At 50.3% G+C, this 71,322-nt stretch overlaps 2 protein-coding genes and 1 pseudogene across 2 annotated transcripts; all 3 read right to left on the bottom strand.

The window, feature by feature from the left end:
• Positions 1 to 43,931: 43,931 nt before the first annotated feature.
• Positions 43,932 to 51,581, bottom strand: LOC123096192 (hemolysin A-like; annotated as a pseudogene).
• Positions 51,582 to 52,530: 949 nt separating this feature from the next.
• Positions 52,531 to 54,696, bottom strand: LOC123096191 (uncharacterized). Its single transcript, XM_044517838.1, has one exon. It carries the CDS (start codon positions 54,592 to 54,594, stop codon positions 52,768 to 52,770), a length of 1,827 nt encoding a protein of 608 aa, XP_044373773.1. The 5' UTR covers positions 54,595 to 54,696; the 3' UTR covers positions 52,531 to 52,767.
• Positions 54,697 to 58,437: 3,741 nt separating this feature from the next.
• Positions 58,438 to 66,534, bottom strand: LOC123096190 (la-related protein 6B). Its single transcript, XM_044517837.1, has 10 exons — positions 65,815 to 66,534; positions 65,422 to 65,503; positions 64,467 to 64,561; positions 64,186 to 64,257; positions 63,999 to 64,078; positions 63,802 to 63,898; positions 62,626 to 62,673; positions 62,475 to 62,543; positions 59,894 to 60,031; positions 58,438 to 59,133 (listed from the first exon to the last, which is right to left on the bottom strand). Exons 1-10 carry the CDS (start codon positions 66,214 to 66,216, stop codon positions 58,768 to 58,770), a joined length of 1,449 nt encoding a protein of 482 aa, XP_044373772.1. The 5' UTR covers positions 66,217 to 66,534; the 3' UTR covers positions 58,438 to 58,767.
• Between the last annotated feature and the right edge of the window lie 4,788 nt (positions 66,535 to 71,322).

The raw sequence follows: 71,322 nt of genomic DNA, 5'->3' as shown, positions 1-71,322 counted from the left end.
GGACGTGGGGGTGATGGACTACACTGTAGCCACACCCTGTCTTGTCCTGTTCATGGGGGCGCAGATTTTGAGGGCGCCGTGGGCCGACTGCTAGGAGCCGGCTTCTCTGGAGGCCGCCTGCTAGGAGTCTGCCCATCTTGGTGCCGTCTTCAGGAGCTTGGCCGCCTTCCGGCAGCCAGCCACCCGAGCCAGCCGGCCACCAGAAGGCGGCGCTTCATTCTGGATGTTTATGGGGCGCAGCCCGCCCAATATCTTGAAAGGTTCAGGGACTCGGGTTAGGGTACCCATGGCCCATTACTCCGACAGTAGTCCCCGAAGCTGGTGAGGCGTCGCGGCTGATAAGCCGAGTAGCCTCAGCAGTTTCCTCCTCCGATTGCTCTGAACGGAAGCTTCATCCGGCTCCTGGCGTGCCGCCTGGAGGGAGTCGGCCACGACCAGACGGACTTGTGTGAAAACTTCGAACGCAACGGCGGGAACCAGGTGGCATGCTAGCTAAGCCTCCTGGCCCGCCGCCCGTCGTGGGCGCGCCATGTGGCCTCAGCCAGCCAGGCCAACATGCTAGCCCACGCGCGTGATGGGACTTGACAGCAGGCTGGGCCCACCACTTCCGGGCATCGGCACGCGAGCGGATCCGCTGCGGCCGAGGCAGCCGGTTGAGCTTCTTCGCAGCAGTAACTCGTGCGATAAATGCGGGACGTGGGGTCGTGGGCACAGTTAATCCCACGATCCCACGCCTCGCCCCCTCGGCTTCATAGCCCGCCGGCTATAAGTAAGGGGAGGAGGGGGAGCGGCGGAGCACGCGCGCCCTCTTGCCCCATCCTCGTCTCCTTCTTCCTCCTCTTGCCGCAGCGCCCCCGAACTACGCCGGAGTGCTGCCGCTGCTCGTCTGCGTCGAGCTCTTCCGTCCCGAGCCCTCTCGGCCACGCACCAATCCTCAGCTCCCCACCGCGCCATTCGCCTCGTCGAGCTCCTCATGGCGCGTGAACGGGGAGGAGATTGGGACGGGTCGATCGTCACCGAGGACCACATCGCCTTTCTCCATGATACGCGGTGCCTTCCCGGCACGGGTTACATGAAGGCACGTGTGCCTCCTGCGGGGGATATTTCACCGGCGCCGGGGGAGGGCGAGCGGGTCGTCTTCCGCTCGCACTTCATCCGTGGCTTTGGCCTGCCGGCGAGCGGCTTTCTCTGCTCATTCCTCGAGTTCTATCATCTCCAACTGCATCACATCACGCCCAACACCGTGATGTTGCTGGCCGCCTTCGTCACGATGTGCGAAGGCTACCTCGGAATCCTCCCCACCATCGAGTTGTGGGGAGCGTTCTTTTACACCAAAATGGGCACCTCCACCAAGGAGAAGGCGGCCCAGTGCGGTGCCTTCATCGCGGTGCACCGGCCGTCGCCGAACAATGTCTTCCCCACCATCAAGCTGCCACAGTCGGTCAAGATGTGGCAGCAATCTTACTTCTACGTGGAGAACGTCAACCCGGCAGTTGACTTCATCAACCTGCCGGCCTATGAAGCCGGCCCACCGGCTGAGCCTCGTGCCAACTGGGGCTACAAGCCGAAGCCCGTATCAGCAGACGCCGCCGCCGCCATCAACCGACTCCGGGAGCTGACCGACGCCGAAGGCCTCAAGGCGTCCGACTTGCTGGTCGCCTTCGTCGTGCGCCGGGTTCTCCCGCTCCAAGGCCGGCCTCACTTGATCAGCCGGATGAGCGGTCATGGCGACCCGTGCCGGCTGAGTACCAAGGAGATGCTGGCTGCTGAGGTGGCAAACATGGTGAACGAGATCTCCGACCTCAAGCTGGAGGGGTCCTGGTGATTCGGCAAGCAGCCGTATTCCTGCGCGGACCCGCCGCCTGCCGTAAGCTCTTCAATCTTTTCCCTCTTACGTACTTCATCTTGATTCCGTCTTGTGTATAGATCAGTCGGCCTCTTGCTTTTTGAAACAGATCTTCATGTCCGAGGCGACGGCCGCCATCGTGGGGGCAGGTGGTGCCTACGTACCAGACCGGGCCGTGAGCGACGTGGACGACCTCGACTTGGGGGCGGCCGCCTTGGAAGATGATGCCACAAGCGGCATCTACGGAGCAGGTGGCTCCGAAGAAGGAGGCGGCGTCGAGATGTGGCCGGACGACTTCGAGGAGGAGGACGCGCCATGCCACACGCGGGGCGCCGACAAGGCGGTTGCGGGCTCCTCCGCTGCACTGACTGCGCAAGCCGGCACGCGCAAGCGCAAACAAGGCGCCGCCTTGTTTGGCCGCGTGCCGAAGAAAGCCAAGAACCCGTCCGCCGCGACCAGGCGGAAGGAGGCCGCCGTGAAGGCGGACAAGTTTCAGAAGCTCCCGAAGACGCCTCCCATGGTGTCGGCGTAAGTATCCTTTCTTGTGCTTTTCTTCCTTGCTGATTTTGTCTGAGTTTCTTTGCTTTACGTTTCTTGACTTAGGGCCCCGCTCTCTCTTGAGAAGTCGGCCGCCGCCTCCGTCAATGGGTCGGCGGAGACCTCCGCCACCACCCGGCGAATCGACCCCGCGGCCAACCTCCGGGAGGCGCGAGAACAAAACGCGCGTGAGGTGCGCGAGGAGCAGGAAGCCGCCCGCCTGGAGAAGGCGGAGGCGGACAAGGCGGAGGCCGCCGCGCTGAGGAAGCTGGCGGAGGCTGATGCCGCCGCGAAGAAACAGGTCGAAGAAACCGCGCGCCGTCAGTCGACACTATTTGTCATCCCCCTGAACTCCGCGCCGCCACCACCAGTATTCATGGCACCAACTGGGGGAGCCGGCGACGAGCACCCGATCATGGAGAGGGAAGGCGTCGACGTCGTCATGCCGGACGTAATCGTGCCTCCGCCACCGCCGTCCGAAGGAGCACGGGACAAGCAGCCGGCTGACCCGCCGACGCCACCAGCTGGAGACGAGATGGTGACGGGCCCGACTCCTGGGGCCCTCACACCAACACGTCGTCGCTTTGCGAAGGCGGCCTCAGTGCCGCGACCGCTGGAAGTCAGCGCCACGAGTTCATCGATCCCCGATGCCGAAGCGACCAGCGACGCGCCTGGTGACTGGGTGCGGGGAGGCGGGACGGGTCCTTTGAATCAGGCGATCCTAGACATCCAAGGCAAACTCTGAGCCGAGGCCGACGCTCTGAAGCTATGCAACAAGGCGTTCTTGGAATCGCGAGCAGCCATCTGGATATGCTTCTTACTTCTTCGTCTTCGATTCTTGTACTTCTCTGTGGGGGCGCGCCAGCGCACCCACTGGGTGTAGCCCCCGAGTTTTGGGCCGGCTACTGAGCAAGCGGCCCGAAACTTTAACCTGGAGGCTCCGAGTGCTAACGTTATCTGATGTCTTCACTTTAGGATTATCATAACCTTCGCGCGGCCGCCTTCAACTCCAACGTCCGAGAGCTGGACCAGCGGACCGCCGACTTGTCTGAAAGCCGGAGTAAGTCTTCATTTTCTTTGTCTAGGGGGCGCGCTAGCGCACCCGCAGGCTGTAGTCCCCGAGATTCAGGCCGACTGCTGAGCAGTCGGGCCAGATCTCCCCGGCAATTGCATTCCTTCTTTGCTGATCGTTGATAACCTCTTTCTCTGCGGGGGCGCGCTGGCGCACCCGCGGGCTGTAGTCCTCGAGATTCGGGCCGACTGCTGAGCAGTCAGGCCAGATCTCCCCGGCAACTGTACCTCTTCTTGTTGATTGTGGATGTCTTTTTCTTCTTCTACTTTTGCAGAGGCCAACGCCGCCCTGCAGCAGCAGCTGGGCAAAGCCAACACCGTGCTGCGTGCCAAGGAGGCAGACTGCAGCAAGCTGGCCGAGGAGCGTGACCGGCTGGTGTCGGGTGGTTGGTGCGACATATGCCAAGGGATGGCTTATCATTGTGGGAGCCAATAAGACGTCGCCGGTGCCTGGAAACGGGATGAGGCGAAGACATGCACGCCGGCGGATCTTACCCAGGTTCGGGGCTCTCCGAGGAGATAACACCCCTAGTCCTGCTCTGCGGGGTCTCCGCATGATCACTAGATCAAATAAAGGGTAGCTACAATCGCTCCTAGAGCTGTTTGGGATCAAGGGAGAAGAAGAAAAAGGCTAGCTCTTGCTTCTCTCTATCTATGGTGTGTGTGCTATGCTTCGAAGCCAACCCTTTGCATGGGTGCTCCGGGGGGTTTATATAGGCCTACCCCCCGGGGGTACAATGGTAATCCGGCTGGGCTCTGGTCCCAGCCGTCAGTGTCTACGCTCGCCGGCTTCTCCGCCGGCTGCTGGGTCCCGCCGGCTGGTGGGTCCCGCCGGCTGCCGGCTTCTTGGTCGACAGGCCGGCCCCACCGCCTAGGGTCTTGTCGGCGGTTGCTTACTGTAGCCTCGCCTCTGATGACGAGGGCTTTGTCGAGGTAAGCGTGGCTACAGTGGGCCGCCTCCGGGGCTCTCACCGTAGCCTTACCTCGTCTTGTCTCCTTAATGGGGCTCTTGCTTCGAGGAAGGGGGTAGCCGGCTCCTGGGGGCCGGCTACGCCCTTGGCCGACTGGGGGAGGCCGGGCCGCCTCCGCGCCTCTCTCTGGCGGAAGGGGCCCGGCGCCTGCGGGCCGTACAGGAGTCGGTCGTGGAGACGTCGAGGCTGGCATGGCTACAGTGCCGAGCCGCACGGGAGACGGCCGTCCCGTACGGCCTCCTGTAGCCACGCCCGCCTCGGGCTTCGGGGGTAGTGGGCCGCACTGTGGCCACACCCCGTCTTGTCGCCATTATGTGGGAGTAGCTCTGGTGGTTGTGGTCTCGGCCGGCTTCTTGGAGTCGGCGTCCTTCTTGGCCGGCTTCTTGGAGTCGGCCACCCCGTAGTCGTCCTGGGGAGGGGTTACTAAGGCTGGGTCGCCTTCCGGGAGTCGGCTTCAGAGGTAGCCGGCCAGGGAAGGCGGCCCAATGCTTGGAGTGCTTGGAGGCCCGAAGGCCTGATAATTTTTTCAGAAGAACCAGGGGCAGTCGGTTAGGCTACCCGTGGCCATTTACTCCGACAGTAGTCCCCGAAGCTGATTGGGCTTCGAGGTGGAGTAGGGGTTGAGAAGCTCGATCAGCTTCCCATCTTAGCAAGCCGGCAGCTGGGAGCCGGCCTTGGTCAGGCGCGCCGCCTGAGTCGAAATCTTCCGGAGTTGGAGTGCGGGAGCCCGCTGGCGCGTGCACCGGGCCGCGGACCGGCCACTGGCCGTCTGCGAATCACGTGGCCCTCTTGGCCGGAAAGCCTGCCAGCCCACGCGCGTGACGGGACGTCGCCGCAGGGAGGGGGCCCGCCACGTCCGCGCCCCGGACCAGGTGCGGATTGTCTACATCCCGAAACCGCCCGCACGTCCCGTGCGGCAGTTTCGGCTCGCATTTACGCGCAGTAATCGCGAGACGTGGGGGGGTGGGTGCAGTTAATCCCACGTCTCCTCCCCACGTCCGGTCTCTTCGGCCTCGCTTCGCGAGGCTATAAGTAGGGGGAGGTGGAGGGCGGCAGGCTCTCGCACGCTCCTCCTACTTCCACCATCTTCCTCGCTCTCCCGTTCTTGCGACAGCGCCTCGCCGCCGCGCTCTCCACTGCGCATTCCTCCGCCGTCGGCGCTAGTTTTCGCCATGCCTCCCGCCGTAGAGCAGCTCGGCGGGGATTGGGACGGCTCCAATGTGCACGAAGACCATGTCGAGTTTCTCCGCAACACATGGCGGCTGCCCGGCGCGGACAAGGTGGAGGTCCGCCTCGCGCCGGCGAAAGAAATCAGGCCGGAGCCGCAGGAGGGCGAGCGGGTGGTCTTCCGCTCGCACTTCTTGCGCGGCATCGGCCTTCCAGTGAGCGCCTTCTTCCGCTCCTGGCTCGAATTCTATCAGCTCCAGCCGCACCATCTCACCCCCAACGCGGTGGTGCTGCTGTCCGCCTTCGTCACCCTGTGCGAGGGCTACCTCGGCGTCCTCCCCACCCTTGAGCTCTGGGGGGAGTTCTTCCAGTCGAAGCTGGGCACGCGCATGCGGGGCGTGCCGGCTCATACTGGCGCCTTCATCGCGTCGCGGAGATCGGCCGCCGACAACCCCTTCCCCGTCATCCCGCTAATCCAATCGGTGAAGAAGTGGCAGAAGTCGTACTTCTACGTGCGGAACATCGCCCCACGGGGCGACTACATCAACCTTCCGGCTTACGTAGCCGGCCCACCGGCGGGCAGGCTGCCCCAGTGGTCCTTCCGGGCTGTGACGCTGACGCAGGCTGGAAACGCCGCCGTCGCCCGACTGTGGGTGATGGTTCAGTCGGAGGGCCTGACGGGGTCCGACCTTCTGGCTGCATTCGTCATGCGCCGGGTTCTTCCGCTCCAGAGCCGGCCTCATCTGATCTGTCAGATGAGCGGCCAGCTCGATCCGAGCCGAATGTGCACCAAGGAGATGCCGCGCGAAGAGGTCGCCTACATGGTGAACTACCTTGCGAATTGCAAGCTCTCCGAAGAGTGGCAATTCGGCAAGGAGGCATACAGCCGAGCCAATCCACCGCCCACGGTATGCTCTCCCTATGTCTTCTTTTTCTCTCAACTTTGTTGCCGAGTTCCTCTTAGCCGACTCTAACTCAGTCGGTTTGCTTTTCGACAGAGCCCCCTGCTTCGGCCGGCCGGCGGGTCAGACTCGGAGCGCCGATTCGTCCTCGACCGGACCGAACACAATCAGGAGGACCCCGACCTGGCGGCAGCCGGTATGGAGGACGACGTCGAGCCGGGTGGTGGCCAAGCCGGCGGCGAAGCAGGCGGCTCCGGGCTCAGTGATACCTTTGACGACTGGCCGGACGACGATGAGGCCCAAGCCGTCCCGCGCCGCCAGCCGGCATCTGGACGCGGCGTGGGTTCCTCCGCCGCACCGCCTACTCGGGGCGGAGGGCAGAAGCGTCGCGCCGCCCAGGGTCTGTTCGGCAGCCGAACGAAAAAGCCCAAAGGCGGGGCGGCAGCCACCAGGCGGGAGGAGGCGGCCGCAAAGGCGGCTCGCTTCCGCAAGACGGTGAAGCAACCGCAGACCGTGTCGGCGTAAGTCCGAATTTTTCTTTGTGTACTCTCTTTTCTTTCTTTTCTTTGGTGGTTCTTGAGACCTTGTCTTTTTTCTCCAAATGATCAGAGCTCCGTTGTCGCTTGAGCGGGCGGCTGCCGGCTCCGTCGTCGAGTCGCCGAGGGGCTCTGGGAGCACCACCCGCCGCGTGGACCCCCGCGCCGACCTTCAGGAGGCGACAGAAAGGAACGCACGGGAGGCGCGGGTGGAACGAGAGGCACGGGAGGCGGAGGCGCGGAAGGCAGCCGCTGCCCAGGCGGCTCGGGAGGAGGAGGCGGCGAAGGCGCTCGCCGATGCTGCAGCCAGGGCCCAAGCAGAGGCTGAAGCAGCGGCGGCGGCGGGGGAGGTTTTGATGGTCACCCCGCTGCGCGTCATGGCGCCTGGGGACATGGAACCCTCACCAGGGGGAGCCAGCGGCGACCAGCCAGGGCTGGGGGGAAGCGGCGACGACGTCATCATCTTGGAGAGGGCGCCAGAGCCGACCGCGCCAACTGGGGCGGCCCAAGGCGGCCGGCCTGATCCGCCGCCTGCACAGTCGGCGGAGGGCGAGCCGGCCGTGAGGCCTGAGACGGCGGTCCGAATTCCGTCGAGCTGGCGTGCGGGGAAGGCCGCGTCGGGGCCGCAGAAGGCCGCGTCGGAGCCACAGCCGGCCGTGGGTTCCAGCTCGTCGGCCCGAGATGCGGAGGCGGCCAGCGCTACCTCGGGGTGGACGCCAGGCGGAGGGACGGCCGTGGTGAACGTGGCTGCACAAGACGTCCGGACCCGGCTCCAAAGCCAAGCCGCGGCGCTGAGGCAGTTTACCGACGAGTTCCTCGCGACACGGGCGGCCATCCGGGTTAGTATTCCCATCTTGCTTCTTCTTGACTTTGATTTCTTCTTGATCTTGATTTCTTTCGTGGGGGCGCGTCAGCGCACCCACTGGGTGTAGTCCCCGAGTTCCGAGTCGGCTGCTAAGCAGGCGGCTTGGAACTTCTTGATGGATTTGCCTTTGCTATTTTTGTTCTTATTTCGGTCTTCTGTCCATCTTGCAGGACTACCACAACCTTCGAGCGGCCGCCTTCAACTCCCAGGCTCGGGAGCTGACTCAGAAGACCGTCGATCTTACTGAGAGCCGAGGTACGTGGTTTGTTCATTATCTCATGTGGGGGCGCGTCAGCGCACCCACTGGGTGTAGTCCCCGAGATTCGGGCCGACTGCTGAGCAGTCGGGTCGGATCTTCCTTGACGATTTCTTACTGTTCTTCTTTTCCTGTCGTCTCTGCAGCGGCCAATGCCAGTCTGAGGGCACAACTGGGAGAGTCTCAGACTGCCCTTCGCGCCAAGGATGCCGAGCTCGCCGCCTTGGTGCAGGAACGCGACCGCCTGGCCAAGAAGTTGGCCGACCAGGCGGAAAGCCACAAGGCGGCACTGAAGGCTGCGCAGGACCGCGAAGCCACTCTCCAGGCCGAGTTCGAGACGGAAGCGGCCGGCTGGGCTGAGGCCAGGCAGACTCTGGTCTCTGGCTATGGCCAGATCGAAGATCTGGTTGACGGTAAGCCGCCTACCTCTTCGTCCTTTCTTGCCGTCTGCCACTTTGGCTCGTTTTCTGATTTTGGTGCTCTTTTCTTCCTTTCTTCTTCTTTCTTGCGAAGAGTATTTCCCTCGCTATTCTACTGCCGCCAACCAGACCATCGAGGCCCGTCGCCAGGCGCGGAGGCAAGCTGGCTTTGAAATCTCGCCAACCGCCGGTCGCTCGCTGGAGGAACAGCTCCTGGCGATCCAGGCTCGCATCCAGCCGGCTCACCGGCTGCTCCGCCGGCTTCAGCGTGCCGCGGCGCAGGTCTTGGCCGCCCTCTGGCCTGGCCAAGTGGTCCCTCGCACCCCCAGTCGGACTGCCGACTGGCTGGAGGTGGCAGTCGGCCGCTTCGAGGCTTGGAAGGCCTCGGCGGCTCGCTCCGGCGCCAGGCGGGCGCTGGAGTTCGTCAAGGCCTGGTATCCCGGCTTGAGCCTGGACCAGCTGGCTACCTGGCGGCAGCAAGCCTACACGGAGCTGGAGCTGGAGCCGGCACGGCCGGCCATCATCCGGCGGGCTTCGGCCATCGCCGACTACACCGACACCAGCGTCTTCGCCCCCGAGGTGGACGACAACGGTGTCCCTCAGCCGGAGGAGTGGTTCGGGCTGGACCCGGCGTACGGTGACGACTCGGCGGAGGAGATCGACTCCAGCGACGAGGGTGAAGAAGAGGAGGAGGAGGGTGAGGATGCCGAGCCGGCTGGTGGAGCAGCCGGCCAGCCTCAGCCTGACCGCACCTCTAGCACCACGTCATGCGCGAGTGCGTCGCCTGCCGTAGGTGGTGGTCAAGCCGAGACCCGCTAGGTGGCCACTCCTTCAGCCGGCGAGGCCGCCTTCACTGACCAGCTCGGCCTTCATGTCGCGCCCTAGTCTGCCGTCTTTTGTTTTCCTGTCTTGTTACTTTAGGAACAATGTTTGGTTAAGTCTGCACAATTCCACCCACTGGGTGTATTCGAACTTATGTCTATTGCCAGCCTGTTGGGGGCTTTATGTATATATAGCTTATGCATGCATTTGGCCTTTCCTTGTACTTTTGCTTTTTGTCCTTCTGCTTTTTCCTTTGCCGCCCTCCCTTGGTTGCCGCCTCCCCAGTCAAATAGTTGCTCTGCAATCTGTAGCCGGAGGAGTGCCTGGCCGATTGGGGGGGGGGTACTCTAGCTTTGCTGGACTAAAGCAAAGTTTTTAGGAAGCCGGCCAGCCGGCTGGTCTGGCAGCCGGCAGGCATGTTTGGAGGCCGTCTTTTTGCTATATAGGTTCATTGTTCCTTAGCCATTTTTCGTGTGGGCGTCCTTTCTGTCTTGCCTCTTGCTAGTCGGACAGTCAGTTCTTTGAGCTGCGACTTTCAACAAGAGGGGACTCGGGAGCCGGCGCACTACTTTTCTGACTTTAGGGAAAACTTTCAATATAGCTCAAGGCGGCCAGTCCCCGGGCCGACTAGTCGAACCCGGTGCCGGACAAGAATTCAAAATGTAATAATACATTCATGGATATGACACTTGTCATTCGTAAATAAACAAAGGCAGTCCCCGAGTACTGTTCGGGGGGCCTGTTGGTTTGTACTTAATACAAAAGGGTAGCGTGATACATACTGCTTTTCAGCTGTAAAATCGTCTTAGGAGGTTTGCATTCCATGGTCGCTCCGACTCCTTGCCTGAGTCGTCTCTCTTGCGTGCTCTTGGTTTTTGTGCGTCGATCAAGTAGTAGGAGTCGTTGCCGAGTGCCTTGCTCACGACGAAGGGGCCTTCCCAGGGGGCCGAGAGCTTGTGCTGGCCGGCTGTTCGCTGGATCAGCCGGAGCACAAGGTCGCCCTCTTGGAAGGATCTTGGCTTGACCTTGCGGTTGTAGTAGCGGCGCAGCCCTTGCTGGTAGATGGCGGACCGGCTGAGTGCTAACAGCCGGCCTTCTTCCAGTAGGTCCACGCCGTCTTCTCTTGCTTCTTTGGCCTCCTCCTCTGTGTACATGGTGATCCGAGGCGAGTCGAACTCGATGTCTGTTGGGATGACAGCCTCGGCACCGTACACGAGGAAGAATGGAGTGAAGCCGGTTGACTTGTTGGGTGTAGTGCGCAGGCTCCAGAGGACAGCCGGCAGCTCTTCGAGCCAGCAGCCGGCCGATCGCTCCAGTGGTACAATCAGTCAGGGCTTGATGCCGGAGAGGATGAGTCCATTTGCTCGCTCGACCTGGCCGTTTGACTACGGGTGGGCAACGGATGCTAAGTCCAGTCGGATGCCCTGCGTCGCGCAGAAACGTGCCAGTGCTCCTTTGGCGAAGTTCGTGCCGTTGTCGGTGATGATGCTGTGCGGCACGCCGTACCGAGTAGTGATGTCGGTGATGAATGTTACGGCAGTCGGCCCATTGAGCTTCTTGATTGGCTTTGCTTCAATCCACTTTGTGAACTTGTCCACGGCGACAAGTAGATGTGTCAGGCCGCCGCGGGCTGTCTTGAAGGGGCCCACCATGTCCAGTCCCCAGACGGCAAAAGGCCAGGTGAGGGGAATGGTCTTGAGGGCAGAAGCCGGCAGGTGTTGCTTGGAACTAAAAACTTGGCATCCTCTGCAGCTCTTGACTATTTCTTTAGCATCCTCCAAGGCAGTCGGCCAGAAGAAACCGTGGCAAAAAGCCTTGGCCACGAGGGATCTTGAGGCTGCGTGATGGCCGCATTCGCCTTGGTGGATGTCTTTGAGGATTGCCACTCCTTTTTCTGGCTCGACACAACGCTGGAAGACTCCAGTGACGCTGCGCTTCACAAGCTCTCTATTGATTATTGTATATGCTGCGGCTCGTCGTTGCACTAGTCTTGCTGAGATCTCATCAGCCGGCAGCTCTCTGCTGACTAGGAACTTGAGGATGGGCTGGGCCCATGAGGGAGCTGTGACTTCTTCTTCTGTTAATGTGGCCACCATGACTCGGGTGGGTGGGTTGGGTGAGTCGGCCATTGCTTCTTGTGTCGTTGCAGTCCCCGGGCCGACTGCTGCAGTCCCCGGGCCGGGTGCGACTACGGCAGTCCTCGGGCTAGTCGTCGAAGTCCCCGTGCCGCCTGCGGGATTTCTCCAGTCGGATCCGGCTGTATTTGGCGCAGGCGGTACGAAGATGGAATCCGACTCTGGAGACGGCTTGATGGACGGCTTGAGGAGGCGCTGGAGGGAGACGCCAGTCCGTATGGCCTGTCGGGTGGAGCCGATCCGTGCTAGGACATCTGCTTGGTCGTTGTCGGCCCTTGGCACGTGAAGGAACTCGCACCCCTCGAAGTATCCGCTGATCTGCTGGACGAGGAATCGGTAGCTTGCCATGTTCGCGTCCTTGGCGTCCCAGTCGCCAGATGATTGCTGGACCACCAAGTCTGAGTCGCCGTAGCACAGGATCCGGCGTATGCCAAGCTCTTTGGCTAGCCGAAGCCCGTGTACGAGCGCCTCGTACTTGGCCACGTTGTTGGAGGCGGCGAAGTGGATCTGCAGCGTGTACTTGAGCTTGTCGCCTTTGGGAGAGGTGAGGACGATGCCGGCTCCCAAGCCGGTGCGCATCTTGGACCCGTCAAAGTGCATCCTCCAATGGGTAGAGTCGGGAGCCGGCGGTAGGTACTGGGTCGAGGCCCAGTCGACGAGGAAGTCGGCCAATGCTTGCGACTTGATGGCGGTGCGGGGTTGATAGAAGATCGTGTAGGGCGCCAATGCAATGGCCCATTTGGCCACCCAGCCGGATGCATCCCGGCTGCCTATGATCTCGGCGAGCGGGGCGGTGCACACGACCGTGATGGGGTGCTCTTGGAAGTAGGGCTTTAGTTTCTTGGCAGTGAAGTACACCCCATAGCACATCTTCTGGTAGTGCGGGTAGTTTTGCTTTGAGCTGGACAGTACTTCGCTGAGATAGTACACCGGCCTCTGGACTAGCTGGGCTCGGCCTTCCTCCGGGCACTGGACCACAACAACAGTGCTGACGACTCGGCTAGTCGCGGCGATGTAGAGGAGCATGGGCTCCTTCTCAGTCGGCGCAGCCAGGACAGGCGGAGTGGTCAGCATTTTCTTCAACTCATGGAAGGCTTGGTCGGCTTGATCATTCCACTCGAAGTGAGTGCACTTCTTCATGAGTCGGTACAAGGGGAGAGCCTTTTCTCCTAGTCGGCTGATAAAACGATTCAGGGAGGCTAAGCAGCCAGTGAACTTCTGCACATCTCGCAGCTTGGTGGGAATCTCCATCCTCTCGATGGCCTTGATCTTGACGGGGTTGCACTCAATGCCGCGTTCGGAGACCAGGAAGCCTAGCAGCTGGCCGGCTGGCACTCCGAACACGCACTTCTTGGGGTTGAGCTTGATCTGGAATCGGCGCAAGTTGGCGAATGTTTCTTTCAGGTCTTCCAGCAAGGTACCGCGCTTCTCTGTCTTCACCACAATGTCGTCTACGTAGACGTGGGCATTTCTGCCGAGTTGTTTCAAGAGACATTTCTGCATGCAACGCTAAAAAGTGGCACCGGCATTTCTCAAGCCGAATGTCATAGTCAGGTAGCAGAAAGCTCCAAAGGGTGTGATGAAGGCAGTCTTCAGGCGGTCAGCTGGGTCCAACTTGATCTGATGGTACCCTGAGTACGCATCCAAAAAACTTAACAGCTCGCATCTGGCTGTGGAGTCTATCACTTGGTCAATCCGTGGCAGAGCAAACGGATCCTTTGGGCAGGCCTTGTTCAGACTGGTGTAGTCTATACACATACGCCACTTGTTATTCTTCTTCAGAACCAGAACTGGGTTGGCAAGCCACTCTGGAAAGAACACTTCCATGATAAAGCCGGCGGCAAGGAGCCGGGCTATCTCTTCTCCCACAATTCTTCGCTTCTCTTCTGACAGTCGGCGGAGGGGCTGCTTGACCGGCTTCGCATCATCTCGGACATGTAATTTGTGCTCGGCGAAATCCTTCGGGACACCCGGCATGTCCTTTGGGGACCATGCAAAGATGTCTCGATTCTCACGGAGGAAGTCGACGAGCTCGCCTTCCTATTTACTGTCCAAGTTCGCCCCGATGACAGCGAACCTCTCCGAGTTTTCCGGGTCCAGAGGTATCTTCTTTGTCTCTTTGGCAGGCTGGAAGGAGCCCTGCGCATCACAATCCTTGGGGTTGGGGGACAAGGCCGGCTGCTTGCCGGCCATGGCCACAACCCGTTCCAACATCTTCTTCTCTTCTGCCACCACGAGGGACTCGGCCAGCCGACTACTGGCCATGGCGCACTCGATGGACTTCTTGTAGTCGCCGGCTATCGTGATGATCCCCTTCGAGCTCGGCATCTTCATCTTCAGGTAGGCGTAGTGGGGCACAGCCATGAACTTGGCCAGAGCAGGTCGGCCAAGCAGTGCATGATAGGGGCTCTCCAAGTCCACTACCTTGAACCATATTGCTTCTCGGCGGAAATGATCTTTGTCTCCGAAGAGAACATCCATTTTGATCTTGCCGATTGGGGAGCAAGACAGGCCGGGGACGATACCATGGAAGACGGTGCGGCTCGGCATGAGCTGCTTCGCTTTGATGTTCAGTTTCTCCATGGTATCGCGGTACAGTATGTTGATACTGCTTCCGCCGTCTATCATGACGCGGGAAAATCTGGCAGCTCGCCTCTCCGTCGCGAGGGTGACATCCAAGACCATTGCATAGGAGCCAGGCGAAGGCATCACCTCTGGGTGGTCGGCCTGGCTCCAGCTGATTGGCTTTTCTGACCAGTGCATGAACTCGGGGGCGCTAGTGGCGACTGCATTCACTTCTTGGTGCTGCCGGCGTCGGCTACGCTTGTCGTCGGCTTGACTGGTGAAGACGACGTAGGCGGCGTGCTCTCCGGGAAATTCGTCTTGGATGGCGCCGACTGCCGGCCGAGCCGCCGGCTGCTGGGGGGCTGGAGGCGGCAGCATTCCCTCGCCCTTGGTGATGCGGGTGAGCCAGTGGCATTTCCGGGTTGTGTGGTTGGACGGCTTCGCGCCGCTGTGGAATTTGCAGGGGGCGTCGAGAGCTTGCTTGTAGGAGAAAGACGGCTGCCAAGCCGGCCTTCCACCCTTCTTCTTGGGAGCGGGCCGTTCTTCAGGCTGCTCGGTCTTCATCGAGGAGTCGGCCGTGGCGTATTTGTCAGCGATGAGTAGCAACTCATCGAGGGTAGCCGGCTCGTCGCAGAGGAGTCGGTGCTTGAGGAGGGTGCCCTTTCGGCACCCGGCGGTGAAGTACTCGATGGCCTGGACCTCGTGCAACCCCTCGCAGGAGTTGCGGAGCTCGGCCCATCGCGTGAGGTAGTCGCGGGTCGACTCGTTGGGCCCTTGGACGCAGAGGGAGAGCTGGCGAGGCTTGGGAGGCCGCTTGTAGGTGCTGGTGAAGTTGCGGACGAAGACTTCGGTGAAGTCCAGCCAACTGTTGATGCTGTAGGGCTTGAGGCTGTTGAGCCATGTGCGCGCAGTGCCTTGCAGCATGAGGGGGACGTACTTCACGGCGACGCGCCGATTGCCGTTGGCTATGCTGACGGCCGTGGAGTAGTCGATGAGCCAATCTTCCGGCTTCACCGAGCCGTTGTACTTGGGCGTGTCTCTCGGGAGCGAGAACCCTTTGGGGAAGGGCTCATCGCGGATGCGGGGGCCAAAGCACGGCGGGCCGACATCGTCTTCTTCTTCTAACGCCAAGGATCGAGCAAGGCGGTCAATCCTGTGGCGGGCGTCGTTCTCGCCGACTCCTTCTCGGCGGCCGAGTCGGTCGCCAAGAGTCGGGTGTGTGATAGGCGGCGGAGTGAGGCGTCTTTCTCTTCGAGGCGGGGGAGGAGGCAGATTTCCTTGGTGTTCGACCGCTCGAGGGCGGCCTTCCGCGTCGCGCTCGATGGTAATGCGAGTCCGGCTGCGGCTGGCAGCCGGCTCCTTGTCTTTCTTCTGGCGCGCCGCTCGCAGTCGGCGAGCGGGACGTCGCGGCGTGCTCCCAGCGCGGGGGATGACTATCAGCGCGGGCGCCGGCTTCATGCCGTTCTGTAGCCGCGTCGAGCAGCTGCTGGATCCGTCTCGTCATGTAGGGGAGCTCATCGGCTCCCAGCCCATTGAGCTCTTCTGCGGCTGCCTGAGCGGCTCGCAGATTATCGAGCGGGGTGGCGTAGACGGGACGATCTGCGCCCAACATGCTGGCGACGGCCGCGCCGCGCTTCTGGACGAAGCCGGCTCTGCTCGGGCCGCTAGGCGGCGGCGTACCGAAGGCGGCGCGGTCGACTTCGCGCTGGTGGGCCTCGGTGAGGCGTCTCATGGAGGCGATCTTCTGACCTTCCGCGATGAGGGCAAGGCGGCGTGCCTCCAGGGTCTCGGCATCGGCGTCTGCCGGGATGGGGACGGAGAGGTCGTGCATTGCCGCTTGTAGGGCGTCGTGGGCGTTCTCGCCCGAGTTGGCGACGTGGCTGATGACCAGCACTTCGGTGACAGCGCTGCTGCCGCTGTCAGCTCGAGGGAGGGGGTCGTCGAAGACCACCACGTCGGAGGGGTAGGCGTCGAGCGACGCCGTGTCGGAGTCGATGAGCATCGGGTCGGTGGAGCCGACCGACTCCATGTCCACAGCAGGCTCGCTGGAGACGTGAAGTTGGTCGAGGAGGCTGACGAGGCGGTTCTCGAGGTAGTCGATGCCTGCGTCGGACGCAGGCTCGTCGGAGATGCGAGTATCGCTGAGCAGATCGGCGAGGCGGCTTGCTGCGCAGGCGTCGTCGACGCCTTGCAGCGCGTCGAGGCAAACGCCATCGGGTGCAGCAGGCTGGCTGCGCTCGCGGGGGAGGAAGAGGGTTCCCGTCCAGAACAGGTCTCCGGACGACGGTGCACCTGGCCCCACGGTGGGCGCCAAATGTCGGGTGGTTGGTGCGACATATGCCAAGGGATGGCTTATCATTGTGGGAGCCAATAAGACGTCGCCAGTGCCTGGAAACGGGATGAGGTGAAGACATGCACGCCGGCGGATCTTACCCAGGTTCGGGGCTCTTCGAGGAGATAACACCCCTAGTCCTGCTCTGCGGGGTCTCCGCATGATCACTAGATCAAAGAAAGAGTAGCTACAATCGCTCCTAGAGCTGTTTGGGATCAAGGGAGAAGAAGAACAAGGCTAGCTCTTGCTTCTCTCTATCTATGGTGTGTGTGCTATGCTTCGAAGCCAATCCTTTGCATGGGTGCTCCGGGGGGTTTATATAGGCCTACCCCCCGGGGGTACAATGGTAATCCGGCTGGGCTCTGGTCCCAGCCGTCAGTGTCTACGCTCGCCGGCTTCTCCGCCGGCTGCTGGGTCCCGCCGGCTGCTGGGTCCCGCCGGCTGCCGGCTTCTTGGTCGACAGGCCGGCCCCACCGCCTAGGGTCTTGTCGGCGGTTGCTTACTGTAGCCTCGCCTCTGATGACGAGGGCTTTGTCGAGGTAAGCGTGGCTACAGTGGGCCGCCTCCGGGGCTCTCACTGTAGCCTTACCTCGTCTTGTCTCCTTAATGGGGCTCCTGCTTCGAGGAAGGGGGTAGCCGGCTCCTGGGGGCCGGCTACGCCCTTGGCCGACTGGGGGAGGCCGGGCCGCCTCCGCGCCTCTCTCTGGCGGAAGGGGCCCGGCGCCTGCGGGCCGTACAGGAGTCGGTCGTGGATGACGTCGAGGCTGGCATGGCTACAGTGCCGAGCCGCACGGGAGACGGCCGTCCCGTACGGCCTACTGTAGCCACGCCCGCCTCGGGCTTCGGGGGTAGTGGGCCGCACTGTGGCCACACCCCGTCTTGTCGCCATTATGTGGGAGTAGCTCTGGTGGTTGTGGTCTCGGCCGGCTTCTTGGAGTCGGCGTCCTTCTTGGCCGGCTTCTTGGAGTCGGCCACTCCGTAGTCGTCCTGGGGAGGGGTTACTGAGGCTGGGTCGCCTTCCGGGAGTCGGCTTCAGAGGTAGCCGGCCAGGGAAGGCGGCCCAATGCTTGGAGTGCTTGGAGGCCCGAAGGCCTGATAATTTTTTCAGAAGAACCAGGGGCAGTCGGTTAGGCTACCCGTGGCCATTTACTCCGACAGCTGGTCACGCAACTGGCGGAGCAGGCGGAGCTTCTCAAGAAAGCCCAGAAGGAGGCGGAGGTGAGGGAGTCCAATCTTCTCGCCGAGTTCGAGACCGAGCGCTCCGCCTGGACCGACAAGGAGGCATTGCTGACTGCCGGCTTCGGCAAGATTGAAGACATGGTTGATGGTAAGCTTTTTTCTTTCCTCGAGCCGCCGGCTACTGATCGAGCCGGCTTCTTGCTTCTAACTTTGGCTCTTCTGCTTTCTGTTTGAGCAGACTTCTACCCTGGTCACTCTGGCGCTGCCAATCAGGCCATCGAGGCTGATCGCGAAGAGCGGAGGTCGGAAGGTGCACAGATTGCTGCGAACGCCCCCCGGACTCTTAGCGAACAGCCTCTCAGCATCCAGGCCCATCTTCAGCCGGCTCATCGGATGCTGCGCCGTCTTCAGCGTGTCGGCGCCCAGGCGATCTCCGCCCTGTGGCCAGACATGCCGGCTCCGCGCACTCCCAGTCGGACTGTCGACTGGCTGGAGGTGGCGGCCGGCCGTCTTGAGGCTTGGAAGGGTTCCTCGGCCCGGGCTGGAGTGCGCCAGGCCTTGGAGTTCGTCAAGGCGTGGTACCCTGGGCTAAATCTAGCCCAGTTGACCACGTTTCGACAGGAGGCCCAGGAGGAGTTGGTGGCGGTGGAGCGTGATCTTGTCAAGCGGGAGTACACCAACACCAGAATCTTCCTCCCAGAGCTGCCTGAGAATGGTGCCGAGGCGCCACCAGAGTAGTTCAGGCTGAACCCAAAGGATGGTGAGGACTCGGCCGAAGTGATCGACTCCAGCGACGAGGGAGAAGACGAGGAGGGCGAGGAAGATGAAGAGGAAGCGCCGGAGGTTGAAGCGGACGGCCAGCCTCAGCTCGACCGCGCCTCCAGCAATGAGCCACACCCGAGCGAGTCGACTGCTGCTGAAGGCGACCAAGAGGAGACTGACCAGCCGGCCGCTCCACCAACCGGCACCACCGACTCCACCGTTTCGCCGGACATGTCTGCTGCTCCCTAGGCTGCCAATTTACCTTTACTTTTCCTGTTTTATCAGTCTCGATAAACTTTGTTATATTTGCGCAATTCCACCCGCGGGGTGTATTTCAAACTCTGTTGAATGCTGGCCAATGGGCCTTTTGACATGTAAATATTTTTGCCGAGTTCTATCTCTTCTTGCTTTCTGCTCCTTGGCCTTTTTCCTTTGCCGCCCTCCCTTGGTTGCCATCTTGCCAGCCGAACAGCTGCTCTGCGGACTATGGCTGGGTCAAGTACTTAGCCACTTTCGGGAAGGTAAGTACTTAGCCGACTAGAGCGTTTAGCAAGTTAAGTAGAAGCCGGTCGGCCGGCTGCTTAGCAGCTGGTCGATGAGGCGGGAAGCCGGCTTGAACTATGTACATACTTTGGGTCCTTAGCCATTTTTCATGTGGGCACCCTTTTCTGCCTTTAGCCCCTGCCTGCCGGATAGTCGCTCTGCGAGCTGCGGCCTTGGCAGGGGAAGGTTCAAGTGCCAACACACTACTTGTCCGGCTGCAGGAAGCACTACATAGTACAAGGCGGCGAGCCCCCGGGCCGACTGGTCGAACCCGGTGCCAGGCAGAAAAATGAAATAACACATTCATAGGCATAATACTTATCATATAGATAAAAGAGGGCAGTCCCCGAGTTCTTCTCGGGGGACCCGGAGTCTTCGTACTTAATACAAAAGGTAGTGTGGTACATACTGCATCAACTGTAAAATCTTCGAAGGAGGTTTGCATTCCATGGCCGCTCCGTCTCCTTGCCAGAGTCGTCTCTTTTGTGTGCTCGAGGCTTCTGAGCATCGATCAGGTAGTAGGAGTCATTGCCCAACACTTTGCTGATGATGAAGGGGCCTTCCCAAGGTGCCGAGAGCTTGTGCTGGCCGGTTGTTCGCTGGATCAGCCGGAGCACAAGGTCTCCCTCTTGGAAGGATCTTGGACTGGACCTTCCGGTTGTAGTACCGGCGTAGACTCTGCTGGTAGATGGTGGACCGGCTGAGTGCCAACAGCCGGCCCTCTTCCAGCAGATCGACACCGTCTTCTCGTGCTTCTTTGGCCTCTTCTTCGGTGTACATGGTGACTTGAGGGGAGTCGAATTCTATGTCCGTCGGGATGACAGCTTCGGCACCGTAGACGAGGAAGAAAGGCGTGAAGCCGGTTGACTTGTTCGGAGTTGTGCACAGGCTCCAGAGGACGGCCGGCAACTCATCGAGCCAACAGCCGGCCAAATGCTCCAGAGGTTCGACTAGTCGGGGCTTGATGCCGGACAAAATGAGGCTGTTTGCTCGCTCCACCTGGCCGTTTGACTGCGGATGGGCAACGAACGCTAAGTCCAGTCGGATGCCCTGCGTCGCGCAGTAACGAGCCAAGGCGCCCTTGGCAAAGTTTGTGCCGTTGTCGGTGATGATGCTGTGTGGTATGCCATACCAAATGGTGATGTCAGCGATGAAAGTCACAGCAGTCGGACCATTCAACTTCTTGATTGGCTTAGCTTCTATCCACTTGGTGAATTTGTCCACGGCGACAAGCAAATGAGTCATGCCGCTGCGTGCTGTCTTGAATGGTCCCACCATGTCCAGCCCCCAGACGGCAAAGGGCCAGGCGATCGGGATGGTCTTGAGTGCAGAAGCCGGCAAATGTGGCTTGGAGCGGAACTTCTGGCACCCTTTACACTTCTGGACCAAGTCTTTGGCATCTTCTAGAGCAGTCGGCCAGAAAAAACCATGGCGGAACGCTTTGGCAACGAGTGCTCTTGAAGCTGCGTGGTGACCATACTCGCCTTGGTGGATACATTTGAGGATTGCTTGGCCTTGCTCTGGCTCCACGCAGCGCTGGTACACACCAGTTACACTGCGCCTCACAAGTTCTCTGTTGACAATGGTGTACGCTGCTGCCCGATGCTGCACCTGTCGGGCCGAGATCTCATAAGTCGGCAGCTCTTTGTTCACCGGAAAGTTGAGGATGGGCTGTGCCCATGAAGGTGCTGCTATTTCTTCGACTGCGGGACTGCAACTTGCACGAGGGCGGTTGGGCCGAGAGGCGACGGGTTGGAGTCGGCTGCCGCTTGCTGAGTCAATGAAGTCCCCGGGCCGACTGCTGCAGTCCCCGGGCCGGGTTCTGAAGTCCCCGGGCCGGGTGCGACTGCTGCAGTCACCGAGCCGCCTGTCAACTTCCCCGTGCCGACTGCTGGGGTCCTTAAGTCGGAGCCGACTGCTTCGGGAGGAGCCGGCACGAAGATGGAGTCTGATTCTGGTGATGGCTTGACAGACGGCTTAAGGAGGCGTTGCAGGGCGACGCCGGCTGGTATTGCTTGCCGGGTGGAGCCGATCCGTGCCAAGGCATCCGCTTGCTCATTGTCATTTCTTGGTACATGGAGGAACTCGCACCCTTCGAAGTATCCGCTGAGTTGCTGGACGAGGAAGCGGTAGCTTGCCATGTTTGCATCTTTGGCGTCCCAGTCGCCTGTCGACTGCTAGACCACCAAGTCAGAGTCTCCATAGCACAGGATCCGGCGAATGCCGAGTTCCTTGGCAAGCCGGAGCCCGTGAATGAGTGCTTCGTATCCAGCTACGTTGTTGGAGGCGGCAAAGTGAATTTGCAGTACATATCTGAGCTTGTCACCTTTGGGAGAGGTGAGGACGATGTCGGCTCCCAAACCGGTGCGCATCTTGGAACCATCAAAGTGCATTCGCCAATGAGTGGAGTCCGGCGCTGGCGACAAGTACTGAGTCTCGGCCCAGTCGACGAGGAAGTCGGACAGTGCTTGGGACTTGATGGCGGTGTGAGGCTGGTAGTACATGGTGTAGGGGGCCAGATCTATGTCCCATTTGGCCACTCGGCCTGAAGCATCTCGGCTTCCAATGATCTCGGCAAGTGGAGCAGTGCAGACCACAGTGATTGGGTGCTCTTGAAAGTATGGCTTCAGCTTCTTGGCGACGAAATGCACACCGTAGCACATCTTCTGGTAACAGGGGTAGTTCTGCTTTGAGGCGGACAACACTTCACTCAGGTAATACACCAGCCTCTGGACTGGTAGTGCTTTGCCTTCTTCCTTGCGCTCCACAACTATGACTGTGCTAACCACACGACTGGTAGCGGCGATGTAGAGGAGCATGGGCTCCTTAGCAGTCGGAGCTGCCAGGACAGGCGGAGTGGTCAACATCTTCTTGAGCTGGAGAAAAGCTTCATCCGCCTTGTCATTCCACTCGAAAAAAGTGGTCTTCTTCATGAGCTGATACAGGGGAAGAGCCTTCTCGCCCAGCCGACTGATGAAACGGCTGATGGATGCCAAGCAGCCGGTGAATTTTTGCATGTCCAGCAGTCGGGTGGGAACCTCCATCCTCTCGATGGACTTAATCTTCACAGGGTTGCACTCTATGCCGCGCTCTGAGACCAGGAAGCCAAGAAGCTGACCGGCTAGTACTCCGAAGACGCATTTCTCTGGGTTGACCTTGATTTGAAATCGGCGCAAGTTTTCAAAGGTTTCCTTGAGGTCTTCTAGCAGCGTGCCATGCTTCTCCGTCTTCACCACAACGTTGTCCACATAGACATGGGCGTTCCTGCCGAGTTGCTTGAGGAGACACTTCTGCATGCAATGTTGAAACGTGGCGCCGGCATTCCTCAAGCCGAACGTCATGGTTAAGTAGCAGAAGGCTCCGAATGGTGTGATGAGGGCGATCTTCAGCCTGTCGGCCGGGTTCAGCTTGATCTGATGATACCCTGAATATGCATCCAAAAAACTCAACAGCTCGCATCCGGCTGTGGAGTCTATCACTTGGTCAATTCTTGGCAGGGCAAAGGGATCTTTGGGGCAAGCTTTGTTGAGGCTGGTATAATCGATACACATGCGCCACTGCTTATTCTTCTTCAGTACAAGTACAGGGTTGGCTAACCATTCTGGAAAGAACACTTCCATGATGAAGCCGGCTGCTAGAAGCCGGGCTATCTCTTCTCCAACAACTCTTCTCTTCTCTTCTAACGGGCGGCGCAAGGGCTGCCTGACCGGCTTGGCATCAGGTCGGACATGTAGCTTGTGCTCGGCGAAATCCGTCGGAACACCCGACATGTCCTTGGGAGACCATGCAAAGATGTCCCGATTCTCACGGAGGAAATCGACGAGCTCGCTTTCCTATTTGCTGTCAAGGTTTGCACCTATGACAGCGTGCCTCTCCGGTTGCTCCGGGTCCAAGGGTATCTCCTTCGTTTCTTTTGCCGGCTTGAACGAGCCCTCAACTTCCGACTCCTTGGGGTTGGGTGACATTTCCGGCTGCTTGCCTGCCATTGCCACAACCCGGTCAAGGAGCCGCTTCTCTGCTGCAATCACAAGGGACTCGGCTAGCCGGCTGCAGTCTGCTGCGCAGGCAGACGACTTCTTGTAGTCTCCGGTTATGGTCAGGATTCCCTTGGTGCTCGGCATCTTCATATTGAGGTAAGCATAGTGGGGGACCGCCATGAACTTGGCCAGAGCAGGCCGGCCAAGTAGCGCGTGATAGGGGATCTCAAGGTCCACCACCTCAAACCAGACTGGCTCTCGGTGGAAGTGATTCTTGTCCCCAATTAGGACATCTATCTGTGTCTTGCCGATTGGTGAGCAGGAAAGGCCAGGAACTATGCCATGGAATACAGTCCGACTGGGCTGAAGCTGCCTCTGTTTGATTCCTAACTTCTCCATAGTGTCTCGGTACAGGATGTTGATGCTACTACCGCCATCTACCAGGACTCGGGAGAAACGAGCAGCCCACCTCTCTGTTGCGAAGGTGGCATCTAAGACCAAGGCATAAGAACCAGGAGAGGGCATCACCTCCGGGTGGTCAGCTCTGCTCCAACTGATAGGCTTCTCAGACCAATGCATCAACTCTGGGGTCTCTGATGCTACTGCATGTACTTCTTGTTGCCGTTGCCGTCTGCTGTGCTTATCGTCGGCCACGCTGGTGAACACGACATAAGCTCCATGCTCTTTAGGATACTCATCTTGTATTGCGCCAACTGGCCGGGCTGCCGGCTGCTGGGGAGGAGGAGTCGGCGGGCCGGCAGGCGGAGGAGGCAGGAGTCCATCACCCTTGGCGATCATGGTGAGCCAGTGGCATTTCCGAGTGGTGTGGTTGGACGGCTTCGCGCCGCTGTGGAACTTGCAGGGTGCATCAAGAGTCTGCTCGTATGAGAAAGCGGGCAGCCAGTTGGGCTTGCCGCCCTTCTGACGCTTGGGTGGAGGCTGCCCTTCTGGCTGCTGGTCTTCAACTGTCGCCACCTGCCGGCTTGTGGAAGCCGGCTACGTGGCCTTGCGCTTGTTGTCATTCGGTTGCTGACGCCGACTGGCGTCGCCAGCCGGAGTCCGAGGAGCTTGAGGAGCCACTTTGCCAGATGCGTCGACTTGGATCTCTGCCTTCATGGAGGAGTCGGCCGTGGCGTACTTGTCCGCTATAATCAGCAGTTCATCGAGGGTCGCCGGCTCGTCGCAGAGAAGCTTGTGCTTGAGGAGGGTGCCTTCTCGGCACCCGGCAGTGAAGTACTCGATGGCCTGCACCTCGTGCACGCCCTCGCAAGAGTAGCGCCGCTCGGCCCAGCACGTGAGGTAATCACGAGTTGACTCATTGGGGCCTTGGACGTACAGGGAGAGCTGGCGAGGCTTGGGCGGCCGCTTGTACGTGCTGGTGAAGTTGCGGAAGCTTCGGTGAAATCAACCCAGCTGTTGATGCTGCGGGGCTTCGGGCTGTTCAGCCATGTCCGGGTTGTGCCCTGGAGCATCAGCGGAGCGTACTTCACGGCGACGCGCTTGTTGCCGTTGGCGATGCTGACGGCTGTGGAGTAGTCGACCAGCCAGTCCTCCGGCTTCACGGAGCCGGTGTACTTGGGCGTATCTCTCGGGAGCGTGAACCCTTTGGGAAACAGCTCATCTCGGATGCGGGGGCCAAAACAAGGCGGACCCAGCTCGTCTTCTTCTAGTACCAGGGATCGGTTGAGGCGGTCGATCCGGTGGCGGGCGTCGTTCTCTCCGACTCCTTCCCGGCGGCCAAGGCGGTCGTCGAGTGTCGGGTGGTCAACAGGCGGCGGGGAAGCGCGCCTCTCCCTGCGAGGGGGAGGCGCACAGTCATCCTGTCATTCCACTGCTCTTGGGCGGCCCTCTTGGTCGCGCTCGATGATGATGCGAGTCCGGCTACGGCTGGCAGCCGGCTCCTGGTCTCTTCTACCGCGGACGCCACCAGTTGGCGTCCGGGATGTTGCGCCTTGATCTCGGCGAGGAGGCGGATCATCGTTTCGCCGGTTGGGCGCTTCAGTGCGGCAGCCGGCCTCTTGCTGCTCGGCAGCTGCGTCAAGGAGCTGCTGGACGTGCTCCGTCATGTGGCGACGCTCGTCGCCCTCGAGCTTGTCTAGCTCGTCTGCTGCCGCCTGGGCAGCTCGTATGTTCTCTGCGGGCGTGGCGTAGACGGGATGATCGGTCCCGAACATGCTGACAATGGTCGCGCCACGCTGCCGGATTAGGCCAATGCGGCTAGGCCCACTAGGAGCCGGCGTGCCGCCGACGGCACGGTCCATCTCACGCTGGTAGGCCTCCAAAAGGCGTCTCATGCTAGCCAGCTTGTTGGCGCTTTCGACGAGCTGGACACGGCGCGCCTCCAGCGTCTCGGCGTCGGCGTCTTCTGGAATGGGCGCAATCAGGTCTTGCAGCGGGTCCTAGCCACCTCCACTAGAGTGCTCGCCGTGGCTGATGAAGAGCACCTCCGTGACAGTGCTGCCACCGCTGTCCGCGTGAGGAAGCGGTTCGTCGTAGACCACCACGTTGGTGGGGAACGCATCAAGCGACGCAGTGTCCGAGTCGACAAGCATCGGGTCGGTGGAGCCAACCGACTCCAAGTCCACAGCAGGCTCGCTGGTGACATGGAGCTGATCGAGGAGGCTGACGAGGCGGCTCTCGGGGCCATCTGTGCCCGCATCAGATGCGGGCTCGTCGGAGAGGCGAATCTCGCCAACAAGATCGGCGAGACAGCTCGCCGCGCAGGCGACCTCCGCGCCATGCAGCGCATCGGCGCAGACGCCGTCTGGCGTGCCGGGCTGGCTGCGCTCGCCAGGAAGGAACAAGGTTCCCGTCCAGAACAGGTCTCCGGGAGACGGTGCACCTCGCCCCATGGTGGGCGCCAAATGTCGGGGGTTGGGTGCGACATATGCCAATGGATGGCTTACATGGTGGGAGCGAGTAGAACGTCGCCGGTGCCTGGAAGCGGGATGAGGCGTAGACACGAACGCCGACGCACTTTACCCAGGTTCGGGGCTCTCCTAGGAGATAATACCCCTAGTCCTGCTCTGCGGGGTCTCCGCATGATCACTAAGGCACTAGTGAGTACAATGGTGCTCCTCGAGTTGTATGCTACAGGTAGAAGAAGGCAAGTCTTGCTCTCTTCTTCCTCTACGGGTGTGTCTAGTTCTAACAGGTTGGGAACCCTTTGCATGGGTGTCCTGGGGGGTTTATATAGGCCTACCCCCCAGGGGTACAATGGTAATCTGGCCGGGTGTAGGACCCGACTGTCAGTGTCTCTGGTCCCCGGCTTCTCCGCCGGCTGCTGGGGCCCGCCGCCTGGCGGGCCACGCCGACTGGTCTGGTACGGAGCCGACAAGCCGCCCCCGCCGCTTGCGGGTCTGGTCGGAGGCTGATTACTATAGCCGTAGTGCTGATGACGCATGCTTGGTCAGGGGAGCGTGGCTACAGTCCCGCCGCCTGGTGGGAGATCACTGTAGCCACACCGCGTCTCTTCTGGTTAATGGCGCACGGACCCGAGGGAGGAAAGGGCCGCCTGCTAGAGGCCGGCCTCCCTCAGGTCTGACTGGTCAGACTTCCGCCGTCTTCCGGGCTCTCGCTGCGTGGTAGGGCCCGCCGCCTGTAGGTCGTATCGACAGGCCGTCGTGGGAACAGGGCTCCGCCTGTCAGGAGTGACGTCAAGGGTAGAGTGGCAACAGTGCCGCGCCGTGCGGAGATCTTTGCCTGTATGGGACACTGTAGCCGCGCCTTGCCCTGGACGTGGGGGTGATGGACTACACTTTAGCCACACCCTGTCTTGTCTTGTTAATGGGGGCGCAGACTTTGAGGGCGCCGTGGGCCGACTGCTAGGAGCCGGCTTCTCTGGAGGCCGCCTGCTAGGAGTCATCCCGTCTTGGGGCCGTCTTCAGGAGCTTGGCCGCCTTCCGGCAGCCGGCCACCAGAAGGCGGCGCTTCATTTTGGATGTTTATGGGGCGCAGCCGGCCCAATATCTTGAAAGGTTCAGGGACTCGGGTTAGGCTACCTGTGGCCCATTACTCTGACAATGACGTTAACCTCGCTGGGGGTCCGGATCTGAATTCTGAAGCAGCAGCCCAGGCCGCGTCACGGGGCTCGGTGATATAGAACCATTCCTTTTGTCGGACCTTAACCGTGTCAACAAACACGCCCTCTAGCTAGCCAAGTCGGGAAAGCCTGCTGACCATGGCGCCCCCGCAATCTGCGTGCTGGCCGTCGACGATTTTCGGCTTAACATTATAATCCTTGAGCCATAGGCCAAAGTGCGGCTGGACCCGGAGGAAGGCCTCACAAATGATGATGAAGGCCAAAATATGGAGGAAATAATTCGGAGGTAGGTCGTGGAAGTCAAGGCCGTAGTAGAACATCAACCCTCGAACGAACAGATGGAGGGGGAAACCTAGTCCCTGGATGAAGTGGGGGACGAACACCACCCGTTCACCTGCTCGAGGCATTGGCACGATCTGACCTTCTTCTGGGGCTCGATGGGTGATGTTGGGGGAAAGGAAGCCCGCCTGCTTCAGGTCCTTGATGTCGCTGTCGGTGACGCATGAGGCCTCCCACTTGCCCTTCGCTCCAGATCCGGCCATTGCCAAACTCAATTTCGTGGAAAGATGGATTGGAGTGCTCGAGCTATGTAGATTGGGAAATTTGTGGCGAGAAGGGGAAGAAGGCGTACAGGGATAACCATGGCTACCCCTCTTTATAAGCAGTTGTAATGCCAAGAGTCCTGTAAATGTGCCGCCCACCTCGCCTCTTCCCGATACACTCGTAGCGTTATGCGCGAGTGGGATGATGTGAATCATTGATCAAATCCCTTAAAAACGGGACACAGTCTCCACCTTGAAGGGACGTGTCATCAAGGGAACGACCTCGAGTTGTGTATCGAGTCTTCATGTTTATGACCAGACGCGACCTTTCGCCTAAAGTTGTCAGTCAAAGATATTGTTCGTATTCGAACGATCGGCCTTCAAGGCTAAGTAAAGCAGATAGTTCGGAACCCGGATACGACTCGGCGTGTGGCTGAATTGAATCGAGTACCATTCGAAGGCTTACCTGGGAGAGGATCATTCCAAGTGATCGGGGCAAAGGGAACTCGCATGCAAGCCGGAGTCTGCAGACTTGGGAGGTTTGAGAAGCCGGCGTTGGAGGCTAGTTCGGGGGCTACTGAGGGAGTCCTGGACTAGGGGGTCCTCGGGGGGCCAGCCTATCTCCCATGGGCCGGACTGTTGGGTCGCGCCATATCCGGATTAAAGACTTCTTATGCCTTGAAGTGCACCCCAAGTCATGATGGACGATCTGATGTTTCCTTCGGGTAACCGACTATCCGTAAACCCTAGTACCCCTGGTGTCTATATAAACCAGGGAGCATAGTCCGTAGAGGAGAGAGGAACAATTCCCATCCTACTAGTTAGGGTTTAGTGAAGGAAATATGCCCTAGAGGCAATAATAAAGTTGTTATTTATATTTCCTTATATCATGATAAATGTTTATTATTCATGCTAGAATTGTATTAACCGGAAACTTAGTACATGTGTGAATACATAGACAAACAGAGTGTCACTAGTATGCCTCTACTTGACTAGCTCGTTGAATCAAAGATGGTTAAGTTTCCTAGCCATAGACATGAGTTGTCATTTGATTAACGGGATCACATCATTAGAGAATGATGTGATTGACTTGACCCATCCATTAGCTTAGCACGATGACCGTTTAGTTTATTGCTATTGCTTTCTTCATGACTTGTACATGTTCCTATGACTATGAGATTATGCAACTCCCGAATACCGGAGGAACACTTTGTGTGCTATCAAACGTCACAACGTAATTGGGTGATTATAAAGATTCTCTACAGGTGTCTCTGATGGTGTTTGTTGAGTTGCCATAGATCGAGATTAGGATTTGTCACTCCGATTGTCGGAGAGGTATCTCTGGGCCCTCTCGGTAATGCACATCACTATAAGCCTTGCAAGCAATGTGACTAATGAGTTAGTTGCGGGATGATGCATTACGGAACGAGTAAAGAGACTTGCCGGTAACGAGATTGAACTAGCTATTGAGATACCGACGATCGAATCTCAGGCAAGTGACATACCGATGACAAAGGGAACAACGTATGTTGTTATGCGGTTTGACCGATAAAGATCTTCGTAGAATATGTAGGAACCAATATGAGCATCCAGGTTCCGCTATTGGTTATTGACCCGAGACGAGTCTTGGTCATGTCTACATAGTTCTCGAACCCGTAGGGTCCGCATGCTTAACGTTCGATGACGATCGGTATTATGAGTTTATGTGTTTTGATGTACCGAAGGTTGTTCGGAGTCCCGGATGTGATCACGGACATGACAAGGAGTCTCTAAATGGTCGAGACGTAAAGATTGATATATTGGACGACTATATTCGGACACCGAAAGTGTTCCGGAGAAGTTTCGGATTAAACCGGAGTGCCGGAGGGTTACCGGAACCCCCCGGGGAAGTATTGGGCCTTGGTGGGCCTTGAGGGGAGAGAGAGGACAATAGCCATGAGGTGGGAGCCAATATGAACATCCAGGTTCCGCTATTGGTTATTGACCGGAGACGTGTCTCGGTCATGTCTACATAGTTCTCGAACCCGTAGGGTCCACACGCTTAACGTTCGGTGACGATCGGTATTATGAGTTTATGTGTTTTGATGTACCGAAGGTAGTTCGGAGTCCCGGATATGATCACGGACATGACAAGGAGTCTCGAAATGGTAGAGACATGAAGATTGATATATTGGACGGCTATATTCGGACACCGGAAGTGTTCCGGGTGATTTCGGAGAAAACCAGAGTGTCGGAGGGTTACTAGAACCCCCCGGGGAACTAGTGGGCCTAGATGGGCCTTAGTGGAGAGAGAGAGAGGGGCTGCCAGGGCAGGCCGCGCGCCCCCTCCCCCTTGAGTCCGAATTGGACTAGGAGGGGGGTGGCGCACCCCCCCCCCCCTTTCCTTCTCCTCTCCCACTCCTTCCTTCCCCCTCCTAGTAGGACTAGGAAAGGAGGAATCCTACTCCTACTAGGAGGATTGCTCCCCTCCTTGGCGCGCCCTAGGGCCGGCCGGCCTCCCCCTTGCTCCTTTATATACGGGGGCAGGGGCACCCTAGAACACAACAACACACATTGTCTTAGCCGTGTGCGGTGCCCCCCTCCACCATAATCCACCTCGGTCATATCGTTGCAGTGCTTAGGCGAAGCCCTGCGCCGGTAACTTAATCATCATCGTCATCACGCCGTCGTGCTGACGAAGCTCTCCCTCGACACTCAGCTGGATCGAGAGTTCATGGGATGTCACCGAGTTGAACGTGTGCAGATCGCGGAGGTGCCGTACTTTCGGTACTAGGATCGGTCGGGTCGTGAAGATGTATGACTACATCAACCGCGTTGTCATAACGCTTCCGCTTTCGGTCTATGAGGGTACATGGACAACACTCTCCCCTCTCGTTGCTATGCATCACGTACATGGATCTTGCGTGTGCGTAGGAATTTTTTTGAAATTACTGCGTTTCCCAACAGTGATATCAGAGCCAGGTCTATGCGTAGATGTTATATGCACGAGTAGAACACAAAGAGTTATGGGAGATAATAGTCATACTGCTTACCAGCATGTCATACTTTGATTCGGCGGTATTGTTGGATGAAGCGGCCCAGACCGACATTACGCGTACGCTTACGTGAGACTGGTTCTACCGACGTGCTTTGCACACAGGTGGCTAGCGGGTGTCAGTTTCTCCAACTTTAGTTGAATCGAGTGTGGCTACGCCCGGTCCTTGTTGAAGGTTAAAATAGCACACTTTACGAAAAATCATTGTGGTTTTGATGCATAAGTAAGAACGGTTCTTGGTCAACCCGTAGCAGCCATGTAAAACTTGCAACAACAAAGTAGAGGATGTCTAACTTTTTTTGCAGGGCATGTTGTGATGTGATATGGTCAAGACATGATGCTAAATTTTATTGTATGAGATGATCATGTTTTGTAACAGAGTTATCGGCAACTGGCAGGAGCCATATGGTTGTCGCTTTATTGTATGAAATGCAATCGCCATGTAATTGCTTTACTTTATCACTAAGCGGTAGCGATAGTCGTAGAAGCAATAGTTGGCGAGACGACAACGATGCTTCGATGGAGATCAAGGTGTCAAGCCGGTGACGATGGTGATCATGACGGTGCTTTGGAGATGGAGATCAAAGGCACAAGATGATGATGGCCATATCATATCACTTATATTGATTGCATGTGATGTTTATCCTTTATGCATCTTATTTTGCTTAGTTCGGCGGTAGCATTATAAGATGATCTCTCACTAAATTTCAAGGTACAAGTGTTCTCCCTGAGTATGCACCGTTGCGAAAGTTCGTCGTGCCGAGACACCACGTGATGATCGGGTGTGATAAGCTCTACGTTCACATACAACGGGTGCAAGCCAGTTTTGCACACGCAGAATACTCGGGTTAAACTTGACGAGCCTAGCATATGCAGATATGGCCACGGAACACTGAGACCGAAAGGTCGAGCGTGAATCATATAGTAGATATGATCAACATAGTGATGTTCACCATTGAAAACTACTCCATCTCACGTGATGATCGGACATGGTTTAGTTGATTTTGATCACGTGATCACTTAGATGATTAGAGGGATGTCTATCTAAGTGGGAGTTCTTAAGTAATATGATTAATTGAACTTTAATTTATCATGAACTTAGTACCTGATAGTATTTTGCATGTCTATGTTGTTGTAGATAGATGGCCCGTGTTATTGTTCCGTTGAATTTTAATGCGTTCCTAGAGAAAGCTAAGTTGAAAGATGATGGTAGAAACAACACGGACTGGGTCCGTAACTTGAGGATTATCCTCATTGCTGCATAGAAGAATTATGTCCTAGAAGCACCGCTAGGTGCCAAACCCGCTGCAGGAGCAACGCCAGATGTTATGAACGTCTGGCAGAGCAAAGCTGATGACTACTCGATAGTTCAGTGTGCCATGCTTTACGGCTTAGAACCGGGACTTCAACGACGTTTTGAACGTCATGGAGCATATGAGATGTTCCAGGAGTTGAAGTTAATATTTCAAGCAAATGCCCGGATTGAGAGATATGAAGTCTCCAATAAGTTCTACAGCTGCAAAATGGAGGAGAATAGTTCTGTCAGTGAGCATATACTCAAAATGTCTGGGTATAACAATCACTTGATTAAACCGGGAGTTAATCTTCCTGATGATAGTGTCATTGACAGAATTCTTCAATCACTGCCACCAAGCTACAAGAGCTTCATGATGAACTATAATATGCAAGGGATGGATAAGACAATTCCCGAGCTCTTCGCAATGCTAAAGGCTGCGAAGGTAGAAATCAAGAAAGAGCATCAAGTGTTGATGGTCAACAAGACCACCAGTTTCAAGAAAAAGGGTAAAGGGAAGAAGGGGAACTTCAAGAAGAACGCCAAGCAAGTTGATGCTCAAGTGAAGAAGCCCAAGTCTGGACCTAAGCCTGAGACTGAGTGCTTCTACTGCAAAGGGACTGGTCACTGGAAGCGGAACTGCCCCAAGCATTTGGCGGATAAGAAGGATGGCAAGGTGAACAAAGGTATATGTGATATACATGTTATTGATGTGTACCTTACTAATGCTCGCAGTAGTGCCTGGGTATTTGATACTGGTTCTATTGCTAATATTTGCAACTCGAAACAGGGACTACGGATTAAGCGGAGATTGGCTAAGGATGAGGTGCCGATGCGCGTGGGAAATGGTTCCAAAGTCGATGTGGTCGCCGTCGGCACGCTACCTCTACATCTACCTTCGGGATTAGTGTTAGACCTGAATAATTGTTATTTGGTGCCAGCGTTAAGCATGAACATTATATCTGGATCTTGTTTGATGCGAGACGGTTATTCATTTAAATCAGAGAATAATGGTTGTACTATTAATATGAGTAATATCTTTTATGGTCATGCACCGTTGAAGAGTGGTCTATTTTTGTTGAATCTCGATAGTAGTGACACACATATTCATAATATTGAAGCCAAAAGATGCAGAGTTGATAATGATAGTGCAACTTATTTGTGGCACTGCCATTTAGGTCATATTGGTCTAAAGCGCATGAAGAAACTCCATTCTGATGGACTTTTGGAATCACTTGATTATGAATCACTTGGTACTTGCGAACCATGCCTCATGGGCAAGATCACTAAAGCTCCGTTCTCCGGAACAATGGAGCGAGCAACAGATTTGTTGGAAATCATACATACTGATGTATGTGGTCCGATGAATATTGAGGCTCGTGGGGGGTATCGTTATTTTCTCACCTTCACAGATGATTTGAGCAGATATGGGTATATCTACTCAATGAAACATAAGTCTGAAACATTTGAAAAGTTCAAAGAATTTCAGAGTGAAGTGGAAAATCATCGTAACAAGAAAATAAAGTTTCTACAATCTGATCGTGGAGGAGAATATTTGAGTTACGAGTTTGGTCTTCATTTGAAACAATGCGGAATAGTTTCGCAACTCACGCCACCAGGAACACCACAGCGTAATGGTGTATCCAAACGTCGTAACCACAATTTATTAGATATGGTGCGATCTATGATGTCTCTTGCTGATTTACCGCTATCGTTTTGGGGTTATGCTTTAGAGACGGCTGCATTCACGTTAAATAGGGCACCATCTAAATCCGTTGAGACGACACCTTATGAACTGTGGTTTGGCAAGACACCCAAATTGTCGTTTCTTAAAGTTTGGGGTTGCGATGCTTATGTGAAAAAGCTTCAACCTGGTAAGCTCGAACCCAAATCGAAGAAATGTGTATTCATAGGATGCCCAAAGGAGATTGTTGGGTACACCTTCTATCACAGATCCGAAGGCAAGACATTCGTTGCTAAGAATGGATCCTTTCTAGAGAAGGAGTTTCTCTCGAAAGAAGTGAGTGGGAGGAAAGTAGAACTTGATGAGGTAACAGTACCTGCTCCCTTATTGGAAAGTAGTTCATCACAGAAATCAGTTCCTGTAACTCCTACACCAATTAGTGAGGAAGCTAATGATGATGGTCATATAACTGCAGATCAAGTTTTGAAGAAGTTCAAAATCGATCAAGCAAAGAAAGGGTTCTTGCCTGTGTTACAAGGTGTGAAGTTGAGTCAGACTCAATGCCCGACCACTCCAGAAGATAGAGAGAAAATGAAAGTCATTCCCTATGCTTTAGCCATAGGTTCTATCATGTATGCAATGTTGTGTACCAGACCTGATGTGTGCCTTGCTATTAGTCTAGCAGGGAGGTACCAAAGTAATCCAGGAGTGGATCACTGAATAGCGGTCAAGAACATCCTGAAATACCTTAAAAGAACTAAGGATATGTTTCTCGTTTATGGAGGTGACAAAGAGCTCGTCGTAAATGGTTACGTCGATGCAAGCTTTGACACTGATCCGGATGACTCTAAGTCACAAACCGGATATGTGCTTATATTGAACGGTGGAGCTGTCAGTTGGTGTAGTTCTAAGCAAAGCGTCATGGCGGGATCTACGTGTGAAGCGGAGTACATAGCTGCTTTGGAAGCAGCAAATGAAGGAGTCTGGATGAAGGAGTTCATATCCGGTCTAGGTGTCATACCTAGTGCATCGGGTCCAATGAAAATATTTTGTGAGAATACTGGTGCAATTGCCTTGGCAAAGGAATCCAGATTTCACAAGAGAACCAAGCACATCAAAAGACGCTTCAATTCCATCCGCGATCAAGTCAAGGAGGGGGACATAGAGATTTGCAAGATACATACGGATCTGAATGTTGCACACCTGTTGACTAAGCCTCTCTCACGAGCAAAACATGATCAGCACCAAGACTCCATGGGTGTTAGAATCATTACTGTGTAATCTAGATTATTGACTCTAGTGCAAGTGGGAGACTGAAGGAAATATGCCCTAGAGGCAATAATAAAGTTGTTATTTATATTTCCTTATATCATGATAAATGTTTATTATTCATTCTAGAATTGTATTAACCGGAAACTTAGTACACGTGTGAATACATAGACAAACAGAGTGTCACTAGTATGCCTCTACTTGACTAGCTCGTTGAATCAAAGATGGTTAAGTTTCCTAGCCATAGACATGAGTTGTCATTTGATTAACGGGATCACATCATTAGAGAATGATGTGATTGACTTGACCCATTCCGTTAGCTTAGCACTCGATCGTTTAGTATGTTGCTATTGCTTTCTTCATGACTTATACATGTTCCTATGACTATGAGATTATGCAACTCCCGAATACCGGAGGAACACTTTGTGTGCTACCAAACGTCACAACGTAACTGGGTGATTATAAAGGTGCTCTACAGGTGTCTCCGATGGTGTTTGTTGAGTTGGCATAGATCGAGATTAGGATTTGTCACTCCGATTGTCAGAGTGGTATCTCTGGGCCCTCTCGGTAATGCACATCACTATAAGCCTTGCAAGCAATGTGACTAATGAGTTAGTTGCAGGATGATGCATTACGCAAGGAGTAAAGAGACTTGTCGGTAACGAGATTGAACTAGGTATTGAGATACCGACGACCGAATCTCAGGCAAGTAACGTACCGATGACAAAGGCAACAACGTATGTTGTTATGCAGTTTGACCGGTAAAGATCTTCGTGGAATATGTGGGAGCCAATATGAACATCCAGGTTCCGCTATTGGTTATTGACCGGAGACGTGTCTCGGTCATGTCTACATAGTTCTCGAACCCGTAGGGTCCGCACGCTTAACGTTCGGTGATGATCGGTATTATGAGTTTATGTGTTTTGATGTACCGAAGGTAGTTCGGAGTCCCGGATATGATCACGGACATGGCGAGGAGTCTCGAAATGGTAGAGACATGAAGATTGATATATTGGACGGCTATATTCGGACACCGGAAGTGTTCCGGGTGATTTCGGAGAAAATAGGAGTGCCGGAGGGTTACCGGAACACCCCCGGGGAACTAGTGGGCCTAGATGGGCCTTAGTGGAGAGAGAGAGAGGAGCTGCCAGGGCAGGCCGCGCGCCCCCTCCCCCTTGAGTCCTAATTGGACTAGGAGGGGGTGGCGCCCCCCCCCCCTTTCCTTCCCCTCTCCCACTCCTTCCTTCCCCCTCCTAGTAGGACTAGGAAAGGAGGAATCCTACTCCTACTAGGAGGAGGATTCCTCCCCTCCTTGGCACGCCCTAGGGCCGGCCGGCCTCCCCCTTGCTCCTTTATATACGGGGGCAGGGGCACCCTAGAATACAACAACATACATTGTCTTAGCCGTGTGCGGTGCCCCCCTACACCATAATCCACCTCGGTCATATCGTTGCAGTGCTTAGGCGAAGCCCTACGCCGGTAACTTCATCATCACCGTCATCACGCCGTCGTGCTGACAAAGCTCTCCCTCGACACTTAGCTGGATCGAGAGTTCGTGGGACGTCACCGAGCTAAACGTGTGCAGATCGTGGAGGTGCCGTACTTTCGATGCTAGGATCGGTCGGATCGTGAAGACATACGACTACGTCAACCGCGTTGTCATAACGCTTCCGCTTTCGGTCTACGAGGGTACGTGGACAACACTCTCCCCTCTCGTTGCTATGCATCACCTAGATGGATCTTGCGTGTGCGTAGGAAATTTTTTGAAAGTATTGTGTTCCCCAACATTTAGTTCGTCTGGTCTCGTGGTAGATCTACTATGTAACCCTCTTATACACAAGCAATATAATCAAGCAGGACGTAGGGTTTTACCACCTTGAGAGGGCCCAAACCTGGGTAAGCATCGTGTCCTACGTTTGCTGTTCCCCCATCGATCCAAGGTCCACGGTTCGGGACCCCTATCCGAGATCCGCCGGTTTTGACACCGACAGGGAGTAACTAACTTTTCCATCCTAATCCTGCTCCACTGACGGTGAAGGCGGGGGGTCTTCTCATGGCCTTCCTATGGTTGGGGCGGCGATTCCTGGCGGAGATCGGCGGTGCCTCGTTGATGTCTACTACGCAACTTTATTCTTGTAGACTCGTGTTGGGCCTCCAAGCGTAGAGTTTTGTAGGACAGTAGCAATTTTCCCTCAAGTGGATGACTTAAAGTTTATCAATCCGTGGGAGGTGTAGGATGAAGATGGTCTCTCTCAAACGACCCTGCAACCAAATACAAGAAATCTCTTGTGTCCCCAACACACCCAATACAATGGAAAATTGTATAGGTGCACTAGTTCAGCGAAGAGATGGTGATAAAAGTGTAATATTGATGGTAAAAATATATTTGTATAATCTGAATAAATAAAAACAGCAAGGTAGCAATTGGTAAACAGGCACAAAAATGGTATTGCAATGCTTGAAAATGAGGCCTAGGGTCCGTACTTTCACTAGTGCAACCTCTCAACAATGCTAACATAGTTGGATCATATGATTATCCCTCAGAGTGCAACAAAGAATCACTCCCGAGTTCCTATTAGCGGAGAACAAAAGATAGGAATTATTTGTAGGGTACGAAACCACCTCAAAGCTATTCTTTCCGATCAATCTATCCTAGAGTTCGTACTAAAATAACGCAAGCTATTTTTTCCGATCGATCTAATCAAGAGTTCGTACTGAAATAACACCAAAGCAAATTCATATTCATAATACTCAATCCACACAAAGAACTACAAGGGGACCCCAAAGTTTCTATCGGAGAAAAGATAATAAAAACATGCAATAACTCCTATGCATAGATTACCCCAACGTCACCTCGGGAATCTGCAAGTTGAGTGCCATAACATACATCAAGTGAATCAATATGATACCCCAAATGTCACCTCAAGTATTCATACTGCAAGACATACATCATGTGTTCTCATCTCTGAATATTCAATCCGACAAGACAAAATTTCAAAGGGTAAAGATTCAATTCATCACAACAAGAGTATAGAGGGGAGAAATATCATATGATCCATCTATATTAACAAAGCCCATGATATAGATCATGAGAGAGAGAGATAGATTAAACACATAGCTACTGGTACAAACCCTCAACCTCGAGGGTGGACTACTCCCTCCTCATCGTGGTGGCCGCCGGGATGATGAAGATGGCCACCGGAGATGATTCCCCCCTCCGGCAAGGTGCCGGAACAGGGTCTAGATTGGTTTTCGTGGATACAGAGATCTTGCGGCGGCGGAACTTCTAATCTAGGGTAACCCCGAAGGGTTTCGGAATATTTGGGAATTTATAGTGCAAAGAGGGGGTGCGGGAGGCCACCGAGGTGGGCACAACCCACCTGGGCGCGCCAGGGGGCCCAGGCACGCCCTGCTGGGTTGTGCCCCCCTCGGGGCACCCCCCCAGGTGCTGCTCTGGCCCATCCTGGGTGTTCTGGTCCATAAAAATTCTCCAAAAAGTTTCGCGATGTTTGGACTCCGTTTGATATTGATTTCCTGCGATGTAAAAAACAGCAACTAGCACTGGGCACTGGGTCAATAGGTTAGTCCCAAAAAATGATATAAAGTTGCTATAAAATGATTGTAAAACATCCAAGAATGATAATATATTAGCATGAATACCGAAAATCCATTTCTGCACCCGAGCTCATCTGTACCCGCGCCGACGAAAAAAATCAAAACAAATACTAGAAAACTTCAAAAAATTCCAAATAAAATTTGTGTGGTAGACAATTTAATGCATGAGGCCCGCTCCAAATTTCAAGTCATTTCGACATATGATCAGCTCTCAGCAAAAAAGACAAATTGAGGGTCTGTAAAAATGTTTACTGTTCATGTACTGTTTTGGCCCGATTTGTCTTTTTTGCTAAGATCTTCTCATATATTCAAATGACTTGAAATTTAGAGTGGGCCTCACGCATCAAATTGTCTACCACACAAATTTTATTTGAATTTTTTTAATTTGTTTTGAATTTTTTTAAAAAAAATTCTAACCGGGTGCAGATGAGCCTGGGCACCAAAACGCCTTACTCCATAAATACTTCATAAATTATAGATACGTTGGAGACGTATCACTTGTGCGCGTGTGGCAGGCATGCGGGGGCAGGGCTTTGCAAGCGTGTGTTTGGCACAGGTGGAGGCGCTAGGCAGTGCGGCGGCACGAAGGTTCGCCTGGTGATGCAGTTCCTCTCACCGGCTTGGTACTCGGGGCCATTGTGGCTGCTTCACGTAGAGCAGATCGGGCCCGATCCGGTGTTTGGTAACATTGCTCCGGGGATGCAACCTATGGACGGGGCTTGAAGCATCAGGCATTGATATATAGTGGCAGCGATGGATTTTCTCGTCGAGTTGGTAATCTCTGGTCATGAGAGTCGGTGGCTACGATCCCATCTGCAGGTACACCGGTGGCAGCGTCGGCCTGCTACGTCCTGATATGGTGGTTCTCTGCTCGGGCGCGCAGGTGACGGTGTGGTCCTGCGTTGTAGCTAATTGTTGAGATGGAGCCGGGGATCTTGGATTTTCATATCTGGCGGCAACGACAGGTATGCTTTGCTAACTGATTGTGCCGCCACATATGAGGACGACAGAGCATGAGGACGGTGCGGGACTACCAGTGTGTCCTGACTTGGTATTTTGCAGTGTCTATGACCTTTCTCCGTCATTTTCCATTGCAATGTGCCGAGGCAACCTTCGTTGTTTAGAGCTGTTGGTGGAGACAAACTCTTGTCACGGCTCGACTGTGTGCTTGTGCATCCATGGTATTCATTTTTGTGGCATCTCATGTTATGACCAACCTATACATGTGGTGTTGGGATCACGAAAAGTGATGGCGAAAACACAAGATAACTCCGATTTGGTGGTGCTTCTCAAGCTTGGGTGAAAAATATAAGGTCCGGCCCTTGTTGGTTATATATGCCAATGGCGATGTTTCTTGTGTCATTATCTTGTTGAAGGAATTGCTCGGAATTGTTCTTAAGGGTGAAAACTCATTATCTGACCTTCAGTGGTTGGGTCCGACGACGGCGATGCTTGAACTTTGTTCCCTTTCTGAAGGCGCTATTGTTTGAGAGTCCTTCCCATTGTACTGATGATGTCAAAAGATGGTTGATACAATTTACCAATTCTTTTTTTACGGAGAATGTTTCCTTTTATTTTGAACTATTAGCTGCATTTGCTATATACTTATTTTCAAATAAAAGGACTCGCTAATCCGCTCTCCTTCGGAAGCTTCTGTAATGGTGGACCATATTGCCCCTCTTCTTTAACAGCCATATTGCCCATTCGTCGGCACTATTATCGTAGGTATGGCTCTCTCGGAACATATCTGTTCGTTGCACATTGCCAAGCAGACAACCTAAGCTAGTTGGTCTCTGATTGGATGGCAATCCCACATGGCCACAATTTAGTCATGTCGAGTGGATGCACTGAATCCTTTTTTTCTCTTGGATTCTTGATTCCTAGTAAAGCCACATGCTCCGGGTCCAATTCAAAGAACCTTCCCAAACAAAGTACTCCCTTGTAAAGAAATATAAGAATGTTTAGATCACTACTCCATTTGTTTTCAAATATAAGTCTTTTTAGAGATTTCAACAAGGGACTAGATACGAAGCAAAATGAGTGAACCTACACTCTAAAATATGTCTATATACCTTCGTATTATGTTGTGGTCCATTTGAAACCTCTAAAAAGACTTGTATTTAGAAACGGAGGCAGTACTTCTTATATCTGTTTACGGATGGAGTACAAGATACATTACTTTGTTATGGACTTTTTTCCGAAAATGATCAGATATGTTATAAAAGTTCATCGGAAGTACTCCCTCCGTTTCTAAATATAAGTCTTTTTTAGAGATTTCAATGTGAATTAGATACGGATGTATATAGACGGATCTTAGAATGAGATTCACTCATTTTCCTTTGTATGTAGTCCATATTAATCTTCTAAAAAGATTTATATTTAGGAACGGAGGGAGTGCATCTTAAACATAAAAAGTTACAACGAGATTCTTAGACCACTACTACCAGAACAAGCCGTCGACGCGCCGCTCCCACTGGAGCCACTTGACCTTGTCGATGACAACTGGAAAGTCTTCGTGCACGTCCCTCTAAGGACCAGACGACCAGCACACTGGAACCGCAGTCGTCGCTGTTGAACCCTTGCATAGATCTGAAGTATCTGACACCAAATCTCGATACATGACGAGAAACTCTAACCTCACCACCCCAGGAAGATGACATGAATCTACATTGGAGCTCCGTCAAGTCCGTCCAAACGGACGAACTCGAGGAGTATCGAAGCCCCGAAGACAAACTCAAAGAAGAAGAGCCACCATCCACCCGAGCATCACACTTGTGAGGACTAAAAACCCTAACCTAAGCTACTAACAGGAGGGGTGAGGAGGCGAATCCACGGCCTCGTCGGTAAAGTCTGAAGGGAAAAGTTTGCCCTAGCCGCCTAGGATTAGGGAAGGAAACAAAAGGGACACACCCTGTCATGGATTTTTTGGGCGGGGAAATGAGCGGACTGAAAATTCAGTTGGCATCATGTCAATATTACAATTTATAATGTTCATAAGCTAGCATGCAAGGAGCTAGGGCACGAAGTTTTCTTTTTATCACAAAAGGGCATGAAGTTAGATGTATAACTTTCACACAGAAAAAGATGTCTATATAAACAAGCCTATTTCAGCCCGCTTAGTTGCTGACCTTGAATAATAATAATGAGCTGTACTCTGAAAATGCTAAATGGAGGATGAGCTCCATGGAGCTCTTCTAAAAAGAAATTCAAAAATCACATTTTGAAGTTCTGAAAAAATCTAAAAAAAATCAGACACGTTCATATCACTACTTCTTATATTGTTTACGGATGGAGTACAAGATACATTCTTACTTTGTCATGGACTTCTTTTCTGCAAAAAGGGTCAGATATGTTATAAAAGTTCATCGAAAGTACTCACTCTGTTTCTAAATATAAGTCTTTTTTAAAGATTTCAATGTGAATTAGATACGGATGTATATAGACGGATTTTAGAGTGAGATTCACTCATTTTGCTCCATATGTAGTCCATATTAATCTTCTAAAAAGATTTATATTTAGGAAAGGAGGGAGTACATCTTAAACATAAAAAATTACAACGAGATTCTTAGATCACTACTACCAGAACGAGCCGTCGACGCGCCGCTGTCACCGCTCCCATCGGAGCTGCTTGACCTTGTCGATGACAACTGGAAAGTCTTCATGCACGTGCCCCTAAGGACCAGGCGACCAGCGCACTGGAACCGCAGTCGTCGTTGTTGAACCCTTGCATAGATCTGAAGCATCTGACACCAAATCTCGATACATGACGGGAAACTCTAACCTCGCCGCCCCAAGGAGACGATAGGAATCTACACTAGAGCTCCGTCGAGGACGTCCAAACGGACGAACTCGAGGAGTATCGAAGCCCCGAAGACAAACTCGAAGAAGAAGAGCTGCCATCCGCCCTAGCATCACACTTGTGAGGACTAAAAACCCTAACCTAAACTACTAACAGGAGGGGTGAGGAGGCATCGAGATTCTCCTCCCCGATACTACCACCGGAGTGGCAGGGAGAGGGGAGGCGAATCCATGGCCTCGTCGGTGAAGTCTGGAGGGAAAAGCTTGCCCTAGCCGCCTAGGATTAGGGAAGGAAACGAAAGGGGTCATGGATTTTTGGGCGGGGAAATGAGCGAACTGGAAATTCAGTTTGCATCATGTGAATATTGCAATTTATAATGTCCATAAGCTAGCATGCAATGAGCTAGGGCACGAAGTTTTCTTTTTATCACAAAAGGGCATGAAGTTAGATGTATAGCTTTCACACAGAAAAGGATGTCCATATAAACAAGCATATTTCAGCCCGCATTCTACTTTTTTTTAGTTGCTGACCTTGAATAATAATAATGAGCTGTACTCTGAAAATGCTAAATGGAGGATGAGCTCCATGGAGCTCTTCTAAAAAGAAATTCAAAAATCACATTTTGAAGTTCTGAAAAAATCTAAAAAAAATCAGACACGTTCATACGGATGTATGTTACATGTGTGTCAAATTTGAAGATGGTATATATTATGCTGAGAGCTACACAAAAAAAGACAAAATCATGATTCTAAAAATGGTGAACAATATAAGGACTGTTCACTATTAAAAATGCACGAATTATCATGTCAAAACGCCCTACTCGATGTACTCATCTCAATCTTGTCAAAGCCCTATTATTATGCTACGTAGTCTGGCCAATGGCAAGTTGACTACTCAGTTACTGGAAGTCCATATATGAAGGTTCCCCGCAAAGAGAAAAAAGCCATATATGGAAAGAGGGGGGGGGGGGGGGGGGGGGGGGGGGGTGATTGCTCGGATGTTCTATGGTTTGTGTTAAAAACAATGTAAGTCAGCCAATATCTGGAAAGAGAGTTAACTGAATCAGTTAACTTCTTGATTGTCTAAAAAAAAGAGTTAACTTCTTGATTATCCGGGGAAGAAAAAAATGTTTTGGCTTGCATGCAGTGAAACCATTTTTTTACCAGTCCAATGCTAGCCCAATACTTATCCTACTCGTTGACCTTGGAGATGGTAGCAGCCTAGAATGCAATCTTTCATTTGAAGTGCTGATGAGAGTAGTCGTATTTCTCAAGTCGTACTATCATGCAAAGGAATCTTCCTGGAACTAGCTAGATTTCCGGGGGCTCATGTGGATCTGTCTGTCTGGCACAGATCTCCACATTTTCTATGCATCTGATTCTTGTTCTCCAAGAACGGAACATACTTCGGTGCTTAATAATCACTTAGACTAGGAACCCCATGCAAATGCAATGTTTTGTTGCCATTCCAACACTGAATTTAGACGCCCTGCTGGAAAGGAAATCCAAGAACCTTTTCAGGTCAGTTTACAGGCGCAGCAATATATGAAAATGTGACTTGTTATAGCATGAGGAGATCACAATCCGCCAAGAGTTCAACGCTATCCTGTTTCAGATAAGTTTCTGAGGGCATAGATTCTCCACGTACTTACAGTAGAAACAAGGGTCGGTAACAAATTTCCAGTGACAATAATACTCTTAACTACCCAATGAACCTTGTAGTAGGGTGGACACGACAGACAACCGAAAAGAAAATAAAGATCCCATATGCTATGATAAAACAAATATCATGAGCTAATTGTTTCATTCATTTCAATTTTGTATACAATTGAGTACCTGACTGTCATGTCTGGATCTACTTTGTCGGTCTTGGACAATGCAATTTTTGAGCTTCGCAGCGGCAAATTAAAAAGAAATCCCAGTATAACCTGATTGAGGAAATCCAGATACTTCTAACTTCTTATGACGCTCGGTTACAGCAAAGGAGATCTCTCATATCACAGCATGCTAATCTCTTATAACTTCCTTGGTCTACTTCAGGATTCTCCAGCTACTCTCTAAAAAAACTTGTCATGCCATGGACATAATAATAAGAATCATGTTTCCTCTCGCTCTGGCTCTGGCTCTGCTTCTGCCTTTGCCTCTGCCTGTGCTTCTACCACTGCTTCTGGCTCTGGCTCTGCTTCTGCCTTTGCCTCTGCCTGTGCTTCTACCACTGCTTCTGGCTCTGCCTCTGCCTCTGCGTGTGGCTCTGGCATTGGGATCCTCTCGAAGCAGGCAAGAAACTCTGTGTTCCCTTCTGCGCCTTTCAGCGGAGACTCGATCCAGCCCCCATTGCGAAATCCAAACTGCTCAACGCCTGAAATTATCCTATCTAACACCTGTAATGCATCGATTGAATAGGTTGGTCTACTTCAGGTAAAAGGAAACAACAAACAAACACTACACGCATGAGATCCTTTCTCAGGATAGTCCGATATTCCAAGGCGAAGTTTTTCTTATTTGGAAGTGTACTATTTGCTGGTGGATTTCAAGGGAGAAAAACAGGAATCCATCGTAATCAAGCAGAAGATTTGTGGTAGCCTTGGCCAAGGGGAAATCACAAAAAGGAATGACAAATAATCCATGAAAAGCTCAATGCCATTAGTAAGGCACAAAACAGGATACGCAACAGAAGTAAACCAGAAAGAAAAATATCAATTTCTTACCTCCTTATGAACCAGAGGGTCTCGAATAATCCCACCTTTTCCTACCTGAACAGGATAAAAACAGATACGGTGGCTTGTGCATCAGTATTACTGTATTTTTCCATATGATGATCAACTGAAAAGTTATTAAGAAACCTAAGAGGAAACTTGTTTTGTACCTGAGATCTACGAGCTTCAAACTGAGGTTTGATAAGTGTTATCAATGTTGAGTCTGTCTTCATTACTTTGACCACTGCAGGCATAACCTAGATTCCAGAGATAGTATAACTAAATACTGGACAACATGTATGTTACAGTAATTTCTTTAAGCTGACAGTGAAGGCCCTTACGCATGCAAAATATTGGAGAGCATGAAAAACAGAAGCACAATACCGAAGAACGTAAAAACCGGCACAAAAAGAATTGCAAAGGGGTGTACACCTCGTTATTACCAGTTTACCACAGAACCGCCTTCTTCCTAATGCATGCATTTTACTATTTTGATCAGTGAAGCTGAACTAGTGTCCCTAAATCTAAATGCAAACTAAAACCTTACAGCTACAATGCATACACCAACACAATTAAGCTGGTCCTCTATCAGTTGATTGGGTTGCGTCACATGAACTTGATTTTACAGCATGCTGATTTACATCACACTAACCATGTGGAGAAAGCATATCAAAAGGTAATCTCATGCATAGAAGCACAATTAAGGAACAGAGCAACAAATCAGAAACAGCCTAGCGCACTCCTTCATTAACTGTAGTGAATTACGAGCATATGATAAGGCCACTGTAAATGTATCATAACCATGTGCACAGCAAATCATACCACAAGAATTGAGATGAATGATAGGTCCAACGTCACTAGGTCAACCAGTTGTGGCAGCTTAGTAAGATGTCTCAAGTTTGTACGTTCAATTACTGAGACATGTTCATGCACACGAATTTTTTCAGCCACCTGAAAATAAGTAGAGCATATTGAGATTTAAATAGTTATGCTGCTCCAACAGGTAGCAACCAAACTCACTGACAAAATAAAGGAGAGGAGCTGGATAAAAAATGGACATCTCAATGAGTAATGTAACCTGTCCATAGCCAACATCAACACCGTACACATGTGATGCCCCATGCTGAAGTAAACAGTCGGTAAAACCACCTGTAGACAGCCCTGAATCAAGGGCTATCTTTCCATCACAGTCAACTCCAAATTCTTTGATAGCTGCCTCAAGCTTATGCCCAGCCCTGAATTAGGTCACAACAAATGATACGATTATGAACCTGATGCTGCTATTACATTTTTATAGGATAATGAACCTAAATATAAAGCTAATTATTTAGAGCATCACCTACATACATATTTCGGGATTTCAGCCTTGATTTCTATGACTGACTTGTCAGATACTTGTGTTCCAGCTTTGTTCACGATCCTTCCGTTTACATGGACCTTACCTATAGCATTCACAAGGTTGAGTATATAAGGTTCAAAGGTCACATCTGAAAGGGTAAGTGTCTAAATAATTCCATCTTAGAGAGGAAGAAATAAAATGGTACCAACGCTCGAAGGAGAGGGATATCAAAGAAGGGGATAGCAACACTAAGTATTTTATGATTAAGGCTAGTGGGCGGAAGCGCAAGAGTAAAATCTTTCGACTTATCCAGGATGAAGGGATCATCCAGGGGGATGATAACTTGCTCAAATATGCAACTAATTTTTATAAGGACTTATTTGGTCATGTAGATTTACCTCGTATATCTCTGTGTATCCCTCTTGATGATGTTTTGTCAGAAGAGGATAAGGTTGAGCTCAGTTGCAAATTTACTATGGATGAAGTTAAAAATGCGTTATTTTCTATGAAGCGCAACAGAGCGGCTGGCCCGGACGGCTTTCCTGCCGAGTTCTTTCAATTTTTCTGGAACCTCATTTGTAACGATCTCCTTAGGCTTTTTCACGACTTTTATGAGGGCAAGATTAACATTTCAAGGCTTAACTATGGTGTAGTCACTCTGCTTGCTAAGGGGCAGGGGGCTGATAGGATTCAAATGTACCGCCCCATTTGCATGCTGAACGTACCTTTTAAATTTTTTACAAAAGTTCTTAACAATAGAGCCATGAAAATTGCTGATAAAACAATTTCTAAAGCGCAATCTGCGTTTATAAAGGGTCGATACATCCTGGACAATGTGCTTATGCTTCATGAAGCTATCCACTCTTTACATAGAAATAAATGTTCTGCTGTGCTTTTTAAGGTTGATTTCGAAAAAGCTTACGATAAAATTAACTGGAGTTTCATGCTTGATGTCCTAAAAATGAAAGGCTTCCCAGAACGTTTTGTCCAGTGGACAAAAGATGTCGTTAGTAATGGAAAGGTTGCCATCACTATTAATGATGTTATTGGCCCGTATTTTGTTACTAGGAAGGGTTTGAGGCAAGGGGATCCGTTTTCCCCTTTGCTTTTCAATCTGGCGGCTGATGTTCTTGCTACCCTGGTGCAAAGGGCGCAAGAACAAGGATTTATCAAGGGAGTGTTGCCTGGGTTGTATGCAGGAGGTCTAAATATTTTGCAATATGCGGACGATACTATTTTCTATGTGTTTTTGAGCATTTGACCGGTCTGAAGATTAATTCTTTAAAAAGTGAAATTTTCTGTTTCGGTAAAGCTTTGGAGAAACAAGCTGATTATGCCGGCATTTTTACTTGTGCTATTGTGGGCTTCCCTTTTAAGTATTTAGGTCTTCCCCTGCATTATAAAAAGCTTTGTAATGCTGACTGGAAGCCAGCGGAAGAAAAAGTAGAGAAAGGAGCTGCAGCGTGGCGGGGGGTCTTTTATCTATGGGTGGTAGGCTCATCCGTACTGAAACTTGCTTGGGTAACGTCATTAGTCATTTGCTTAACTTTTTCCGTCTACCAAAGGGAGTAGGCAAAAGAATCGATTTCTTTCGAGCTCGGGTGCTTTGGCAAGAGAAAGAGGGGGTTAGGAAGTTTCATTCAGTTAACTGGCTTGATGTTTGTCAACCTAGAGACCAAGGGGGGTTGGGTGTTACTAATCTGGATATCAAGAATATTAGTCTTTTGTGTAAATGGCTCTGGAGACTTGAGAATGAAGATGGGGATTGGCAGGAGATGATTAGAGCAAAGTATTTGAAGAGGAAAACTTTGTCTCAATGTGAGTCATCTCCTGCCAACTCTCATTTCTGGAATGGCATCATGAGTGTTAAAGATATCTTTTACAACTGTTGTCAGAGAATTGTTGGAGATGGGTGTAAAACTAGATTTTGGGAAGATGCTTGGATCCACAACAAGCCTCTCTGTCAACTTTTTCCTCGCTTGTACAAACTTACTTTCCATCAAAACATTACAGTTGCTAAAGCATTTGAACAAGATTTTAACTGCATTAGATTTAGGAGATGTTTATATGGGGAGACATTGGATATGTGGAATAAACTTCTAGATATGTGCAGTCAGGTTGTTCTGAGTGAGGAACCTGACAAAGTCAAATGGCAGCTCTGGCCAGTTCTCTGTTAAATCTCTTTATCAATATATTATTGCTAGGAGAGTAGTGTTCCCTTTTAAGTTTCTGTGGAAACTGAAGATATCTTTAAAAATTAAGGCTTTTATTTGGTTAGTTATCAAAGGAAGGATCCTGAGCAAGGACAATTTGTGTAAAAAAGGCTGAAAAGGCACCAACAAATGTGAATTTTGTGATGCCAATGAATGTATTGACCATCTGTTTTTCACAAGCTCTTTTGCTCGGTTTCTTTGGAATGTAGTTGGGAGTGCTTTGGGAAATCCCCAAACACCCCTGTCATTCTTTGACTTTTGCCAGAATTGGCTTCCTAAGTATACTGGGAAAGATAGAGTGGTTATAGCTATTGGTACGGCTGCTTTATTGTGGTCGATCTGGAAAGCAAGAAATAAATCTTGCTCTCAAAGTTCTTTACCTAAAGATCCTACTGATATTATCTTCTCCTTATGTTCTGTGTTGGATTCGTGGGGTGTGCTACAGAAAAGAGGAGTGCAAAAAACTCTTAAGGAAGTGACCAAGAGGTTGGCCCAGATAGCGAGGGACGTCTTCAAGCGTGCTTACGGCTGGGGGCCAGCTGTACGGAGGCTCTGTTGATCAAGTGGTGATAGATGTAGCATTTGCAATGATCTCTCTTGTTCTTTTGCTATAGCACCCTGTAGGTGCAGAGTTTGGTATCTCAGGTTGTAGGAGTTTATTCACCTGATGCAAAAATGTTAGGCAAAAAATGTAGCGACGGTGCTTTGGAGCGGTCTTTTGTTGTAGCATCCTGTAGGTGCAGTCGAAGTGCCTCAAGATGTAGGAGTAGTTTTTTTTTTCATGATGCATATGTTAGGCATCGAAAAAAGTTAAGTTTGTATGAAACTTGATTTGTATGCTGTGACTCCATTTTCGTAATGAAAATGGGGGCCGTGTGGCCCCTTTGATCAATTTTTTTTTTCCAGAAATTGCTTGCACATATCAAATGTGGCAGTAGCATGAGAAGCACATACAGGTATACAACCTAATGCAATAGGGAAGTTCAAGTGCCGCAAATTTGAACTTTCGCCCAACCAATTCAACAAAATCTATATTTAACACACTAGAGGCGATACCAATGTAGACATGCAGGAGATAGACGACTAGATGGCTAATAAGGCGTAGTTTTTACTAGCAGAAGGAATAAGGAAGCCCTAGTTGGCTCCAATTAAGGGATATAATCCCTGTCATCTTAAAGTTAGGAATAGTACCATTCAAATTAGGAAGTTGTCAGTTAGAGATAAGGTATCCTTAGCCTGGGCCTTAAGCCAATTAGAGATAAGATATTTGGTTTGTTAGTCCTCTGTAAAGAACCATGCTGCTAACTGTCCAGAAGGATGAGATTCAAAGTCAGTGCGACAATATGCTATGCAAAGCATCAAACACCATAGCAACTCGGAGCTTTACTCGGTCCATATTGTCAAGAAGCAACAATGAGTCATGGACATCCGTATTTATGTAGCACTCAACGACAGAATTGTCAAGGACAAAATCCCGATCCCCATGGCGGACGAGCTCCTTGATGAGTTTAATGGCCACAGGTATAATCCCGTTCATACACACCTGCCAGACATCAAGAAGACAGTGTTTCAGGTGCAGCATGGCTATTTCACGTTTTTTTCTTGAGCATGCCGTTCGGCTTGAACCAACACGCAAGCCTCCTGTGACTTTTTTTTTTTCTTGTTCATGCCGTTCGGCTTGAACCAAAACGCAAGCCTCCTGTGCACCAGTGATGTTGCAACTCACCATTTAGACCGATGCACAAACAAGTCAAATCTACCTTTGTTTCAGAAGTACACCTTTTCTTTCGGTGTTTGCTAATCTAGTTTCACCAATAAATGAGCAAGAGTAGCCATTCACAAGGGCCAGGCTCATTCTTTCCAGATTTCGTTCAGCATGAGAAGCTAATAGCATGCCATATGTTTCGGTTTATATGGCATGCTCTGAGTTTGCTTCTTGAAGCATAGGTTATTAAACGCAAAGTACCCAATTAATTTATGCAAGTATGTAAGTATAGGTTATGAAGATTCAAATGCACAAAAAAACTGTGTGGGAAAACTAACCCTGAAGAATCCATGACTGGATGTACGTTCTACTGTATTGCTGATACCTCTCAAGGCATGCCTCGTCCAATCGCTTTTTCCTGAGTGAGAAGAACAAAAACAAATATTAGTTGAACATTATATTCCAAAGATATTGAAGATCGCCATCCTACCGACACATTTTTGTACCATAACTGCATCCCTCTTATATATGACTAAACTGAGATAACCATCACAGGAATAAGAGGTGAAAATGAAGTTGCCAGGTAATAAAAGACTCAAGAAGTACCTAGAGGCTGAAACTGGCCTATCTTATCGTATTTCTACATAACCACCTTGCAATCTAGTATGAAAATGTTGCTGCAATGGCATGCTTATTGATGTTCCGAATATACAATACTACCATCACATTCATCCTAGACAAGTGCAGAGATAAGGAACATGAATGAGCATACACCAGTACCACACATGATACCATTGCCAACTGTTAATCAATCTACAAGGCACTGGCAGTTGTTCCCTAGCACGGAAATGAGAAATCTTGAAGAATGGGGAAAAAGATAGAATAGCTGGAAGCTTACTTCTTGGGGGGCTGGATTTTCTGGGATTTGACAGCCGCAAAGTCCCTGGACGGAGAGCAGCAGGTCGGCCGGACTCCAACCAGCCTAACTGTGGAAGAAAAGAGCACCTGGTTGATTAAACGATGGAACGATACACCTGGTTCCACCAGAAGAAACATTTGCAACAACTCAGTGATATTTCAGGGATGGGTGCTGCAGTTTCATGGATACAGAGAAACTGAAGAATGGAGAAAGGGGATGTGGGGAAGGCAGCAAAATAAAAGATTGCGGCGGCGGAGCACTGGTCTATGCAAAACGAAAGAAGAAAAGGATAGAGAAGAAGATTTAGGAGGGGGAGCTCTTACGCTGGTGGAGCCGCAGCCGGCAAGCCATCATCGCCGCCACCTCCTTCTCGACGGCGGACCCTAACCTCGGATTCTGCGGCCGCGCCGGCGACTGGGACTGAGAGAGATGCAAAGCGCCAAGCCGCCGAGACCAAAGGCCTGAGGAGAGGGGGATAGGGTTTGATACTGGCTGGTGGGGCCCGCGTGGCAGCGGGACGGCGAAGCGCACGCTCGTATTGATGCCACGGCGCGTCGGCTGCGGTGCAGGTGCAACGCTGGCGCACGTGCGTCACGGCCGGCCGTCCGCAGTCCGCACCCGCAAAATTTTGTGCAAAATTGTGCGAGAAAACGGACAGATTTGATCCCTGAAACTCAGCACAGAATGAACCGGATCTGAAAATATTTTCACAAAACGACCTTTTTTTCATGACGCCTGAACCTGAAATGTCATGCTAGATAGCATTGACGCCCTTTGTCGAGGTAGCTGCCGCGCCATCAAGCATGCTGCCTCAGGCCAGGGTGACATGTTATCTAGCATGGCATCCCAGCCCGCGGCGACGGGTTAACGGGTCATTTTATGAATTTTGTGCAGATTTGATTTTTTTTTTGCTGAAGTTTTAAAAAAGGGTCAAATTTGTCCATTTTCACCAAATTTGTTGGGTGCCTGATGCAAATCATCGTACAATTTCTGCACATCATCACAGGACGAACCCCCAACTCTTTTTTTTTGCGAGTAGGACGAACCCCAACTCAATAAAAAGAATTTACAGGAGAAACCCTTCCATTTTATATGGAACTGAACTGGGTAGGAGCAAGCTTCAGGTTTCTTTCAGAAATGAAACCAGTGGAAGAAACCTCAAGGCGCCTCAGGACCTCCCGGATCCCAATGCATGTCTGTCAAGAGAACAAACCATGATGTGTGGGTGTGTTCTTCCAAGAACCTCAGGACGCAGATACTGAATTTTAGACAGACAAGTTTATGAAGGACTGTGATGTTCTTCCAAGAATATCCGCAGATACTGAATTTTAGACAAACAAGTTTATGAAGGACTGTGATGTTCTTCCAAGAATATCAGTATATCAGAACACCATAAACTCCAGATTACTGCTTTCTGATGCGTACTTGTTCAGAAGAATTACATGTCGAATGCCACGCAGCCAGTGGCTGCTGCCATACTCATGTTACTCTGAACTGTGAGCTCACTTGGTTCAAAAATGAACCAGGAGTGATTATATTCCAGAAACAAATGTTCATCTGCCAACAATAATATTTACATGCGCTGCCGGAAAAAGATAAAAGATGAACTCATATCTCGAAAATAAGTATACAAGGCTGGGAGGGGCAAACACAAGATCCCAAAATCATGTGCTTCCTCCTGACATAAACTAACTAGTAGTACACAACATCTGAGACAAGGATAACCCTAACCTCATGTTTCAAACAAGCCATTCTTGTACAAGAGAGTCCAATCCGAGTCATCGGACGAGACGAGCTCGAATCCTTCTGCTCTCATAGACTCTGCCACTTGAACAGGGCTTGGAGTGGCCTTACTACTGTCATAATTTAATCCACCACCACTGCAACCAAACTCGACTGACCCGAACCCAGATTGCTTGCTATCCTCTTGCAGGCAACAAGCGTTAACTGGCTGAAGAGTTGTATCGGGCAACGCCTCGACATTGCCCGGGATAAGTGGTCCATCTTCATCATCAGACAACCATTGGCAGCAATCCAAGTCACCCATATCGAATATTCTGCTAACTAGCCCTTCTCGCCAAGATATCCGAGCCTCGGTTGATGCCGGCTTCCGGAAACTTGCCTCCTTCCCCTTCAATTCTGTGTCGCAAGGAGATCTCTTGAAAGAGCTCAAGTCTATGGATTCCAGAGGTGTCGAAGCACCAGCAAACTGGAAGCTGAGCTCAGGCAATGTAGCAGGCAGGGCACCATCTTCATCATTTTGATCATAATCAGCATCCCCGGGCCTTGGGGACAAACTCATCATCTCGAGGCATTCTACCACCGGATCCATCCTTGTTAGTGGGCGACTGCTAACCCTCGCTAACCCTGAGCACTTGCCTGTGCTGCCATTTTCCGACCATGACTCACCAGAGACCCGTGTCGGATCTGTTGCCGAATCGTAGCCATAGCTGCTGCCCAGTCCTCGTTGGGCACACAAGGAGCTTAGCCTAGAGGAATGCGATGATGCCCTCTTCACAATAAGCGAGAAGGGGCTAATGCTGTCACCAGTGCTCGGTGTCCTCTGCACCGGAAGAAATCCAGATGACGGTGTCGTTTCGGACAATTCCGATGCCGGCGTGTCAAAATCCAGCAGACCTCCGAGGACCGGCGACCCCAGCAACCCCGTGCAGTCCGGGGAGAGTTGCCAGAATGGGTCCTCCGATGAGCATCTCGGCAGGAAGATCTCTTCGTCGAACAAACACGCCGCACCTTCATCGCGTGGAGATGACAGCCAGATGACTGACGCCTCCTTTCCGCATTTCGTCGAACACGTCCCGGCCTCGCCCGATGGCGAGGACAGCCAGTGGATCGACGCCCGGGACGGCTCACAGTCGAGCTCCTCGCTGGTGCCCTCGCCGGCGATGTCAAGGATGCCCCTCGCCCGGCACTTGCGCCGGTCGCGGACGCCTGGCACGACGTGGTGCCCGGCCGCGAAGCACGCCGGCGTCGCGGCGCCGCCGGCCAGCACCTCCGGCGAGATCGACGCGTGGATCGGGGGCGTCGCTCCAGAGGACGGGTTGGAGCCCGCGTCCGCCTTCCTCTCCGGCGTCAGGGCCTCGAGGTGCTCCTGCTGCTGCCTCCTCGCCAGCCCCTGCTGCTTCTTCTCCGGCTCCACCCTCCTGATCCGACAACCGATCGGCTCGTCCCTCCGTCTTCTGGGTTCACGACCCGGCCCCTGCTCCGCCCTGGCCCTAGACTCCTGATCCGGCAGACGGCCGGCACCCGCCACGAGCCTCTTGGCCTCCGCGCGGGGCATCGGGCCGGACGCGGGGGTCCTCGGGGTGGACGCGCACCGCGGCTTGGAGCCCGAGGCGGAGGAGAGGAGGAAGCGGAAGCATCCGGCCCGCGCGGCGGAGGCGTCCCCGGAGTTGAGGTCCGACAGGGGGCTGCGGCGGCGCTGCGCCGCGGCGCCGGGGTTCTTGGGCCTGGGCGCGGTGGCCGGGGAAGGGGTGGGCGAAGGGGAGGCCCTCCTGGACTGGGACGTGGAGGAGGGTGTCTTGGAGGATGGCCTGGGCATGGCGGCGGCGGCGGTGGGCAGTCGAGGCGCGGCGCGGCGGCGAGGGAGGATGGAATGGGGTTAATGGGGCGATGTCATCGGGGTTTGGACAGGAGGAGAGAGAGAGAGGGGGGGGGGGGGGGGGGTGTCGAGATCTGCGTCCGTAAACTGAGTCCTCGAAGCATGTTTTGCTGTAACGGTGATTGGGCCAACGACGACGCATTGATTATTTTTTGATTATTTGTAGTAGTTAATTATTGTTGTACTATGTTTATTCTCACACTAATACTATACTCCAAGAGATGGCATGATCTATCTACGAGTATTTAATACGTATTATATACTTCCTTTGTAAAGAAATATATATGATCCAAAAGATCACTAATATGTAGTGATCTAAAAAATCTTATATTTCTTTACAGATGGAGTACTTATATGTAGTATATTGGTTTAAAAAATATAGGCATCTACAACATTAAAGTTAATACAATATAAAAATTAAATTTGACGCATCTAATGATATTAATTCTGTATTATGAATGTTGATACTTTTTTCTTCATAAAATTGGTCAACTTTTATAAAGTTTGACTTCTGACAAATCACATGTGCGGAGTAAAAAGGACCAGAGGGAATATCTAACATCATATGCCGCTCCGATGATGTACTCCATTCACCGCATCACCAACAATCTGAAAATAACTTTAATTATGATTAATCTTGGAAATAACATTAGTTGCATTAATTCCGACTAATTTTCATAATGGCAAGGTGTCAACCCACACAAGTACCATGAAGCAAGTCATTTTTTGGCGAGGAAACTTCCAAACAATTCATCATGCCATGACAGTAAAAGAACACAAGAAATAAAACTTACATTCATATCCGCAAACCATCTAGTGTATATTGACTTTCACAATCGTACAACTAAGTAAATTTAATTTGCCAACGTAAGTAACTAATAACTCGATGAGTAATAATAATCTAAGTACCGACAAAAACAAAAGTTGTAGAAACATACCGACATGAATTTAGTCTAAAAGATGTTGCCAAGAGAAAGTTAAAGTTGAAAGAGGCGCTTTAGGAGATAAACCCTTTTTAATTCAAATTTAAGATCTTTTGTTGATATCGAGCCGCCAAAAGAGGAAAAAAACTATGTTGATATCATGTTTATGTGCATTGTTGTATGCAAGATAGAAGAAGAAGTTGTTCATGAAAAGGTAACAATGCACCGCTGAAAGGATCGAGATGGACTTAGAGGGGGTGAATAGGTACAATTACAAATTTTAATTCTTACTTAGCAATTTTAGGCAATAATGCGGAATATGAAAGTGAGCCTAACAATTGCAAAGGTTATACAAGAGCTAAGCAAGGTGAACTAGTTCAACTAGTAAACGGATAAACAAGCACAATAGAATACAAGTAAAGACTAAGAGACAAATAACCACAACTAGGAAGCTAGGGTTAGGAATAACCGCAACTCCGAGAGACGAGGATGTATGCCGATGTTTACTTCCTTGGAGGAAAGCTACGTCACCGTTTAGAGAGGTGGATGTTACCATGAAGGCTCACCCTATTCTCTCTTTGAGATGTCACCACGAAGGCGATTCTCAACCACTAGTGGTAGACCTTGGGGTGGTCTCCAAACCCTCACAAACTTTCCGGCGGTAATCACAATGAACGATTCCTCTCGAAAGAACTCCTACCACCTAGGAGTCTCCAACCTCCAATAGTAATAAGAACGATGGGGGAAAGCTCAAGACTTGCTCAAATCACGAATTCCTTTGGTCAAGAGAAGGGGAAGGAGTGGATCTATCACTTGATTGGACAACTTCTTGAGAACTCTCTCAAATCTCTTCGGGATCTAGGAATTGGTGTCCGAGGTTGTGAGAGAGAGAGTGAAATGTGTTCTAGGGTTAGCTCAAAGTGAATTGTCAACCTTATTCCGTGGAGGAAGAAGGCTATATATAGTGATAGTGCACATATGACAGTTGTGGTGCAAGTGACTGCGTCAGGCCGGACATCCGGGCAGTTGAAATAAACAGAGCATATGCACAGAATAGTGTAGAACCAGAGGACCCAGACATCCGGACAATGGCCCGGACATCCGGCAGTCCACGAAGGGGTCGGACATCCAGCGAGTGTAAACCCAAAGATTGTCAAGCTACTGGATAGGTCGAGTTGGATATCCGTGGATGCCTCGGACGTCTGGCCACACAGGAACACCCGGACATCCGGCCTAGTGCTGGACATCCGGCGCGCCCACCACATAAAACTGGCACACGTACTGGAAGACGGAGTCGGATATCCAGGCATGAGAGCCCGGACATCTAGTCGTGAGTGTTGGATATCCGGCTAACAGAGAAAGAGAACAGTGTGTGGTACAATTGAACCTGGAAATCCAGCTAGAGTCCGGACATCCGGTAACCCAGTGAAGAGGGTGAACACTTGAAACTTTTAGAAGGGCTAAGTGAGGTGTATAGCTTGAAGACAAATACGTAGAGATGGATTTGTGAACTGGTTTAGAGAGAAGAAATTTCACACTAACTTGAGCAGATCTTTTACTAACCCTATCGATCCCCTTTTAATAGCGCGGGATCCCTATACTCAAGAAAGCACAATAAAACACGTCAACCACTTAGTTCTTCTTCCTTGAGTCATATCCATCGCATATGTCCTTGATCCCCACACATTGTCAAACGGGGACTAATCACCTGAGAGTTACTGTACTTGACAAACATAATTTGTCCCCTACATGTACATTGTCATCAACATAAAAAATATGATGTAAGGGCATGATTGCACTTTCAATCGCTTATAATCCTATAGAAAGTAAAACGGTAACATTACCTAGAGAACAGTCGCCAGGAACACCCCTCCAGCAACCCCTCTAGATGCCACACGATCAAGATCTGATGGTGAAAATTTCTAGATGAAAAATGCACTAATATAAACAAAATGTCTACTTTCTGTAAAACTACCATCTCCAAAAACACTAAAACTGCCATCTAGGCGGTTCGCAAATGCCACCCCTAGCTGGCGAACGGTCTCCAGCTAGAGGGGTCCAAGTAAAATTGGGTTGTCTCGTTCTGATTACAACGAGGCAACCCACAATGTTGCTCGATGCCACACTAGCTACTTGTAAGTCACCTGAAAATAGTTTTTGGGTTAGTCGATTTTGGAAGGAAGGAAGAAGCCAATGAAGAGAAGGAAGAAGCAGTCGACGACTATATCTTAGAGTGGCAGGCGACCTCACTATCTATCTTAGGGCGGCAGGCGGCCTCATTATATATCTTACGAGTGTTGGCGGTGGGGGTGCAGGTTCATAAAAAAATGGTTCATGGCTGGGTTATAGGGATGGTCTGGAGCGATGAGGGCACAACCGTGAGCGACGGTTGGGGGGAGGGCGAGGCTTGAAGAAGCTGATCTGGCCATCCATCAGCTAACCCAAATTGGATTTTCACTCACCTGACATCTAGCCATCGTCACACTAGTGAAGCCCTTCACTAAAAGTTCCAAATGGATTGTACAATTATTTGTTAGAATTGTGATCAAGGAAATATTTTCTATCTCTTCTCTTTGCTAACTCTTCTGAATCAAACCAGAGTGTCCCCCAAAGGAAAATCGTGTTTTTCTCATCCTTCTTCTATCATAAGAATGAAAACTTTTTTTTTGCAGGGATACGAATGAAAACTTTATGCATTCCTGACGTCATCGGCATCATGAACTTGACACATACAGAACAAGAAACTTACCAATAACAGGATATGTATAGATCAGGTCATTTTATGATTTACTTGCAAAAATATTTGCTAAACACCATCAATCTCACTCAGCTGAGCAACGGAGTATAAAAGCGCGCTACATAAAACATCACCCTCTTTTATCATGTTCCTTTTATTTTCTTTACCTTTTCTGTGCCCAGATGAGCTTTTACTTCTACTACAATCTTAGTCAAAGAGGCAAAAAGGAGCAAAAAATAGGAGTTACAAAATGGTGGCCATAATCACTCCGAAACCACTGCGCTACCGGTTTTAAAGTACACACAGCACGCGCAAAACCATATTATGGTCTGTAAATCAGAAAGCACACTCAAAAGACAAGACTTCTAGAAGACAGTCTCTCGCCATCTCTCTATCAACATGGCAATCAGCAGCACAAGCTGTGTCTCGTCTCTCCTGTGCCACGAATCAAGTTCAAGGTTCACTAGTCGATATGCTGGGCGTCGATGTTTGCGGCATTCCTCTGCCCATTGAGAACCCACGGGTGCCGTCTGGCATACGCGGCCCTGGAAGCTGTTTGTTCGCTCCCGCGGGAGGCGATGACTGTGTCTGCTGCTGCTCGGCCTTCACTGGGTGGCTGGAAGGCGGGGTTCCGACAGGATGGGCGCCACTCCGGTTGTTGTTACCTTGATTGTTGCTGTTTTGGTAGTGCTGCTGCTGCTGCGGATGGTTGTTATGGTGGTATTGATTGTTGTTATGGTAGCCACGCCCTCTGCCTCTACCTCCACGCCCTCGGCCTCTGCCACGCCCACGGCCTGTATCTCCAGTGCTCTCCTCGGACTGTACAAAATCAATTGCTTTCAGGTCTATGGGGAAAAGTCCCTTCAAACAAGCTTGGAGGTACATAAACAGATACAATCAATTGAATCTCAAAACATTCAGATGACAACTCAAAGAAAAACAGGTAACCTTGCAGCGATGTACTGTTGAAACTACAGGGCAAGTACCAAGTTGAAATATTCTTCTGGTATTAGCTAGTTGACAGCAAACACACACACTGCTCTTCCAAATTGGGCCTATATTTGGACAAATGGTTGCAATGGTACTTTTTAAATTCTTTCTATGGTGTGTTCAATAATGTTGGCAAAGGTGCCCTCTGGTCAGGCTGGGGATTAATTAGCTTATAAAGTAAGAGAATGGTAGGAAAGAAAAAGTTTGAGTCAAGGTGGGGAAATCCCTCCTTTAACTGTCCGTTAGCTAGATAGAGATGAGACCTCTCTGCAGAAAACACCCCAGCAGAATATGCTCTGAGGCGGACTCAAACGCAGGTGGGGGAGACCACCACCGTGGGTTCAAGCCACTGAGCTACTGCTCAGTTCTCAGAGAATGGTAGAAACGAGGGAACATATTATCAATGGTCTTAATGTCTTGTGAAGGAGAAAGAACAGTTAAGTGTGGTGCTTACCCAATAATATGTTGAACAGAGACAGAAGATAATGAGGCGAATCAAGATAAAATATCATTAAATCTCATGCTCACCTTTACTACAAGACTGAAAAAAAAATACTGTATGTTCCGAAACAGCAGAAGGAATACTTACAACATGCTCTCCTATTGCATCTGACGGTTGAGATGTTTCTTCTGAATGTTTATCATTTGGTTGATCAGAAGTGGAAACATCCTCCTCACCATGTACATCAGTTTCATGCCCACCCTTCTTACCTTTGCCTCCCTTAGCCTATAACACAAAACACATTATAATGTTTTAGGAAACAGTTTTTTTTATGCAACATGCAAACAAACAAAACAAAGGATTGTTGGCATATATTGAGCAAAGTTAAAAGAAAAACACTATGCCTTAATTGTGCGCTTTACCACCGCCTTGCGCTTTTCTGACCAAAGCGCAATTAAGCGCTGAGCGTTTTGCCATCGCCTAGAGCCTAGGTGCACTTAAGGAGGGCACCCCGTTTTTAAACATTAAGCTATTTCTACAGTACACAAACAAATTTTAAAAGCACTATCATATTTTAAGCTGCTACTGATGTAATCTTCAAATGATAAATCAAATTTATGATTCTTCCTAATAGGTCAGAAGTGAAATACACGGGTCACTGTTTGAAGTTTGAACATACTGTAGGGCGAAGGTTTGATTAAACAGGGAGGCAGACTACTTATGTTAAAAGATGCCTTGCATGTCAAATATCCATTTTTGATCCCAATGATTATTATTTTTAGAACAAGGTTCATGATTTTGATCCCAATGCATGTCAAATATCCATTTTTGTAAGTTACAGTTTCTAAAAGGCAAATGCTTTTTGTTTTCATATTAAGTTATTAACAAGCTAAACTTATACATGTTAGAACACATCAATCTTGTAGAGTATGTTAGTCGTAATTTCCTTGGAGGTGCATCCAACAAAGATGTAGAAATTTTGTGGTGATAACTCATATGGACACGAAATATACCAAGTAAAAGTATAAAACATAGTAGCAACTTCAAGTAACGACAATCTTCAAAAGGCATGCCGAGCCAAAAAAAGATTGGCGATGCTAGTATTAATTCTTGCGTAACGGTTTAAGCATAACGCATCCTCGATTTCACATCCATAACCTCAGAGGAGACTCAAATGCAGGTTTTTTAACAGTAGAAAACCATACGATGGTGCAGTTTGGCTTGAATACAGCCACAATTTAGTGCCAGCTGGTTTGAAACACAAACCATGCATGAACATCACCTAGTATACTTCCAATTTCGTTCCTTGACATAATTGATTATGTCAACTGGTGCTGGATGCCATTATGAAGTGAAGTAAATGCAACTAATGGTACTTTCATTATGGCAGACTTCATATTGATATGCCCGGAGGTGAAATGGATAGTGTTGAGCCACTACAGTATTTCCTTCGAAGGGAATTGTAACATTCTTTTCTCAGAGCAAATCTGGAATGCATATTTCTTATAGGGGGGCAAGTGGTATTCCCATATACTTTACATATTCAATTACTGCCGATTAACATCCAATCGAACAAGATGTTATTTTTGAGCGAACTAGGGCATGATTAAATCAGTCTATAAGGACATGTCTCAAACAAAAGATGCTCGAATAAAGAATTTTGTGTAGTGTAGAAAGTCACTGAAACAGGGTGGAGGGGTGTAACAATGAGCATGACTGAAAATTCCATCACTTGAACAGTTGAAACCATCTCCACTAGTTAACTATATATGATTACTACCTCCATCCGGGTTTATTAGTCCCCCTTGTATTTTGGGTTGAACTTTGACCTTTGATTTAACTAACAAAAAAAATTGTTATGTACCACACAAATAGTATCATCGGAAACCTCTTTCGAATATGAATCCACAACATAAGTTTTGTGACATACAATGTATATTTTGTTAGTCAAATCTACGGCCAAAATTAGGCACAAAATACGAAGGGAACCAATAAACCCGGACGGAGGTAGTATATGCCAAACATGCTTACTGCAGAAGCTTATGCCTACCATTATGGAGTCCAGGTGACGCAACATGAATTATAAGCTTGTCGCGATTGAGACAGATTGCTAGGCTTTGGAGTTGCTGAGGAGAACAAGTGAGAATCGTAAGGCAAGCATTTTGCCGATTCTCAAACAGATCCAACAGCTTGGCGCAGGTGGTGGTAGTGGGTAGTTATTTTGACATTGTTTTTGTGAGCCAGGGGGCGGGGAGGATGTGGAAGTTCAGCCCTTGCCAAATTTGTTGTGCTGTTCACAACCAGACAGTGTCCGGCTGTCTAATGCTCTGAACTTTGTAACCCCTTGCATTCGGTATGAATTATGATTGTAATTGCCAATCAATTAATATATATTTTTGGCTCCTAAATGAAGAAACGAGTATTTTTAAACACACTTTGACCTTGGATCCTAGTAAATGAACATACGTAAGGTGAGCTACAAGAACTAAGGAGAAAATATGCATTATTAATGCATCATTCCAAATGTAAACGGAGTCACATTTTGCAAAATGACAGAATTACGACTATAAGAAATAAAAAGTTGTACAAATGCTTCATGCTTGTAGCCTCATCGCAACCTGATGACTTGAGATGTTATGGCAAGTACTTATCATCATGGGGTTTTGCTTAAGCAGTAAAGCACCAAAACTATCTCATGTCCAACTGATTAAACCCAATGGATGATTACCATGCAAGAATTCAACAACCGAACTCTAAGCCCGCTTCTCCAGTTCCTCTCATCATTAAGCACCACAATCTGTATTGGATGAAGTGATGTCATTGGTAATACGGGCAAGCAAATAATTATGCTATTAAAGAGGTTATGTGAAGATAAATACCGCTTTTTCAGCATCCTCAATAGTCTCATACTCAACAAAAGCGTGCAGCTGCCATCAGGGCAAAACTATTAGCTTGACATGCATCAATCAGCAAAAGGTGCACTAACACACATCAAGGCAATGGTGAAAACAAAGACTATGATAATAACAGTTTAACTGCAAAAAAGCAATCATTCATTTAAACCAAGCTGCATATCATAAAATTATTGGTCAATCTGTTTAGGCATCTGAAGCCATACTGCATAACAGAGAGAGGATGTGTGCGACCGTCTGGTGGGGGAGGCAATGTACATGTATTAAGGGCCAGTTCTTTTTGTGGCTTGTTTGGGCTTCTAGAATAAGCTGCTCCCTAGCCAGCTTATTTTAGAAGCCCAACCAAAAAATACTTTTTTAGAAGCCTACTAGTCAAGTCTTAATTAGTAGGCTTCTAAAAAATGGTTGGGCTTCTAGAATAAGCTGGGTAGGGGGCAGCTTATTCCAGCTTATTCTAGAAGCCAGCAAAAGAACTGGCCCTATCTTATTGTATCATTGGTAATGAAAAAATGGCACATGACATTAAAACCTTTTATGGGGACGTGGTGGCCTCGTATAAAGTACTCCAGCTGATCTTAAAATCTCAATTTTAATTGGATTATTTTATTGTATATGGAGAGAGGCCACTTACCAGGCCTAGTCCGCAACCCTCCCCCCCCCCCCCCCTCCGTTTTGATTTTTTTTTCTTCTCATCCCTGATTTTTTTCCACTGGTTTTCCCTAAAAACCACATCAACAGCCCCACCTCTTATTGGCTTACCAAATAAAATTCTGTTTTCCTTGGTAAGCCGATAGATGCTTACCAAATAAGAGTTTCCAAATAAAATCTTATATTTTTACACAATCGCACTGATATGGTACATAACTCACAGGCTAACCCACTAGAATAATTATGCCCCTGTTGCAACTCACGGGCAATTACCTAGTCTAATAATACCATGTAAATAATGCATCCACACATATCCACCCCTACTTCACATCAAATGAACATATGTTGTACTGAAGTTAGTCCATTCAGGCTGTCCAAGGATACAGGGTTCAGGGAAGATTCAATTGACCAAAAATAGTTACCCATGCAACCATCACAAAACAACTGCCATTAAGAATATGATATTTGAGTGTTATAAACAGGAATAATAATTACCTTGTTGGCAAAAAGCATATCTAGTTTAGCAGATCTATTAGTAACTGGACCACTGCCATTTGGGGTCTGAGGATAGCATGTCCTGATTGTCTTTACACTGCAACATGGAAACAAGAATCAGCAGAGAAACATGCATCAGTTTTCTCAAGACAGGAAGAGAATAGCTGCACTTCTTTCTGATCTACAATAATTATTACCTGCCAACAGATGAGAAAATCTTCATAAGGTTCTGGTAACAATGATCATCTGGAAGATTTTCTGCAACAACAATTCGGGCCTACAAGACACAGCAAATCTTCCTTATTACAGTCCAGCTATTTTATCCATAAAAGGAAACTAAAGCATATGGTTGTTGCATGTAATGTATAAAGACCTCATAATTACCTGTAGTTCCTCTAAATCTGATTCTGTAAATGGCTGTACACGCTTTACTCTGTTTCCATCTTCACTAACCACCTGCATGTATAACCAAACAATCATAAATGTAACTGCAGTCATAAGTAACATGCAGGGGAATGACAAGCAAGCAGTAGTAGATGTGCTGTGATTGGTCATATTCTTATGACTTATGAGTACCCTGTTGATGAATGAAATAATTTCAAAAATAATAAAAGTCCGTTCTGAGATCTGGCTACATTATACAACAGGATTATCATTGAACTTACAAGCTTTGATGAAGTTCGAAGAGCTGAAGCAAGCATGGAACTATTTTGCACCAGAGCCTTAATTTTCTTAAAGGAAGCAACAACTGACATCGGTACTGCATTGAGGGAGAATGTAAATCAGATACCAACTTATATTTGTTTGTCCAAGTATCAAAGGTGGTAATTTTTCTCTATAATAGACAGAACTTGATTTCCCGTTCTTTATCAAAATAAAGTAAACCAAACTAGCATATGGAAGTCACACACTCACAGTTGAAAGATTTTCATATGAGAGAACTCGGTCAAATATAGGTACTCCATCCGATCCATATTACGTGTCGCTGCTTCAGTACAACTTTATAGCGACAAGTAATATGGATCGGAGGGAGTAACTATTTTCTGATCAGTATGGCAACCATTGTCCTGTTAATAACTGAGGTAGTAGAAGATAATAATACATGATAAGATTAAAAATTATTTATCTTGCTTTGTCAATTGGTATTGGACAAATCATAGTCCAATCCTTTGAACCAATTTTAGAATAGAATGAATCAACGCAATCCTAATTCCTAATTAGGTCAAAGACAGTCCAAGAGAAATTCTATCCAAAGTAACATAATATATTGCAAAAAGAAAAGCACGATCTATACTATGTTAAGTACGATGCTATCTTCATTTCAAAGAAAGAAACATGTATCTTCTAGGAAAGTAATGAAACAGTAACATGCATAATATATCCAGTTATTCATTTCTGGAAGGCTCTTTTAAGTCTCACTGTCAGCTGAAAGCTTAAAGTAGCAAGATCATAAACATGATATTTTTTCTATTCATGCAATAGAAAGCTACAAAAATAAAAATAAAGAGTGAATGAATGATGACACCTTCCAGAAACAATCATACAATCCACTTAATCAGTTTGATGAATTTGCATTACATGTCTCAACGAAATAGCTTGAGATGCAAGCATACAACTCACCATATCCTTCAGGATCCTTAGAAATAAACCTCATCAAATGTTCTGTAGTGGCCAGGTTTATATCACTGAAGTAATACTCCACCTGCAAGGTTTATAAATTTATGAAATGAAGAAGTAGAGAGAAAAATAACTATTCTTGTAATAACATAATAAATGAGAAACAACAACATTCTCAGTAAAATATAACGATGTACAGAAGAGTTGAAACTCGACTGAATTACAGTTTCAAATAAAGACGCTACTCACAATATGGACCTATTTAATTGACATGATTGGCTCCATGAAACATCGCATGTAATTATATGTTACAGCCCCTAGAACAATCACTGCTCCTGATCTAATTACACCAATTCGAAATCGAGCAACACAACAACTAAAAAGAGGAGCACCAACCTGCTTGGTGATCTTGTGCAGCACGTCGTCCGTAGTCAGCTCTCTCCCCTGCTGGTGAGCCTGTGCCGGCGGTGGCGGCGGCGGCACCGCTTGCTCGGCCCCCATCTCATGCTCGGGCACGGCAACGAAGCCCGGGCCAGCAGCACCGACCGCCGCGTAAAACTCGAACGGCGGCCGGGGCGGGGGCGGGGGCGGGCCCGCGGCGAAGAACGACGCGGGCGGCGGCGGGGGCGGCGCGGCGAAGACGTGGATCACGGGCTGCACCGGCGCGGGGGGCGGCGGCGCCGCGGCGACACGCGGCACGAATTCCGGCGCCTGCGCGTTGAGCCGGCTGGCGGAGCTGCTCCGCGAGAGGCCCCCCGGCAGCTCCTCCCCGGCCGCAGCTGGATCCTGCTGCGACATCGGGCGGGGCTAGGGTTTCGGCGCCAGCAAGCAGCAGCAGCGGGAGCAGCCGACGCTGCCGCGGCAACAGGGTAGTGGTAGGACTAGTAGCAGCAGGGGGGCACTGGTGCTAGGCGGGCGGCAGGTTAGGGTTCGGGCACGGCGGGCGCGGCGGAGAAGGGGAGTTCTCGGAGGTCGCGGGCGCCGGCGAGGTCGGATATTTATGGGGCGCGACACGCGGAGGCTTCCACGGGGGATCGGCGCCGCGGCCACGCTCCGCCTCCGATCGGAGAGGGAGGTGACTGGCGCGGAGGACGGGTGGACCGGGCGTATGGTCTGGCGAGTGAGCCGACGCAGGTCGTGGCGTCCGTGTGGGTGTTGGTGTGTGGACCGGGCGTAGGGAGGGGAGGGGCGAGCAGGGCGTGGGGCCGGGGGGGGGGGGGCAAGCGGGGATTGGATCGAGGCGGACCGCACCCGTTGGGTGTCGTGTCCGTATGATTCCTCGTGCGCGAGCAAATCGGGTGCGGCATGCTTGTGTAGGCGCGTGTGCGGGCAGGAGTAGCCTACTCGTGGAAAACGGCTTTCTATTGGCGTATGATGGACCGAGACTGCTACTGCTAGGCAACGGCTGTGACCACGACACATGGCGGCAGTCCATCAGGCTACTCGTAAGGCCCTGTTTGGATTAGCGTTTTCGTCAGAATACACCCGTAAAAGAAATACACGCCTCCACCAGCCGGTTTCATTTCCAGCCGGAAAACAGTTATGCCCAGTAAAATACACGTGTAAATCTTACACCTCTGCATTGAATTACACATATACCAAGCGCGTCCTAACAGGATTATATTTTGAATTGAAAAGTACTACTGCTCTACTAATCTAAACGCTCTTATATTTCTTTACGGATGGAGTAGTATTAAGGTATGAAAGGAAAAAAAATAGTGCAAAGTAGTAGCTCAGGACAGGAAAATGACAAGTTACTATTTCATGAGAAATTTTCTCATTGACTATGTCACATTTTTTCTTTGATTTGAAATCTTAAGATATCATGGATTCTGGTACAACCTATCTATACATAGTGTCATTGTCTTGTTATCTGAGCTCTCCGTCAGGGTATGTTGAGAAATCATAATTTCTCCTTTAACCCCCCCCCCCCCCCCCTCTCTCCTCGCTCTTCTAGCATTTTTCGTTCTCACGGTCGACAAGATAGGAATTGTATCCCATATCTCTATGCATTGACCTACTAGAAATATTACAAATGTCCTAGAGGCATTTGGGGCCATGTTGTTTTCCGGGAGCCTAAACCCTAAAAACCCAAACATTTTGACGTCGTGTTGTTTCTCAAGTTACTTTTGCCGTTGTCTTCATCAACGTCCTGGTCGTCATTGGCAATGAGAGGGAAGTGGTACTCCATCAGTAACTAATCTGGTGTAGATCTTCATCTCGAGGATCATCCCCTTCACATTCCCTTTCGACCACAACCCATGGTGGTCCTCCGTAGGGAGTTAGGTGATGGAGACATGTACTAAGGGTAGGGTAACAGGCCTGACCTACAGACCCTACCCTAAGACACCATACACCTTATACTGGGCCCCAGAGCCGGACCAACATTCAGATGCTCTACAACTTGAAGTTCACTCAACTGGCCTACTTCACTCGAAGAACTTGTCAGCACTCGGACAGAGAAGGCCAGGAGACTCCCTGGAATCATAACGGTCACAACGTGCGTCCACCCTCATCAAGTGTAGTTAATACGCCTGTTACCAGTAACTGGTGATGTCTACTACGCAACTTTATCCTTGTAGACGTTGTTGGGCCTCCAAGTGCAGAGTTTTGTAGGACAGTAGCAAATTTCCCTTAAGTGGATGACCTAAGGTTTATCAATCCGTGGGAGGCGTAGGATGAAGATGGCCACCGGTGATGATTTCCCCCTCCGACAGGGTGCCGGAACAGGGTCCCGATTGGTTTTTGGTGGCTACAGAGGCTTGCGGCGGCGGAACTCTCCGATCTAGGTTCTGTTCTGGAGGTTTGTGAATATATAAAAGGTGTTGGCGTCGAGAACAAGTCCGGGGAGTCCACGAGGGGTTCACAAGGTCGGGGGCGCGCCCTAGGGGGGGCGCCCCCCACCCTTGTGGTGGCCTCGGGACTCCTCTGGTGCATCTCCGGTACTCTGTGGGCTTCTTTTGGTCCAAAAACAATCGTCGTAAAGTTTCAGGTCAATTGGACTCCGTTTGATATTCCTTTCCTACGAAACTCAAAAACAAGGAAAAAACAGAAACTGGCACTGGGCTCTAGGTTAATAGGTTAGTCACAAGAATCATATAAAATAGCATATAAAACATCCAATATAGATAATATAATAGCATGGAACAATAAAAAAATTATAGATACGTTGGAGACGTATCAAGCATCCCCAAACTTAATTCCTGCTCGTCCTCGAGTAGGTAAATGATAAAACAGAATTTTTGATGTGGAATGCTACCTAACATATTTATCCATGTATTTTTCTTTATTATGGCATGAATGTTCAGATCCATAGGATTCAAAACAAAAGTTTAACATTGACATAAAAACAATAATACTTGAAGCATACTAACAAGGCAATTATGTCTTCTCAAAATAACATGGCCAAAGAAAGCTTATCCCTACAAAATCATATAGTGTGGCTATGCTCCATCTTCATCACACAAAATATTCAAATCATGCACAACCCCGATGACAAGCCAAGCAATTGTTTCATACTTTTGATGTTCTCAAACCCTTTCAACTTTCACGCAATACATGAGCGTGAGCCATGGACATAGCACTATAGGTGGAATAGAGTATGGTGATTGTGGAGAAGACAAATAGAGGGAGATAGTCTCATATCAACTAGGCGTATCAACGGGCTATGGAGATGCCAATTAATAGATATCAATGTGAGTGAGTAGGGATTGCCATGCAACGGATGCACTAGAGCTATAAGTGGATGAAAGCTCAAAAAGAAACTAAGTGGGTGTGCATCCAACTCGCTTGCTCGCGAAGACCTAGGGCAATTTGAGGAAGCCCATCGTTGGAATATACAAGCCAAGTTCTATAATGAAAAATTCCCACTAGTATATGAAAGCGACAACATAGGAGACTCTCTATCATGAAGATCATGGTGCTACTTTGAAGCACAAGTGTGGTAAAAGGATAGTAGCATTGCCCCTTCTCTCTTTTTCTCTCTTTTTTTTGTTTTTTTTTGTTTTTGGGGCCTTCTCTTTTTTTATTTGGACTTTCCTCTTTTTTTCCTCACATGGGACAATGCTCTAATAATGAAGGTCATCACACTTTTATTTGCTTTACAACTCAAGAATTACAAATCGATACTTAGAACGAAATATGACTCTATATGAATGCCTCCGGCGGTGTACCGGGATGTGCAATGAATCAAGAGTGACATGTATGAAAGAATTATGAACGGTGGCTTTGCCACAAATACGATGTCAACTACATGATCATGCAAAGCAATATGACAATGATGGAACGTGTCATAATAAAACGGAACGGTGAAAAGTTGCATGGCAATATATCTCGGAATGACTATGGAAATGCCATAATAGGTAGGTATGGTGTCTGTTTTGAGGAAGGAATATGGTGGGTGTATGGTACCGGCGAAAGTTGTGCGGTACTAGAGAGGCTAGCAATGGCGGAAGGGTGAGAGTGCGTATAATCCATGGACTCAACATTATTCATAAAGAACTCACATACTTATTGCAAAAATCTATTAGTCATCGAAATAAAGTACTACGCGCATGCTCCTAGGGGGATAGATTGGTAGGAAAAGACCATCGCTCGTCCCCGACCGCCACTCATAAGGAAGACAATCAAAAAATATCTCATGCTCCAACTTTGTTACATAACGGTTCACCATACGTGCATGCTACGGGACTCACAAACCTTAACACAAGTATTTCTCAAATTCACAATTTCTCACTAGCATGACTCTAATATCACCATCTTCATATCTCAAAACAATCATAAGGAATCAAACTTCTCATAGTATTCAATGCACTTTATATGAAAGTTTTTGTTATATCCCTCTTGGATGCCCATCATATTAGGACTAAATTCATAACCAAAGCAAATTACCACGCTGTTTAGAGAGACTCTCAAAATGATATAAGTGAAGCATGAGAGTTCAACAATTTCTTCAAAATAAAACTACCGCTATGCTCTAAAAAGATATAAGTGAAGCACTAGAGCAAATGACAAACTACTCCAAAAGATATAAGTGAAGATCAATGAGTAGTCGAATAATTATGTGACTATGTGAAGACTCTCTAACATTTAAGAATTTCAGATCTTAAGTACTTTATTCAAACAGCAAGCAAAACAAATTAAAATGACACTCCAAGCAAAACACATATCATGTGGTGAATAAAAATATAGCTCCAAGTAAGGTTACCGATGAACGAAGACGAAAGAGGGGATGCCCCGGAAGCTTAGTGTGACGCCCTCGATTCAATCGTACACTAATCATACACGCAAATGTGTACGATCAAGATCAAGGACTCACGGGAAGATATCACAACACAACTCTAGACACAAATTAAAATAATACAAGCTTTATATTACAAGCCAGGGGCCTGGAGGGCTCGAATACACAAGAGTCAGCGGAAGCAACAATATCTGAGTACAGACATAAGTTGAACAGGGATGCCTTAAGAAGGCTAGCACAAAAGCAACACGATCGAAGAGGCACGGCCTCCTGCCGGGGAGCCTCCTAACTACTCCTGATCGTCGTCGGTCTCCACGTAGTAGTAGGCATCGGCGGTGGCATCTGGCTCCTGGGCTCCGACATCTGGTTGCATCAACCGGAAATAAGAAGAAAGGGGCAAAGGGGGAGCAAAGCAACCGTGAGTACTCATCCAAAGTACTCGCAAGCAAGGATCTACACTACATATGCAACATTATCAAAGGAAGGTTGTATATGTGGACTGGGCTGCAGAAATGCCAGAATAGAGAGAAGGCCTAGTCCTATCGAAGACTAGCATCTTCTGGAAACCACCATCTTGCAGCAACAGGAGGGAGTAGAGTAGCATAACTAAAGTAGTAGTAGTGTTATCAACCTTGGCCAGAGATCCTTTCTCGACTCCCTGTGAG

Source organism: Triticum aestivum, chromosome 4D (assembly GCF_018294505.1).
Source record: "Triticum aestivum cultivar Chinese Spring chromosome 4D, IWGSC CS RefSeq v2.1, whole genome shotgun sequence".
NCBI classification, from domain to species: domain Eukaryota; kingdom Viridiplantae; phylum Streptophyta; class Magnoliopsida; order Poales; family Poaceae; genus Triticum; species Triticum aestivum.
This window is presented reverse-complemented; position numbering and strand designations above follow the sequence as displayed.

Excerpts from the sequence above, each read along its gene's own strand:
- LOC123096190 (XM_044517837.1), bottom strand. The coding sequence starts at position 66,216 with ATGTCGCAGCAGGATCCAGCTGCGGCCGGGGAGGAGCTGCCGGGGGGC. Across the intron at positions 64,562-65,421 it reads TAAGGATCCTGAAGGATATG|TACCGATGTCAGTTGTTGCT; the intron begins GTGAGTTGTATG and ends CCCTCAATGCAG. Across the intron at positions 64,258-64,466 it reads TTCGAACTTCATCAAAGCTT|GTGGTTAGTGAAGATGGAAA; the intron begins GTAAGTTCAATG and ends TTATACATGCAG.
- LOC123096191 (XM_044517838.1), bottom strand. The coding sequence starts at position 54,594 with ATGCCCAGGCCATCCTCCAAGACACCCTCCTCCACGTCCCAGTCCAGG.